We start from the raw sequence: 72,089 nt of genomic DNA, 5'->3' as shown, positions 1-72,089 counted from the left end.
TCATCCCACAGCACAATCAAAATCTATAACCTATCCTCACACAGCCTAAAACAGGGACAAAATGTCCCTCCTTCGGAAAGGCCTAAGTTTTGCAGTGAATGAAAAAAAATAACCAAAGGGTAAAGACAGGTGCCCAGGTAGATAAAAGTAACCCAAGTGAATAAGGATGAAAAGATTGGTTATAAGACTGAGTAAAACCAATAACAATAAATCACCATGAAGTGCATATGTGAAGTGATACAATAAAGACATGAAAAAGGAAAAGGGAAGCAGAGGAAAGAGCAGAAAAAGAAGTGAAAAGTGAATGGAAAGTGCTGTGAGACAAAGTGGCTGCGTGCTTACCATAAAGAAATGATTCATTTCAAATGAATACTGTCCTTTGGTATCCACCCTGTGTTGAAAGATTGGACTGTCTGTGATCACCTATCCTCACCTTACATGTCTTGCAAAGCATCATGGGTCCCGCCCCCAACGTCATGTCTCAAGTGTTTTGATTGCAGACAATTGCCTGCCATACAGCATGTGGAGCCATATGTGGACACCTGCGATAAACACAGGCATCCATTCACCTGGGTGCTTACTTACCTACATGTATACTTTTTCATTTAGAGACTGGCCAGGTGTTTGACACATTCACAACATTTTCTCATTACTCTCCTTGAGTCGATTGCAATGCCTCTGGATCCTGCCCCCTCAGCTCCCATGTTGGACTATTTGGCTGCTGCTGTATGGAAGCACTGGTTTTAAGCACAATGACGCGGTTATATTGTTTAATATATAATCGCTTCTTGGCCTTTTGGCTAAGATCAAATGTAGTATCTGTTCTTATCAGTTGGTATGGACCTTGATGGTTAGTATCGGCATGGGGCTGAAAGGAACCGGGGCGCTTTGGGCGTAACTGGAGGACCGGGAAGTAAGCCATGTTAGAGAAAGCCGGATAGGTCCATTGCCTTCTGATTTGAATGGGTCCGCCCCTATCAGTTTGAAGGGAGTGAGAAAACTGGATTGTTCCGTGGCCAGTTAGTACTGCTCCTGGATGTGATTGGTAAGGAATGGTGGACGGCGGTGGGAGAGCCTTTCCTCCTGGGTTGAATCTGGCCTTGCAAAAGGCTTGTCTCCAGTTAAAGGTAGGTTCTCCCTGAGCTGTCTAAAGTTCTGATGCCTCCTGATAGGATAGGGCTACACTGGGTCTGGCCATGGGCCGAGACCGGAAAAGCCCGTGGTGTACGTGCCCCTGGGGTGGCAGCCCAGGGGTGCCTTAATTCTCACTGGTGAGGGGCAGCTCGCCTTGAGTTTTTCGTCACCTTGGTCACTGCACCATACACACTTTTTCAGCACCTGCCTCTTGAGCCAGGCCTTTTGGCTTAGACCAGAGGAACTATTTTCCGGCCGGAAGGCCTGCCTTTGTATATTCACATTGGCACTAATTCACCTCTCCACTTCCCCCTCCCCACCTTTTTGTTTGTGTGTGTTTTTTTCTTTGTAGTGTGTCACTTCACTTTCACCTTTTCTTCCTGCATGACAAGTACGGTGTGGGTCTTCGGGCCTACCTTGAAAGTCTTGGGAGGGGGTGGACATGGCCTTCTGGCTTAGTTCGCCCTCTCCCATGGGGTCTCCCTTCGGGGGAGCCCCACCCAGTACTTGGGGTGGGCTGTTTTGGCAGTCCCCCTAGAGAACGGGGTTTGCCAGGTTTCGGCCAGGCAAACCATAGGAAGTACCTCAGTCCCTGTCAGGAGTCTTGCGCCCCGGGGGATCAAGGTATAGGTCCAACCTCTTCGGAGGCCAGACCATTCGCACACCCTGTGCAGTTTTGTGTCCTTCATGTTTGCGTGTGTGCACTTTTTATGCACCGGGTGTTAAGTCTTTTTGAGTGTGTTTCACACGCTACGGGCTTTAAAAGGAATGACGCGGCTATATTTGTGAGTATGTTGTCTCCCCACATGGGTTCTATTTTTTGAGTATTCATACTCCAAGAGCCACCAACCCTGCATGTTTATAATACAATAACAATTTATTTTCAGACCTGCCTGCACACTTGCACGTTTCGTGGGTCGCATTGCCCACTCGTCAGGAGTGTGTCGAGTTACCAAGATATATGTATTGATGTGCATATTGTTAATGTTACGAGACATTTTAATATTTTTATGACTATGTTCTGTTTTGTATATGTCAAACATTCATGTTGTATTACTTTGTATATTGGTTCTACACAATAAACCAGATATATTTCAACTTGAGTGTCATGACCATTTATTATTTGATACCGGATGCACCCAGGATACCGGTGATTTACCAGTTGCCAAAAATTGATAAATGCTTAAATAAACCCCCAAGGAGACATATAATTAGTGGGGTTGACTCCTTGTTTTCCAGAGTCGGCGAGTATTTGGACTGCTTTTTTCAACCCTTGGCACAACAAGGAAAATCCTACCTAAGGGATAGTAAACACCTTATGGGAATAATAAACGGCATGGAAATAGATGAAGAGGATTTATTAGTAAGTATAGATGTGAACTCACTCTATACAAATATCCAACAAGATCATGCCTTAGAAGCAGCAAAATGGGCCCTCGATTCAACCAAAATCAAGAGAAAACAAAAGGAGTTCCTCCTACAAGCACTTGACCTAGCAATGAGTCACAATTTTTTCTGGCATAGTAAAAGGTTTTTCAGACAGAAGAGAGGAGTGGCTATGGGGGCTAAGTATGCCCCCTCTATAGCCAACATCTTCATGAGAAAATGGGAGGAAGAAACCATTCTTGCTAATAGACCGGTACCACTGAAAATATACCATAGGTACATTGATGACATCATCATTGTATGGAAGGCCTCTCACGATTCTCTGGCTGATTTTCTGAGCTATATCGGTGGAAAACGTTATGGTATATCTTTCTCAGAAACAGTAGGAACCGATTCTATAAATGTTTTGGATCTACAGATCTTCAAGCAAAATGGAAAGCTCCTTACCCGCACGCATTTTAAGGATGTAGACAGAAATGGGTATATCCCGACTGGAAGTTGCCATCATCCTAAATGGTTGAGTTCCGTCCCCAAAAGTCAACAACTGAGGGTAAGAAGAGATTGTGATTTGGAAGAGGACTTTAACCAACAAGCAGATATGCTGATAGGACGTTTCAAGGGAAAGGGATATAAATCTAAGGAACTCCATAAGATCAAAGAAAACATAAGAAAGATTGACAGAAAAAAACTATTAAAAGATAAGGAATCCAGTTCCAACAATACTGATGGTTATGGTTTGGCTTTCATGACGGGGTTTACAAGGCAATACAAAGAACTGGAATAATAAGGAGACATTGGCCTTTGCTTTTAAAAGATAATATTTTAAAAACATTTTTACCTAATAGACCCAAGTTTATATACACCAAACCGGAAACATTGAGATTGAAATTGGCACACAATGTAGAAATTGGCACACAATGTAGTCGATCCCCCTGTAAAAACTTGCACTTTTTTGGATCAGACTGGTTTTTATAGTTGTGGAAAATGCGTAATTTGTAAGACTTCCAGATATCGCAAAAGGAAAACTTTGGAATTCAAATCACAGGTGGATAGCAAACAATATACGATCAATAAATGTATTATTACTTGTGCATCCACCCATGTTACCTACCTGCTGTCATGCCCTTGTGGGTACCAGTATGTGGGTAGAACTACGAGGGAGCTATGAGTTAGACTACGGGAACATGTCAGTAATATTAAGAAAGGGTTTCGTCACCACAGTGTGTCTAATCATTTTAGATTGATGCACAACTGTGATACCTTTTGCGGTATAGACAAGGTTGAAGCCCACTGGAGGGGAGGGAACCTCAAGAGAGCAATTTCTCGTAATGAGACTCAGTGGATACACCGTTTGAGGACCCTCCAGCCTGAGGGGCTCAACATTGATCTGGATCTCAATTGTTTTTTATCCAACTGGTAATCCTATTTCATTCATTTTATTTTTATTAATTTTATTTTTATTATTTTTTCCATTTTTTTATTTTAGTTCTTTTTTGTTTTTTCTTTTTTCCTTTTATATTTTTTTATCTTATTTGTATTCTTATATTTATTTATATATATATATATATATATATATATATATATATATATATATATATATATATATATATATATATATTTTTTTTTTTTTTTTTTAATTTATATTTATTATTTTTATATTTTTATATTGATTATTTTATATTTTCTTTTTATTTATTTCTGTTTTTTATTGTTTAGATCTGAGATTTTCCCCTACAATGAGAATAGTTTTTATGATGTATTTTAATATTCTGGAATTATAATATTGTTTTATGTCTGATATGTATTTTGAGTGATAAGAGAGGTGATTTACTGGAGAGAATAATATATGCCATTTTATACTATTTTAAGAGAGGTGATTTACTGGAGAGAATAATATACGCTATTTTTTATTATTTTAATATTCTTGTTTAAACAAATCTCCTGTTAAAGACCATATTGAACTCCCTGTTTGATATAATACATAACAGGAAGGGATCTTACATTGATTTTCTCCCCTCCAATCGATCATCCTCTTTGTTTATCATTTTTTAAATAAATGGATTCTATAAGAAAATGTTTACATTTGGGAAGAAAGTGAGGTGGTGTACTAATGATAGTAACTTATGCCAAGAAAGAACTTTGCCATCTAAAACCTTAACACCTATTGCTGTTTAGCATGGTATTGTTTTACACTTCCTGTTTGCTATGGGGACACCCAGCGCTCTTTTGTATACAAGTGGACTATTCACCTTTTTTTTTGGACTGGATTTTATATATATATATATATATATTTGCAATTTGTTGCACATTTTGGCACTTTATATTTATTACATATTTTAGTGCACTTTAACCATTTATGTGGTACATCATTTGTATTTATCTATGGGATTATATGAGTATATATTTTCTCAGCACTGATGCACTTTTCTATTAACATTAATTTTAGAGATTTTTAGTGCACTTTATATTTATTCCTATATGCCTGGTAGCGCTGTTTTAATATTGTATTCCATTGATTTGTAAGTATTATCACATCTGGATTATATATAATTAATGTATATTGAGTTGTTCATATTTGCAACATGTGTTATGTATATGGCTTATCTCTTTCGAGATTATGCCTCAAAGTTGATTGATATTTTCTTTGCTTTTGTATTGTATTTGTTCTTTCTTTCTTTTCATTATTTAGTATGTTGACAATGTGAATCCTCTACACCTACCTTTCCCTGAAGAAGCCTTGTAGGCGAAATGCATTGGATACCCTAACCTTGTGCCATTATAGGGCATCTTCTCTGTGCACCTGTGTGAGGCTTGGTGGGGCAGGGTGTAAATTAGAGGTCAACACAAGTTTTTTGCTATGCCTTTACTGTACTACTTTTGTATGGTATTTTATTAGAATTATCTTGAATAAAATATATATATTTTTTTACTAGTCAGTGTTTGTCCCTCAGAGTGGGTTGTCCAACACGTATATGGCCCTTTTTCTTTACAAAAATGTTTTTGGCTATGCTATCTTAGGGTGATGGTGCAGGACCAGATTGACTGGACATATATTATTTTGTCTCTATACTAAGATATACCTGATATTGGCTGATGGATTGTTTATATCCTCTGTCGGCTTACCGGACAACTCTTTTTTTCTGAGACAACCATTGAATCTGTTATATGGTTTGGACGAGTTATATTCCTAAGATACTGCGATAACATTTTTCATTTACCTCCACATTGTGTGCAATGGTCTCCACAGCACCATTACGATATTAATCAACCTCCACATTGTGTGCAATGGTCTCCACAGCACCATTACCATATTAATCAATTATCATGACTATAAAATGTCTATCCCTTAATGTTAGGCGTCTAAACTATCCAGCAAAAAAGGTTTTCTATGTGGAAGGAAGCTGAAAAAGCCTGAGTTAATATATTAAGTGTACAAGAGACACATTTTTTAGCTTCCAACCCCCCGAAATGTTCCCATAAAAAGTACCCTAATATTTTTTTTGCCAACGCACAGGAAAAAAAAAAAAGGGGGGGGGGTACTCCTGGCTTTCAGGGACACTCTCAGTTTTCAGCTTAGAAAGTCCATTATAGATGAGGACGGCCGTTATATTATAGTTGTTTGCGATATTATTTCACGATCCTATACATTGGTAGCTCTTTATGCTCCTAATAGGCATCAACTACGTTTTCTTCGTAGACTGTTAAAAAAGGTAATAAACAACTTGTATGAACATTTTCTTATTAGTGGAGATTTTAACCTGATAGTGAACCCGAAATTGGATTCTTCAGCTAAGAATACAAGTTAAAATCCATCTTTAGATTGCTTGTTGTACGATAAAAAATGTTATGATATATGGAGGTGTCAGCATGCCAATGAACGGAACTATACCTTTTTTTCTGTTAGCCACCATACGTATTCCCGTATAGATTTATTTTTAACTGATCAATGGCTGGCTGCTGCAAAAAGTTATGTCCTCTACAATACATGACATCACATGGTCGGATCATTCCACCATATCAATGACTTTGGGGAATGGGGCTGTCTCCCCTTCTAACCCTATCTGGCATTGTAATGTTAAGTTAGCTCAGGATCCCAATACAGTTAAAGTGATCTCCCAAAATCTTAGAGATTTTTTCCTATATAATGGAGGACTCTGTCACTAATCCGTATACCCTGTGGAACGCCCACAAGGCGTACATTAGGGCAATATTTATTCAGCAAGGCGCCAGGCTTAAACAAATTTACAACTCCCAATTGGATGATTTATTAGCCCAGATATATGCTCTAGACACCCTTAATAAAGCTACACCAACTTTAGCGACCGAAAATTCCCTACAACAACTTAAAAATTAACTACGGGAGGGGCGCATGCACGGCGCGGGACGTAATAGGCACTTAAGTTAGCAGCTCCATCCAACACGGCTTATTTTTTAAGCCCAGGGGCCTGAAAACACTTTTTGAATACCATATATTGACACCCCCTGTGGCTAGCGGGCACTGTGCATGTCTTCCACCCAGGAAAAAGCACCGCAAATCCTTGAAGACCCTAACTCACTATCTACTTAGAGCAAGGGAACGCTACAGCATGGAGCGAGATGGCGCCGGCTCTTCTTCCTCCGCTTCTAAGAACTCTGCGATTTCCTCTCAGCCAAACTCTCCCCAGACTGGCTCTACTAACAATGAGTACAACACACCTCTCACAAAAAAACGAGCTGGAAAACGGTCTTAAAGCCATGTACACAAAACTAGCATCAAAATTTCAATCTGAACTGCACAAAACTGCAAATACACTCTTGCAGGAGATTTCAGCCCTGGGTAACAGGACAGACAGGCTGGAGCACGATGAGCTATGTCTGGCATATAAGGAGCTTAGCAGGGATCATGAAACCCTGAATACTGCCTTTACGCAGCTTCAATCACATGTAGAGGACTTGGATAACAGGAATAGAAGGAATAATTTGAGATTGAAGGGCATTCCTGAATCATATACTGATCTTATACCAATGGTCAATCCTTTAAAGCGGTTGTAAACCCTAGAGGAAAAAAAAAAAAAAAAACTGCAAGACAAAGGCATAATGGGCTAGTATACATCGCATACTAGCCCATTATGTGTAACTTACCTTAGAATGAAGCCCTGACACGGACCCCCGGACATCGCTGCGGGCGCTGCCATGATCCCTCGCCGTCTCTTCCGGTTCGGCGGCTCTGGCGCGGTGATTGGCCGGAGCCGCGATGACGTCACCCCCGCGCATGCGCGCGGGAGTGATTTTCCGGCAAGCTCCCGGCAAATTAATTGAAGGTCCCCCCACGAGAGCGGCTGCATGCACTGTAAATATCTCCTAAACCATGCCGGTTTAGGAGATATTATTTGTACCTACAGGTAAGCCTTATTATAGGCTTACCTGTAGGTAAAAGTATCAAAAAGCGGGATACTACCGCTTTAAGTCTCTGCTACCAGAACCTGAGGAATCACAATTTGCTTGTGACCGCATTCATTGTGCACTCAGGCCCAAGCCTCCAGCAGATAAACCCCGCAGAGATATCATCCTATGCATGAAGTATTTCCTTATAAAGGAGGAAATTCTTAGAGCAGCCAGAAATTATCCAACCATCTTAATAGATGGACACAAACTGCAGATATACCCAGACAAGAGCAACTTTAGAAAGAAGACGCAACATGAGAGAGATAACATCAGTATTACAATCAGCTCGCTTGCGTTACCGTTAGGGTTTCCCCTTTAAATGAATAATTCCTCATAATGGCTCTACACACATCGCCACCAACATACAGGAAGGTTGGGAGATTCTGATCAAGCTTGGCCTGCTGGACTTAAGACATGCAACTCACCGATACTTGGCGTTGCCTCAATACTGGGGCTAAAGAATACACCTTTTACTCTAACCCCCATAACTCCTCAGCCAGATTAGATTATATTTTCTGCTCACAGGTTATACTAGCAAACTCATTATCAGCCGACATATATCACTGTGTCTGGTCGGATCATCATATGGTATCATTTGAAAATGAAGAAAAAAAGGTGCGCAATACTAAAGATGGGGTTATCAGCTGCTACCGATACTACAACCTAGATGGAGTGATGTGAAATGGAAAAATAATATAAGGTGCGCTTGATATAAATATGTACTGTCTGAAGGTACAAATAAAATAGGGTGTATATACACAAACATAAACACAACTAATAACACAATCAAATGTGACATGTGCAGTACACAAATATGTGTTGAAGAGAACAGGAAGTTCCAAATAAAGTCCAAAAAATTGGTGCAAATAAGTGTTCTTAATGATGAAGTGCTCATAAATCAGGTTGCAGGCGCTGAATACACCGGTCCCTCATGTCACCAAATTGTGAAGGAGGAAAGGGTACCCTTACTGACTAATGACTTGAGCATGCATGATGTTAAAAAACCCATGGAATACTGCAAGGAATCTTCAGACTAGAAATCATTCACCCCGTGTAAACAAATGTGAATGGACTCTTACCAGATGTCACATAAACAATCGCTTAAAGGAAGGGTTAAAGATGGACGTCTCAAATCCTTTGTTTATCCAAGGATAGGTGTTCTTTAAAGAATCCTGCCTGTTAGGTGTTGAGCATAAACCTTATGCTTTAAGATGGCTCCCAATAGGTATCCGCAGGATAGCTCCCCATGTATCAAGAAAATATAGGCAAGCAATAGTGAATTATCTTCTTAACAAGAGAATTTATTAAAAAAACACACTTACATGGATGGAATAGAAAATGGACAGGTAACAGATGTTAGTGGCCTCTCTGCAGCGCGGTCCGCCATTAGTGATAGCGCGGCTTCTCCACCCGACGTGTTTCCCCTTACGAAGGCGTCCACTGGGATTGGAGTGTGAGCCGCACCATCACCATCCGCTCTTTTATGTTGTAAATGATTGAATTCAGCACTTCCTGTGTCACGGAGGTCAACCCGGAACCAGAAGTGACGCAATACATACACGTCCTGTGATGCGCATTTCCTGTGGACTCTCAAGACCCGGAAGATCAACATTGTGTATTCCGGTGTTTAACTTCCTCACAGGCGGCCATAGACATTCAGCATAGTAAAAACATGCAACATTACCACCATATTACCATAAACGGCCACTAGAGGTCGCAAAACGGAATCCATAGGAATAAACAGGAAGCACATCGATAATGGGAGAAAAATCAGATTAAAATACTTAAATAAAAGGTTAAAAAAATCGAAATATAATAGGATATATTCCATTTGATAAATCCCTCACTTGTACCACTGACTTGAGGGGTATTTTCATGCGTTTAAAAAACGTCATGGTATCCAAACTACATGCTTCTTGGGACATGGTTTTCCTGGAACGATATTTTCATGAAAAAATGGTTCCAAGAAGCTTACGATGGAACATTAACCCTGATCAGGGCGAACCAGATTTATTGTGGTTCCAATTTTTTAATGGAGCAGGTCTTAGTTATTTAATAGATAAGAAAAAACGTAAGGTTACGAGACTCAACAAAGAGATACTGGAAATTAAAGAAAAATTAGCTCCATCCAATCAGGAGGAAGATTTCAAGATACATAATCAAGAGCCGAGAGAAATTCTAGCGATGGAGGAGGAGGAGGAGCAAAAGGTTAAAAAGAGAAAGAAGTACTTCAGAGATGGCAGATCAATATGCAGGAAACTGGTAACCAGAGATCAGAACCTATGAGTACCTCTTTAGGTGCTGTCACGGAGGAAAGACTCTCCAATATTGGTTTTAAGGAACCCGCACCTAAAGAGCAAGTTCCTCTAAGACAAGACAAGGGGATCTTCTGTCACAGCCTGCGGGTCCCTCCACCTCCAATAGCATGAAATTCAAACCACTATGTAAGACCAATCCTAACCAGAACAAAGTTAAAAAAGGAAAAGGGAAGAAAGGTAATAACTCCAAAGGTTACCATCATGAACCCTCTCGAGATTATAGGGATTCAAGATATTTCTCTCCAGAAAGACAGTCCTATAGACCCCCTAGGAGAGTCTCAGTAGACGATACGGGAGGATATCAAGATCTGCCATATACTCCTAGACTGAATTACAATACCAACAGGTTTGAACCTTTCCGTTACGAGACCTGAAAGGGACTATCGAGATTCCTCACCTCAATATAACACGAGAACCCAAATCAGCTCTAAACCGAGAGGTTTTTTAGACCGGGGCCCCACAAAAGGAAAACGAAAAAACAAGGGGATGCAGGGGAGCAGGCATCAAGAGAAAAGAAGCGATAAAAGGTCAAGGCATATTTAACTTAAGCGGGATTGATTTAACAGATGCCGAAAAAAGAACCTTGGATAAAGGTCTTAAATATGCCCCTAAAAAAAACATTTAATACGTTCGAAACGTTCATTGATGTTCATAAGTTTGTGAGGAAACTCAACATCAAAAAACACTTCCTGTCAAAAGCTTGTGAAAGGAACCACACATCATATCGATCTTCGACCTGCACCCATACAAGATTGAGGAATGCCTCGTATTCAATCCCCCTGTTAACCAAGGGAATAATGTTTTGGTCTTTAGAGACCTTGTCCTTAAAGATCTAGAAGAAAAGCAGTTCCAATTTCGTCCCTAAAGCGATTTAGCACTAGGGGTGAAAACACTGTGTAGCCGTAAGCAGGGCTTTTTTTCTGGTGGAACGCTCCGGAACGCAGTTCCGGCACCTATGACAGACTCTTTTTTTTGTATCCGCCCTGCTGCTCAACACTGAAGCCGGCCGAGGGATCAAGTGTCTGCAGTATACAAAGGGTATCGAATGTTGGGGCATAGGTTGGGATTTTAAGGGTACCGTTTTAACAACCAATATATCACGAAGAAAGTGTGTGATCTACAGTTTCTCTAAAATTGTATCTTTATTGTATACAAACATTTCCCGACAATGGGATACACAAAACATCATAAATCAAACAAACATGGTACCAGACAATGTATAAAATATGCCATAATGGCAAACATCACAGTATCAACATAAGGTCAAATCCTTGATTAGGTGGATGGACTCCTCAAAGGTCACTGCCGGCTTGGACGACCATAGCCAGTGTGTGACCCTTTAGTGAATCCAACTTCCACTACCCACTAGGGCTGACTAGGGATGAGGTACCTTAGGATTTAATCTATCAATCCAATGAGCTAATTTTGCTAAGTGTCTGCAGTAGCTTATGAGAGGGAAAGGCGGAGCCGCGGAGTGATCTGTACTCTGCCCCGCCTCTCAGAAGAAGGCAGAACCTAATTTTGGCGCTCTTCTCATCAGTCTCCAGGGAATCACACAGCAGGAAAGATTGTGTGGTGGATGGTGTCTGTGAGACCGTGTGGTGACTTATGCAGCCTGCAGGTAAGTAGATTTCTTTTGACTTCCTTCCCTTCCCTGATCAGCATAGTCAATTCAAAGTTCAAACAAAGAGTCTAGTGAAAGGAAAGGGTCATTTAAATTGTTCCTGTTTTTTTTTTTTCCAGTACTTACTGTCAGTGGGGAGACCAGTGGATGTGGTGTACTTGGATTTCGCTAAGGCGTTTGATACAGTTCCCCACAAGCGCTTAATTTATAAAATAAGGTCTGCAGGTATCGACAGCAGGGTTTGCTCTTGGATACGGAATTGGCTTAAAGGGCGTGTCCAAAGGGTGGTAATAAACAGCGCATACTCAGACTGGTCTGAGGTTGTAAGCGGGGTGCCCCAGGGCTCAGTCCTGGGACCAACCTTGTTCAATTTATTCATAAACAGCATTGAGGACGGGATCAGTAGTGCGTTATCAGTTTTTGCAGATGACACAAAATTGGCCAGGGCAATAACTGCACAGCATGAAGCAGATATCCTACAGAATGACCTGGACAAAATTACAGAGTGGGCAACGACATGGCAAATGAGGTTTAACGTGGAGAAGTGTAAGGTTTTGCACTTGGGGACTAAAAACATAAAAACACAATATACGTTAGGAGGGGAACCCTTGGGGGAATCAAAAATGGAGAAGGATCTGGGAGTCTTGGTTGATGATAGATTAGGCAACAGCATGCAATGTCAAGCGGCAGCTGCCAAAGCCAGCAGAATATTAGCATGCATAAAGAAAGGGATGTATTCCAGAGATAAGACTATAATCCTTCCACTTTATAAAACTCTGGTCCGACCGCATCTGGAGTATTCTGTCCAGTTCTGGTCGCCAGTCCTCAGGAGGGATGTGTTGGAGCTGGAGAGAGTCCAGAGAAGGGCAACTAAACTAATTAGGGGATTGGAGGACCTTGACTATGAAGAGCGTCTACAATCGCTCGATTTATTCTCCCTGGAGAAGAGACGTCTGAGGGGGGACATGATAGCAATTTATAAATATCTTAATGGGGATCCCAGCTTAGAAAAAAAGCTGTTCATTCGAAGGGATTGCATGAGGACTCGAGGGCATACAATGCGATTAGAGGAGAAGCGTTTTAACCACAGGCAACGTGGGGGGTTCTTTACTGTTAGGGCTACAAGATTGTGGAATTCTCTACCACAAGAGGTGGTTTCTGCGGGTAGTATGGTGGCTTTCAAAAGACTCTTAGACTTACATCTCAAGGATCAGAACATTCAGGGGTATGTGAGATGAGTACAGCCACACACACCTACACAGGTTGAACTGGATGGACTATTGTCTTTATTCAACCTCACCTACTATGTAACTATGTAACTAGTAGTGGGGGGGTCTGGTCTGAGGGATACAGGCTGCCAGCTGCGGAGGATAAAGTTAACTAAACAAACACTGAAGCACTGCACTCCCCTATCTGGCCACTGGGATCCAATGTCTGCACTGCAGCAGCTTGTGAAAGGGGAAGGCAGGGCCGAGGAGCGATCTGTACTCCGCCCTGCCTCTCAGAAGAAGCTATGTGAGTTACAGCAGAAAAGATCATGGATGGCGTGAGTAGGGGGGATGGCCTGGGAATATAGCCAGGCAGGCAGGCTGTATCCTCCTCCTCCTTACTAGCTAGCCTTCTTAGCCTCCTGTTAACTGTTGCAATGTGCTGGGCTGTCTCTTTCCTGTTGCACTGTGCTGGGCTGTCTCTTTCCTGTTGCACTGTGCTGGGCTGTCTGAGACAGCACAGTCCAGGAAAAAGACAGCCCAGCCCTGTGTCTGAAAGAGACAGCCCCATCTCTTTCTTGGACTGCGGAGGGCTGTCTCTTTCCTGGACTGCGGAGGGCTGTCTCTTTCCTGGACTGTGGCAGTGTTTGGGCCTGTGCAAAATTCTAGAGGTGAAGGGTTTGGGGCTGATCAGAAGTTATGTCATGCTGTAGGGCTGTGTTGGAAAGTCAGCTCTGCAATTATTATTTATGTGGTCTCTTTCAGGATCTCTATAATTGGAGGCCCCCTACAGTCTGTCCGCCAGCAACCTTTTGTGTGAACCCTGCTCAGCGTGTGAACCCTGCAACAGGTATGTAAAGCTGTTTTTTTTTTTTTTTTTTTTTTTCTAAGGTGCAGTATTTGGGCCTGGTCTGAGTTCAGAAAGTGAAAAGTTATTAGTATTTTTTTGCTGTTTCTTTCAGGATCTCTATAATTGGAGGCCCCCTACAGTCTGTCCGCCAGCAACCTTTCGTGTGTTCTGCTCTACGTGTGAACCCTGCTCAGCGTGTGAACCCTGCAACAACAACAGGTATGTAAAACTTTTGTAGCACTGCCCCCTTGAGGACTGCTGAACTGTACACTTTCAGATCCCCCCTTGGTTACCATTAGCAACTTTGACATTCACAGTCTATCACTTTACTTCTTGGCTTAGTCAATAATCAATCCAGGGGTTTGTAGTTGTTTTTTATGAATTAGGGATGGGAGAAGGGAATAGTGGGATACTACAGATTAACTATTCGCAAGTTGGGAGGACTTCTATCTCTCGGTACAGCCAGGCTGTTGCTGCACCTTGCCACTTAGATGGATTTAGGGTTAAGTCTCTTTCCAGATTACTTGATGAACTTAATTATCTTTAGGACAGTCTCCTAGTATCCCCTTTCTTAGCTGCTAACACCCGTCCGCTGACTATCCTACTCTTGGGGTGGCCCCCCCTCAGGTCAAGCCACTTGACATGATCCCCTGTACTCACGATACTGTTTTTCTAGGGTCTCCAGTGTCTCTCCCTCAGTCAGCTCTCCTGGACCCCTGGGTTCAACTCCATTCCTCTGGCCCTCAGGACGACCTCCTGATGCTACGTGCTACTGCTACAGAGGAGGAGGCAGCTGCCACCCTCCCTCCGGGACTCTGCTCTCCAGCCAAAAACCCTATAGCACATGTGCTCCTGGCTTTCATACAGTATCCCAGAAAGCACCGAGACAGCCAGTCTCTGCCAATCACCAGGACTGTATCAAAGCCTATGTATCCATTGGTCATGTTTCCTCACACACATGCCTCCCTATTGGACCAGTGGGAAACACTCTCTAGACACAATGAATCACATACTGAGCACACTGAGCAGACCTCACCAACAGATCCTGCCCTCTGGTAGGCAGAAAGCAATATAGATTTGCTTGCTGCTCTTCTGATAGGCAGGCAGAGCCAAAAACTATACTCTCTCACTAGCACCTGCCTAGGAGGGTGCTACACTTTTGATTTCACTTTTTTTTTTAAGTTGCAGTATTTGGGTCTGGTCTGAGGTCAGAAAGTGAAGAGTGAGTTATTAATATTTTTTGCTGTTTCTTTCAGGATCTTTATAATTTGAGCACCCCCCCCCCCCCCTACAATCTGTCCGCCTGCAGCCCTCACGCCACCATTCTTCGTGTGAACCCATCAACAGGTATGTAAAACCTCCTGGTTGTGTTTTTTTTTTTTTTTTATGAATAACGCATATGCAATGGAAGAGTAATTTATGTTAAAAAAAATAGTCAGTTTAGGGTTGTCTGTCACTTGTGGTACAGACAGTAATTAGGCTAAATTTGTTGGTAGAAGAACTATGGCATATGTGTAGCATAAATTTCTCTTTAATGAGATTCATAACCCTTTCAGCCACTCCCATTGTTAGGCAAATTTTGGGGGTATACTTATTGATCAGGATTCTTCCGGATTCTTCCTTACTGCATTTACTAAGGTAAAGTAACTGATTACTGGGGAGATTGTCAAGAGGGGTATGTCATTAATATGGAGTCTTACTTTATCCTGTTGTTGCCATGCCGCTTGTGTGTGTGTTTTTTACATGTGATGGTACTAGTGTTTGTAGGTGCATGGGGAAATGCAGGTTGTGAAAATGTAGATACAGGGTCCAAAAGCTAAGTTTAACATTGTTAGAGTATCGCAATCTTTTTAGTTTGATGCGTATGCAATTATACAGGTTAAGCGATCAAGTTTATTATAAATAATGTGAAATCATTATTAAAAAAAACTTTGTACATGTGTGTGTTTTTTTTTTCTTATTGCTAAAACATAACCTTTTTTAGTTTTATACATATGACCTGACAACTTAGACCAGGGTTTCTCAACCAGGGTTCCTCATGAGGTTGATGGGGGTTCCTTGAGAAATGGGAAATTTCTGCCTCTCCGATAAGTGCCCAATGACAACATTATTCCTTTTAGCTATCGGTATTTTTCCCAATGATGACAAAAGTAAGAAGCATTCTTCTCACTGACTGTCACACTAATGTTTAATGAGTTGTAGATTTTTCATTTTTAGCAGGGGTTCCCCGAGACCAGAAATGCATTTTAAGGGTTTCTCTGTGTTGAAAAGGTTGAGAAAGGCTGACTTAGACCGTGCTTTGCAATATACAAAGCCATTACCCATAGTGAGTTAGTTTTCAATCATCTATATTTTCAGAGATCACCATCCATCCATCTACTCTACTCCTACTCCAAGAAGTAAAACCCTTATCATTTTTACCATGAAAAAGATAACTAGCTTTTTTGCCCATGGCAATAAAAAATTACTAATAAGCGAAGTGGGACAGGGAACGCGCAACAGTCAAGCTATTTTACAGTCTGCATCTCATTCATGTGTTTCTTCACCAATTGAATTGGACTCTGTGTCTTCTGATGAACTTCAGCCTTCTATTTCAGACACACTTGATGGTCCTTCTTGCACTGATCGATTGTCTTGAAAGTCCTGAAACAGCCTGGCCAAGTTGCTGGACTTTAGAACAAAAAAACTCTTTTTGCGAGAAGTATGATTGGCTTGACTTCCATGATCAGAAGCTTGGGTGCAAGGTGTGCAGAAAAGTTGGTATTCTTGGCGTAGAAAAAAAAAATGGCAAGAAGATATCTAGGGAATGGGCAAATAACGAGGTAACCAGTTATTGCACCAAACGATCACAGCAGCTCACTTCTTTAATAAAAAAAAGTTTGAGCACAAAGAAAGTTCTGCACACAAGGCCGCCTTACAAATTCTTTTGGAACGAAAAAATGAACATCTGGAAACTATTTGTTTAAAAAACTTAGCCTAAGAGAAAGAAATAACTAAGAAGATATTTCGTACTGCATACAAAATAGCCAAAGAAAACCAGTCGTTCAATAGTTTTTGCTCTGAAATAGATCTGCAGGAGTTAAATGGCATTAATATGGGCAGAATTCTTCACTCAACAAATGCCTGCATTAATATTGTGAATTATATGGCACAAGAAATGCGAAAAAACCTGGTCAATGAAATCATAAGATCAAAAAGTAAAATTGCCCTTATCATAGATGAGTCAACCACCTTAAGTCAAAAATCTACACTGATTGTATAGATTAGATTTCTTCTTGCACACAGTGCAATGGATTCCCCAGCAAATATCTTTCTTGATTTGGTTCAGCTTGAAAACGTGAATGCGAAAGGAATTTTCACATCTCTGCTTAACTGCTTGCATTCTTATGGGATGTTGGACGACTACTTAAGACCACATTTAATCAGTGTTACGTGTGATGGTGCAGCCGTGATGTTAGGAAATAAGAGCGGTTTTGGGAAATTGTTGAAGGAAAAATTTCCTTCAATTATTCTGTGGCAGTGTGCTAACCACAGATTAGAATTGTCAGTTGGAGACACAGTTAAACAAACATCAGGAATTAATAGATTTAAGGCCTTTATGGATAAATTGTATGTACTATATCATGCATCTCCCAAAAACTGCAGAGAACTGCAAGCTTGTGCTAGCTCTCTAGAGGCGCAGCTTTTGAAAATAGGAGGAGTTCTTAGTACAAGATGGGTGGCATCAACTTTTAGATCCGTGTCAGCAGTGTGGGAAAGCTACAGAGTTTTGGTCCATCATCTTGAAGAGGCAAGGCAAGATATCGCACGGGATAAGACTGAAAAGTGTATGTATGAAGGCCTATTGAAAGCACAAACTTCATATTGGATTTGGGACTCATGTGTGATGCTCTTCAAGAGTTGTCTGAATTAAGCTTGGTGTTGTAGGAGCGAAGAATAAATCTCTAAAGGGCAAATAAACAAATACAAACGGTTGTACAACTCTTTGAAAGCAGAAGAAGAGAGCCAGGTTCTTATTATAAAGAAGCAGCTGTTGCCTCTGAAAAGCTCTGTTTCCGGGGGAATCTCCCTTTACAGAAAAGAAGCAAAGAATGACCCTCCTATAGATCTGATGCTTTTTATGAAAAATTAAAATCTTCAATAGAGAGTAGACAACTCACTGAAAATGATTCTGCTCTTGCCAACTGCACCAGGGAACTTTACTCCAAACATTGGCCTGACAATATTGAGCAAAAGCTTACTTTTGGAGAAGAAGAAATTAGAAATTTGTCCATTAGATTCCAGTTGAATGAAAGAAAAATGATTCATGCTTTCAGAGAATATTTGCTTGACAATTTTGCCTGATGACCTGTGCCCTCTTATAAATGCCATCGAAAGTGTCCCAATTTCATCCAGCGAGTGTGAAAGAGGATTCTCACAAATGAATTTAATAGTTACTCCCAACAGAGCTTCTCTTCTGATAAAAACCATTTCAGGACTACTGTTTATCAGAGTTAATGGTCCTCCTCTACTTTGTTTTGACCCTTCAAATATGTTGACTCATGGCTACTTTGTGGTCGTCATGCTGCTACTGATGTGAGAAGCAAGGAGAGACGCAGAGAAGATGCATACGACAAGAATGCTGAAATCACCTGGAAGTGCCTCTGAGCTTACTTTGGTAAGTGCTGGATTTTTTCTAGTTTTTTGCACATTTCACTGCATTGCTTTTTATTTAAATTCCATACAAATAACTTGTATAGCCCCCAAATTATACTTGGTTCCCTGTTCTCTAAAGGGGGCAGTCCTAGGGGTGGTAGGGGCGTGATCTAGAAGGGGGAGGGGTGAGTTCCTGCACCTTTTCTCTGAGAAAAAAAGCCCTGGCCGTAAGGATCGAATTATCCGCCCAGCGGATAAAGGCAGAGGTATAGTCCTACTTAGAAAGGAAGACTATCTGGAAGAAATGAATAACCTGTTGGTTGATACCAATACCTACTGTACGAATAATCTGTTGGTTGATACCAATACCTACTGTACGTAGTTCTTCAGAAAGATCCAACTTATAGCTACAAAAGGAAATTGGAGAAACTGATTAATAAAGGCTATCAAGATGGTATTGTGGATAAAAAGGAGAAGGAATACCTTATTCCACTAGCCCCGAGAATCCCTACCATCTATTACCTTCCAAAAATCCATAAGAGTCTCATTAAACCACCGGGAAGACCCATAGTTAGCGGGATCGACTCGGTCACCTTGCGTATTGGTAAATACATAGACCACTTCCTTCAGCCCATGGTCCAAGACACTCCAGCCTTTTTAACCACTTCTCCCTGGGTGGACGTCATATGGCGTCCGTAAACTTTGCGGGAGTATACCGGGATGATGCCTCTAGCTAGAGGCATCATCCCGGTACCGTGATACCGTGGTACCCCGAGCACCCAGCCAGCGCGTCCACCGGCTGGATGGAGTCCCGATCAATGCCGGAAACGGCTTAGATCAGGTCTCCGATGACGTAACCCGGAGGCGGCGTCCATGCAAAAGGCGGCAAATGTGAAAAACGGCTGTATGCAAAAACGCCGTTTTCGGCGTTTTGCATACAGGGAAGTGTAGTAGAGGGGTCTAGGGTCTTTTAGACCCCGAATCCCTCCATAAAGTGTTTCCACTGACATTCGCTGCCCTATGGGGATGCATGGAACATTCCAATGAGGTCCGCCTGACAACCTGACAGGCGAATCTCATTGGATTGTGTGAAAGGGCCCTTGCTCTGACTTGCACTTTATTAAAAAGAGAATTGCACTATGTGACTGTGTTTATGTACTTTTGTACAGTAAAATTTGGGCTGTATGTACATATTTAATTACTATATTGATGTACATCTGTACAAGCTGTTGAGATTTTAAATATGGAAATGTTTCTGTGCTGGACATGTGCACCTACAGTTTTTGGTTATTGTTCATTATTATAATGGTTATTTAAAAATTGGTGTCGAGTGTCTTTATTTCATGCATTATGTGATATCAATTGTATACACAGCTATTGATCTTTATGGTAGTATAGACAAGGACATTTTCCTAAAAATAATGTAATGTTAAAATGACAAATTGGAGCACCATATCTTATTAATGACCAACAATATTGGAACATATACATCCTGCATAAAGCAAACTTGCTATACCATTTCTTCTGCAGCTGTACAACAATGCAGTGGGTCCATTTGTTGCTAAAAAGGTGTTAAAAGTCAATTTGCAATACACATACTTTTGTGTTTACACTTTTCATGCAGACATATTGGCCTCTTAGCAGAGTTTGCTGTAACCTATAAGATTTGATGTATTACGTTTTTTCTGACGAACAGTCGTTTGTGTTGTTATTCTTTTTATTTTCCTTCTGGGTCGATCTTTTCGGAATCATGCGCAGTTGTGTGTTGTTCTGTGGAATCGCACGACTCAACCACTAATGATACGAAATTTGAACAATTTTCTCAGAAAAACCCAACATGTTGGATATGTGAATTTTTGCTGTCGTACGAAAATTGCATGTTGCACATACCACACTAACGATACGAAAATCGTTCAAATTCACTGGCATTTACGATTTTCGGATGAAATTTGCATCGTGTATGGCCTGCTTTAGGTGCTTTGGAAGAATGTTGCTTTTGAATTGTTCCTTGTATTACAGAAGGAAAGCTCTTCGTTTTCAGCAAATGAGTCTTAAAATGCAAAGAAGAAGCGAGAAGGATATTTCAAGGATTTCATTGACGCGGTTGGCAATCTCCTTACGCTTCTTATGGCATGGAAGAAGGATAGCCGTGTTGAATGCTTCACCAGGCGCCACATCCCAAATGAAGACTAAATAAAAAATCCCCTGTTGGTGGGACTTTGTAGGCACTCAAATATACGTATACACAGTACTAAAATTTAACAAGTTTTATTGAAAAATTACAAAATGACATAAAAGGCGGTAAGTTCAATAAGATACATCACATTGACAGATATTGAATGACCACAACATTCCAGGGTGATTTTTTAGTCTTATGGCATGGAATGACAAAAAGATATTGAGAACTGGATAGACACTAATTATTTTTTTGTTTTGCAATTTTTATGAATGCTGTACACAAGTTAACAACTGATTTCTTACAGATCAAGGAATGTGCAACGTGTCAATGGTTGGAAAGCCTCTGTTAGCTCCCCAGCCATTACAGTGTATTAAGGTAAATGTCTACTATATAATTACATATAAAACTTTGGTCTATTATAAATAAATATATATCTTTTTTCATCCCATTAGGTGTCTGCTGTCTGGGAGCTGGTTGAGATCGACCTGACAGGCCCTTTCCCAAAGACAGTGGGTTTCCTGTACATTTCCCAAAGACAGTGGGTTTCCTGTACATTTCCCAAAGACAGTGGGTTTCCTGTACATTTTAAGGGCCACTGATTACTTCTCTAAGTGGATAGAGGCTTTTCCTTTGAAGACTAAAACTGCTGCCGAGGTGGGACGTCATCTTTGATCCCTGATATACCGACATGGCTGCCCAAAAAGGATCCTTTCATACCAGGGCAGAGAATTTGTCAATCAAGTATGTTTACTTTCCATGTACCATACATGTACCAATGATTTAGTAACCTTTTTTTTAAATGAGAATTATATATAACGATCGGATGTGCAGTGTTCTAGGAATAGAAAGAAGTGGCATATCATCCACAGACAAACGGGCTGGATGATAAAACAAATGATAAGAGGTAAGTTTCATTCAAGTTTAGTTTTCATATAGGGTTTTATTAGACCTTTGCTCCACAGGTTTCACTTTAACTTATGTTATTCTCACATTCCGCTTGTTTCTATTAGAGGGCAGAGCTATAAATTTCACATTGCTTTGTAGAGTTTTGTAAATGTGTTAATGTGTCTTTTTCTTTTTTTCATTCTAGAGCTCTCTCTAAATTGGTAAATGAAAAGCAGAACTGGGACGTTTATTAAGCTACAGTATTTGCCATCAGATCAAAGGTCCAAACCACAACCAAATGTTCTCTTTGTTCTGATGTATGGGAGGGAGGCAGTTTTCCCAGCTGAAGTTCCTGTTGATCTGCCCGGTAGCTGTTTTTTTATTTATGTCCATCTGTCACGACCACAGTGAAATATTTGCCTATATTACATGGACTAATTGATTTGTATATACAGATCTCGCCTAATTCGGACTACTTGCTTTATTCAACTTATGTGGCACATTACATTTAAATGTTATTTGTGTTAAACTATAATCAGGTAAAGGTTTGCTTTACTGTCTTTAAAGGTAGCGTGCATATACAAACATGTTCTTCTTGTTTCCATAAGCATTTTATCTTCATAAATATCAGTTTGATTTTTTTACCTTTAAAACTGTACTATGAAAGATATTTTTATTTTACATTTCTATTTAAAAAAATTAATTTATACTGTATTGTGTTACCATTTATTTAAACAATTTGTTTTTCAGATTTCAAATATCGTTCTGCCGGGGGAGAAGACTTACGTAAATCATTGAGGGAGTCGATAGAAGAAGCAGCGCTGGAGAACCTAGTCAAGTCGCAGGAAAAGCAGAAAGTAGCGTATGCCAAGAGAGTGCAGAAGAAATACTGGGATTTACACTACAGTGTTGGGGCGAGGTTCTCCTGTACAATATGAGGAAGCGTGGCAGAAAAGGAGGAAGGATTGAGCCTGACTTCCTTGGCCTTTACATCATCAAGGAGCCGTGTGACAATGTAGTTAAGTTGGCAAATAATGACAATGTTATCCTGAAGAACACGATTAACATTAACCACATAAAGCCATACAGAAGAAGCGACATCCCCCAGGCAGGAAAGTGATGTCAGATCACTGAACTTGCCTATTGAAATCGACACCGGCGTATGCTACGTTCCACAAAGGACCTCTGTGATTCAATTTGCCCTGAAGAGAAAAGATAGCAATATGAAGGTACAAAAAACTCCCAACCTGAATAGCTTGCACACACCTATACTGCATATAGTGTGCTTGTTCTGTATCCTCAGCATATTTTTTCTTTTTGTACTATATTCCAAGATATTATTATTATTATTATAAGATAATATGTATTTGCTTAACGTTAATATTCTTTTTTCTTTTTTTTTTAAGCATTCCGCATATTTGAATTTGCAGCAGAGCATAGAAGACAGAGGTAGCATTTACAAAGATCTTCATTTTCTATTTAGACCCCCTGTTGGTCATTTAATTGTCCGTGCCCTGTTGGTCTGGCCTTTTCATTCAGTTGGCCATTCTGGCAGTTGTTTAAAGTTGCCGCTGTTTGGCATTATGTTCTTGTCTTATTATCCTTACAAGTTAATATTAGAACAAAGAACCTATACAGGTTGAGTGACCCCCCTTATCACAAATGACTTTGAACATAGGTGATTTTAATGTACAAATATTTGCATATACAGTATAAGGAGAGCTCATGCAGATTGGCTGTTATAATTGGAACCAATGTTTTTGGATAATTTAGAATGTGAAGATAAGGCATACTCAACCTGTATTAGCTTTGGGTCCCAATAGTACAATAACTTAACTGAAGTTTAAGTTTCTTGTTTTTTTTTTTTTTCTCCAGTTAAAGAGCTGTGGAGTGCTGAAGAAGACAACCTGGTGGAAGCCATTGTCCAACAATACAAACTGTATAACTCGTCATTCAAAACACTGCATGGGTACAGAGTGGCTGGTTGATGAGGTAAGAGTCTGCACTGAAGAAAATGTATAAAAAGCAAAAATCTGTAATAAAAAAAATAGTTTATTTTTCTTTCTCTCTAATGCTGGTGGTGGATGCATACCTTTATCACCTGATTAGAAAGCATCAGGCAAGTGGGACGGGTGTATGCTTGTATTGTATGTTTGTTGCATTCTTATTCTACATTATAACTCTTAATCTTTTTAAAACCGGAACCTATTCACCAGTTGGATGCAGTAATTCCATCTGCATTATTTTCAGGAGAATTTAATAGACTTGGAAAGGTTAGTTATTTGTCTCAATAACAGCTATTCGCACACACACATTAACAAAAATAAAATCGATTTTCTCACCCCTCCTGGGTGTTATGTTTTAGTCCTCTACCAGAGGCCTGGGATTTTTAGGGATCTGAGCAGTATCTTCCTAGAACTGCACTCTTCTGGACAGCGATCTCAGATGTCCCACCCGGAATTTGTTGAAGTCACAGCCCCGAGTGCTCCTATCACAACTGGGACTACTACTGCCTTCTACTACTACTGTATATATGCACACACACACACATATATAATACATACATGTGTGTGTATTTATAATGTGTCAATGCATTTTTAAACACAGATCTACACACACCTGTCAAGCCATAAGACTTACTTTTCCCACAGAAATCTCATATTTGCAGAAACATTACTACTGCAAGGGAGTCTGGGTAAGCATATGCTTATGAGCTCTGCAAAGAATCACATTGTTGCCTCATTATGAAATTGTATTTTTATAATAATTACAAACAAAATGTCTTCTTTTGATTTCTCTGTATTCTTCAGATGAGGATTCCTGGAGAAGATTCTAGTTCTAGTTATGCCCTGTGAACTTCAGAGCTCACTGGGAAGATCTCTAGTTATGCCCTGTGAACTTTAGAGCTCACTGGGAAGATCTCTGGTAATGCCATGTGAACTTCAGAGCTCACTGGGAAGATCTCTGGTTATGCCATGTGAACTTCAGAGCTCACTGGGAAGATCTCTGGTTATGCCATGTGAACTTTAGAGCTCACTGGGAAGATCACTGGTTATGCCATGTGAACTTTAGAGCTCACTGGGAAGATCTCTAGTTATGACCTGTGAACTTCAGAGCTCACTGGGAAGATCTCTGGTTATGCCATGTGAACTTTAGAGCTCACTGGGAAGATCTCTGTTTATGCCATGTGAACTTTAGAGCTCACTGGGAAGATCTCTAGTTATGCCATGTGAACTTTACAGCTCACTGGGAAGATCTCTGGTTATGTCCTGTGAACTTCAGAGCTCACTGGGTTTTAGTGGTATTTATTATAGGACTACGTTAAATAACCTTTCTTTACTTGTGTTATCATGTGTCTTAATAATTTATGTAATTATGTTACTATATACAGATATTTAACTACATCCCTATGGCACCGCAGAACACACCGGTGAGTGTGCCTTGTGAAAAGGTTTTTTCACTTAAACTGATGTGCACAACTTTCAATTAAAACTTATGTTTGTGTGTTTTTCGTGTTAATAGTATGTTCTTGAAGATGTATATCCCTGAAGAACAAGTAGCCCAATGGAATACCGATATAAGGCATCACAAGAACCATCAGGATTCCAGCAGCTGTGGAGTTTTGATCTTGATGGTAAACATTCACGAAACATTGTAAAAGCTATTTATAATTAATGTAAATTTCTGTTACTGTTAATTTAATAATTTGATACTTTAATAATAAGTTAATAATTAATATTGATAATTAATAATTAAATTTAATACTGTTAATTGAATAATTTATTACAGTTTTCCAAGGAGTTTCTACAGACCAGAACCATTCATGCAGTGAAGACCTCTGCAGAAGATGTAGCTGATGCACGACTGGAAATAGCTTCTGCCCTACTCCAGTATAAAGGTCAGTTATATCACACACTGCATGAAAGCTATAGCAGGCAAATATGTATTCATATTCTAAATCCTCGTGGATCCAATCTAGCTGGAAAATGTGTTCATTATTAAATCACTCCCAAAAACGGGTAAAGTGAACGTACACATTCAATGGCATTTTAACATGTTCTACCATAATGTAAAATCGTGCAGCGTAAGACAATCAATATACACCAACATAAACAATACAGAAAGACAATACACTAAAGTGAGGGCAGAGGTGTATTTTGAAATGGTTGTGCCCTAGGCATGACAGATCTCGGGGCACACCCTAATTTAAATTTACCTAACCCTTCCTGCCAAGGTCACACCTCTTAATGTTCAGTACTTCTTATACGTTGAATATAAGTGCAGTGCCGTTCATCCCATTATATGCACTCATCATATTCTTCTAGATCTAGGTTTCGCTTCAGTTGAACAATCAAGTAAATGGGCTGCTTAACAGCCTATAAATGCTGACCTAGTAATTTAGTCATATCCCCAAGCATATTTTGCAAATTTTAGGCAAAAAATATATGAAATGAAAAAAATTTCCGGAACAGCTATTTTTCCATCAATTCTATTCTGGCCTAAAATGTGAAGTTCCAATGTCTGTTCTCTTCCATTCCCTGTTTACTTATTAACTCCCCCATATTGTTAATGTTCATATAGCAGTGACATCTCAGGACAGTATTTTAAAGTCTATTCTTCGTATCTTTTTGCTGCTACATAAGGTAGAGAGGGATGAATGATTGGCAGATGACATTTCCCCTGCACACCATTGCAGCTACAGGCGGTTCGTGCTTCCCCCCACATAGCAGGTTATACATAATACTCCTAAATGTCAGGAAATTATTAACTTTGAGCCAAAGCTGAGCTTCAAAAATGTTACAAAAAATGTTCACCAATCTTGAATTTTTGAAAAAAGTTCCCTGCCCAATTTCTGACCATTTTAATTTTACTGAGAGCCCTCAAAACCTTCTATGTATTAACAATGGCAGCCAATAGTGGATACTTGAGAACAATTTACTATCAGATTGCGCTATGTTTATCCTGTGGGGGTATTTCTAACAAACTAAAAGGGGTCACAGAGATGCTTTCATTCATCATTGAAAACGCTCTATCATTCTTTCTATTCTACGCCTGCAATCCTCAACATTGAAACTGTAGTTTGTAATAATATAAAATAAGTACATTGTAAAATGCTTTCTGGTTACGATTTGGTGAGTTGTATCTATATTTTTTTATTGTTTACAGTTCCAGAGGGAAGGAGCAAACTGCTTTGAGGGGTCCCTGCATAAGAGACTATTGGACACTGAAGGGCTGTACTGCAGTGGAGGCTTTAGACTTGGCGAGGCCTTAGACAAAACTCATACATGAATGAGGACCCCACTAACGCCATTATTGAAAAATAATAGCAGTTGACTTGTGTGTGTATATGAAGCTCTAGATATATTGAAGGGGGAGCTTACCGCACTGGATATAGAGGGCGTCTCTGTATACATCGTTGCATTGTCTACCTGAGTGTATGTCTGGCAGTGAATATCCTTGTATCTGTATGTATGTTTCTCTGAGCATGTGTATGTTTGTGTATGGCACTGAGTTTATGGCGAAGCTATGTTTTATGAAGGTGTGTATACTGATTGCCTTCAGGGGGTGACAGGGTGAGTTAAAAAGAGCAGGAGTGTGCCAAAGTGTTGAGGGTTGACAGTGTGGATGAAGGGAGGTGCCAGAGAGGGAAGAGCGGTGCTTGTGTGCATGGAGGGGGTGACAGTGTGTGAGAAGGGTGACAATAACAATATCTGATATTAGGCCATATGTGTAAATAATTCATGGACAACATACTTTTCTACTTTTTTGTAAAATTAGAAATTAAATATTGTTTGACTTTTTTTATATTGCCACTTTTAAAAAGATTAAAACTATAAACAATTTTGAAATCTACAGTAATTTGTCTGTGATTAATGTTAACCTGTTAATTATTGTGGGACACTGGAGAGCATCCCCAAAACTGGGACTACCAAACAATTCAAGACTGTTAGGAAATATGGCTTTGTAACAACATATGATAATTTATGGTGCATATAGGTCCTCTTGTCACTGTGCCTATGCATAGTTTTGCTTATAAATGTGATGACTTTCAAAAGATAGCAATAAGCATATTAAGAAGTTGCTCTTTTAAAATGGCAATTCTACCAAAAATAACCTATAAATTTCAAATGTTGCCTATTTTGATCCCTCAGATTTATTTCAGAACTTTGAAATCTTTAATAATTAGATTTATCTGGAAAAGATGTAAACCCAGAATACAACATGCAATCAAGGGAAAAAATCAAGGGGGCCTAGCAGTACCAGACTTTAAAAAATACTATGACGCAACTATTCTCTCGTGTGATGGAATGGGGGAAAATAAAAAGTGAGAAAAGCTGGGTAGAAATAGAATGCACAATGAGTCACACTCACTTAGGAAAAATCATATGGATACCCGCACAATACAGAAATTTAAACTTTAATACTCACCCGATCACAATTAAAGCACCTTAAATTTGTGATTTAACCCACAAAAGATATAAATGGCAATATAATTCACTGTTAATTCCTTTAAAAGACACTAATTATTTCCCACCAGATAAAGAAAAAATAGGAGGAAAGTGGATAGGAGACGAGGATGCACGTTTGAGAGACATTATGGATAATGACCAAATATACACATATGAGGAATTAAAACAAAAAAAGAAAGATTGGAGACTCGATGAATGGCAATATTGCCAGTTGAGGCACTTTGTGACTTCCCTGCCAAAACCGCTGAGAAGGGGAGAAGATTTGCTCCCTTTTGAGCGGATCAGCTCCTCTGAGAAACACATTAATAAAATATCAAATATATATAAAATCCTGGTGGACTTGATGGGACCGGCGGTCCCGCCATTCATCGATAACTGGGAGGGAACTGGGCACACGAAAAAGAGATTTTCACTTGGGAAAAAGCTTAAAATTAATACACAGCTCCACAGTCGATACAAACACAGCTGAAATGAATTACAAATGCATTGCAAGATGGTAGATAAAGCTCATAGCTATCAAAAAGAAAAATCAAAAAACTGCTGGAGGGGTTGTTTAGAAGTAGGCACAATGGTGCATCTATGGTGGGACTGCCCAAAAATTAAAAAGTACTGGAAGGAAATCTTGGACCTAATCAAAATAATTACGAAACGAGAGATTCCGGAAGATCCTTGGTATTGCAGCAAAAGGATTAATCACGTTATTTTGGCAGAAGGAAGAGGCCCCGTCCATGGGTGACTGGGTCCAAAGAGTTGAGAGAATAAGAACATTGGAATACTTGAGAGGTTGGGAGGGGGACGATATAGAGGAATGGGGCGATATATGGGATGATTGGAGAGAGTTTAAGACAACGAGAGAATACATTAAATGGAGTGGAGAAAAAGAGGAAGACAATAAGTATAGATGGGGGGGGGGAGGGATCAATAGAGGGAAAATAAGGGAGGGAGAAGTTATACCACTGGAATTTGAAGTTTTTATTGTATGAAATGTACTTGTTTGTTCTCTTCTTTTTGAAAACAATAAATACATTTATAAAAAAAAACAAGCAAGGCCCAATTTTTCTGCACCCGTATGACAAGTACATATGACTCACCCCCTGGACTCACACCAGGCAAAATACGCCTTCCAAGTACGGTAGTAAATATTCCCCGAAGAGGCTTTTCTAGACTTGATCAAAGTGGGAATGACCTCAGGGGAGAGACCCCTATCCTTCAGGACCTGGCTTTCAACAGCCAGGCCGTTAAAGCCAGCGACTGTAAAGCAGGATGGAAGATCGGTCCTTGAGACAGGAGATCTTCTCGAAGAGGCAGACGCCGCGGAGCGTCGACCGCCAGATTCACGAGGTCTGCGTACCAAGACCGGCGAGGCCAGTCCGGTGCCACCAGAATCACCATGCGCGGTTCCGAGGCCAACCTGCGAAGGAACCTGGACAGCAGCTGAATCGGTGGAAAGGCATACATCAGACGATACTGACTCCAGGACGTCACTAACGCGTCTGAGGCGTCTGCCCGAGGATCACGCGTCCTTGCTACGAACCTTTCCACCTTGTTGTTTAGACGAGACGCGAACAGGTCCACATCTGGGGACCCCCACTTCGCGCACAGCATCTGAAAGACATCCGGGTGAAGGGACCATTCTCCCTGGTCCAGGGTCTGGCGACTCAGATAATCCGCCTGCCAGTTCTCCACTCCCGGAATGTGAACCGCCGTTATCGCCGGGACGTGCGTCTCGGGCCCAAGACAGAATGTCGGCCACTTCCCGAGCCGCGCGGGCACTCCTGGTGCCCCCTTGGTGGTTGATGTAGGCCACCGCTGTGGCATTGTCCGTCTGCACCCGAACCGGACAGCCTTGAAGCCTGTCCGTCCAACGCAGAAGGCAGAGATGTATTGCTCGCAATTCCAGAATGTTGATCGGAAGGGAGGATTCCTCCCCTGACCAAGTTCCCTGGGCGGACAGAACGTCCAGGACACCACCCCAGCCCAACAGGCTGGCATCCGTGGTGATCACCGTCCATGACAAAGGACAAAAAGACTTGCCCCCCGACACCGCCGGGGACAGGAGCCACCACAAAAGACCCCTCCGGGTGAGGTGGCTCAACGAAATCCGCAGATCCAGAGATTGCGGACGCCCGTCCCACTTGGCCAGGACCTCGGCCTGAAGATCCCGTGTGTGAAACCGAAAAGCCGAGACCATCAATCCCAGACACCTCATACACGTCCGGAGGGACGAGCACTGATTGTCCCTGAGGGACCTGACCTCGTCCTGAAGTGTCCGGAGCTTGTCTTCCGGCAGGAAGACCTTCGCTTGAACAGAGTCCAGTATCATTCCCAGGTAGGGAAGACGAACGGACGAACACAACGTTGACTTCTTGAAATTTATCGTCCAACCGAACTCCTGCAGAGTCAGCATCGTGATGGACAGGTCGTTCACCAGGCCCTGACTGGTCGCAGACCGAATCAAGATATCGTCCAGATACCCCAAGACAGAGATGCCCTGGGCTCTCAGTAAAGCCAGGACCGGCGCAAGCATCTTGGTGAAAACCCGCGGAGCAGAAGCGAGACCGAAGGGTAACGCCACAAATTGGTAGTGATCCTCCGCAATGGCGAATCGAAGGTACCTCTGGTGACCCTCGAAAATTGGAATGTGAAGATACGCATCCTTCAAATCAATGGAGGCCATGATTTCCCCCGGAACCAGGGCAGCCACCACCGAGCGCAGGGATTCCATGCGAAACTTGCGAACCCGCACAAAGTGGTTCAGAGCTTTCAAGTCCAGAATCGGACGTACCTTGCCCTCCTTTCTGGGCACAGTGAACAGATTGGAATAGAACCCCCGAAATCTGTCCCGATGAGGCACTGGAACAACCACTCCCTGGGCCCGCAGGTCCCGCACCGCCAGGTGCAGATCCCGCAAGCGCTCCGGAGTCAGCTGAAGGTTTGAGGGGAAAAATCTGCCCGCCGGCCGAGAGAGAAACTCGATCTTGTAACCAGATCGAACGATTTCCTGAACCCACCTGTCCCGAATGCGGTCCAGCCAGGGTTGAAGAAAACCGAGCAAACGTCCCCCCACCCCAGAACTGGGTGAGGGCGTCCCTTCAGGCCGCATTGTTATGGGCAGCGGACCCGGACTGGCCGGACTTCTGCTTACCCGTCCACGGCTTCTTCTGGGAGCCTTGGCCCTTGAAGGGCTTGCCCTTATAGTGCGACCGAAAGGCACGAAAGGACCCCTGAGAGGGTCTAAACGAGGCATTCTTCTTACCACAAATCAAACTTATTCTTGTGAGTCTGGGGCAAGAGAGTGCTCTTACCCCCAGAAATACCCTTTATCAGAGTATCCAAAGATTCGCCAAAAAGGCGAGATCCCGCGTAGGGCAAATTAGTTAAAGTCTTGCGAGAAGATTGGTCAACAGACCAACATTTCAGCCATATCAGGCGACGGTTCAATACCGCCACACTTGAAAGACGCGCAGCCAAAGGGACCAAATCTAAGTCCGCATCACACAAATACATGACACCCTGATGAACCTGATCCACCATAGCCAAAGTTGTTGGCAGGGCAGAGTCAGCCACCAGGGTGCGCCTGAGCACCTGCGTCCAATCCGCAATAGCCTGGGCTGCCATAATGGAAGCAAAAATCGGCTTCAGCATAGAGCAACCAACCGTATAAGAATGACGGGCCAGAGACTCCAATCTCCTGTCCGTAGGGTCCCGGAACACCGGGGTATCCTCAGCAGGGATCGCAGTGGATTTATTTAAAATCGCCACTGCATGATCCACCTGAGGCGGCACACACCAGCGCTCATCAGTGGCGGGTGTAAACGGATAACGCAGCTTGAACCTACTCGGCACAGCAAAAGGCTTTTTTAAATTGCGCCATTGCTCATCAACCGCGCGCTGAAATTCCGTAGAGCAAGGAAAAACCTGCGATGTTTTGCATTTCCTTTGCGTCCCATAAGAGGACATCAAAACAGGAGGACATAGTTCATCCTGCAAATGCAGCGTTTGCTTGATAGAAGCAACCAACTCATCCATGAGTGCAAGCTCTTCAGACGAGCCAGGGGGAGAATTATCAACCCCTTCCACCTCAGCCTCCCCCTCAGACCCCACAAGGTCTAGAGATGAGTGAGACCCTGAAAAGGGCACTCCAGCCATAGCAGCCCCATCGCCCTCTGAATCAGAGGAAATAGACACTCTGGGCCGTTTTGTGGATCGATCAGCCACCAGCATCTGCACCTGAGCAGCCAAATTTGCCACAATAGTAGCCAGATCAGCCCCCTCGGGGGAAGCAGCAGCCCCTTGGCCCCCCACCAAGGCGGGAGGAAACTTGCAATCCTGAGAATCCATGCCCCAGTAGTATTAGGAAAAAAGGAGTACTGCCCCTTTAAGATCGCGGCGAGCGTAGCCAACCGCACCCACTGAATACACCGACCCCCACAGGGATAAGAACACTAGGCAAGGAATACAGGAAAATGGAAAGGTAAAAACCTGGAGAGATCACACAGGCTGCTGCCACCGATCGCTGTCCCAGAGCAAAAGGAAGTGATGCAATAACTGACCGCCCCTGTAAAGCCTATGTAAGGCTACACAAACATGGCCGCTCGGCTGAGGACTTCATAGGCAAATAGAAAATGGCGCAGACATGTGGCCTGATCGATCGCCGCCAAAAACGCCGCGCCTTACCACACAGGACCGGCCACCATCAATCTGCCGCAAAAAAATGGCGGATTGCCGCAGCGATTGCCCCACATCATGTCCAAACCCAGACTGCTTCATGTATGCACTCAGCAGAGCAGGAGAGCACCCCCCTCACAGCCCACACACAGGCAGTAATTCCACACAGGAACTGACAGGGAGCTCAGCAGCCACACAGACATGCAGGGTCACACAGTCCCAGACTGACACCCAATAGACAGGTCCCCACATAGAGATACACTTACCAGTCTGGATGGCGTGGGGAGCCTGCTCCAGCGACCAAACCGCTGTACTGAGGACAGGGAGTGTCGCAGCCGTGACGCAATGGAACTGCCGTGCGAAACCGCAATGGCGTCCAGTGAGGTAGCCACCTCACAGATAGCATCCCTGCAGCGAACAGGGATGGGTCGTTCAATGTGCCAGGGAAACCTGTGCTGAACGCTCGATGGCAGGCTGGGAAGCCCCTGGCCCTGAGCCCTGGGATCCAGGGTGGCCAGTCCAAGACCCAGCTCCGCACGATCATCTTCATCAGAAGAAGCTAACTAATGCTGAAAATAAACAGCTAAGTAAAAGAAAGAGAAAAAAACTCCAAATAAAATCAAAAAGAGAAAAGAAGCTGAGACTGAGAGCCCCAGCACAGGAACAGCCAGCCTACTCCTAAGCTAGACATTAGAAACTGAGTTGGGAATGCAGGAAGCAGGGAGGTATTGACTGAGGGGACCACCCCCTAGGGGTGGGATATGCTAAAAGCTTTGATATTAACTATTTTGTTGCCTAGCTACTCCTGGGGAGCAAAGGTCAATAACCCCATTAGTGATGAATATGAAGTGGCGGCGACTGTTGGAGGACGTAAGAGAAAAGGGATTCTGTGCATAGAAACACCTGAATCCTCGTATACCTACACATGAAAATTCACCAGAACATTTTGAATGCTATTCAAAGTTGAAGATAATGGAAAAAAAAGTTTGAAAGATGGGAAAGTAATTGGCAGTGCACTGGAGAATGTTATCAACACTGAAAAAGAGAAGTGGCGAAATGTCTTAAAATGTATTTTGGATTGCATATTGTTTCGTGTCAAAAACAATTTTGCACTCAGAGGTTCCGAAGATGTCAAGAAATATACCAGAATTTGGGCTACCAAAGACATTTTTGAAGTAATAAGTCATCACAACATGTCATTAAAAGAAAAAATTGAAACACATCGGAGGCACACGAAACACGTCAGTTACTTCTCCAATAAAATTCAAAATGAATTTATCAATTTTTTGGCCAACACTGTTTGCTTCCTTTATTCTTAATAAAATGGTAGAGCAAATTTTTTTTCATTGCTTTTTTTGATTGTACTCCAGACATTTCCAATCAAGAGCAAATGAGTGAAATTATACGCTATGTCACTGTTGTTAACCGGTTGCCGACTGCTCACAGTATATTTACTGCGGCAGTCAGCCCCGGCCAGGCAGAGTGACGTAGGTCTACGTCGCTCGCCTGTCACTCCTTTTAGAGCCAATAGCGGGCGAGCGCGCGCCCGCTGAGGCGCGCGCCCACCTCGGCTCGTTCACAGAGGAGTGCGGGCGTGTGACCATTGGGTCCGCCGGTCACACTACGATCACCGGTACAGCGGGAGAAAGACAGAGCGGCTTATGTAAACAAGCCGCCTGTCATTCTCCCCTGTGTAAAAATGAAGATCAGACGGTTCTATGTAGAACCGTTGATCTTTGTTTTTACACTAGGAGACCTGTCCCACTACAGTAAGAATCACGCCCCTAGGACACACTTAACCCCTCCCTGTCCAATACAGTTAACCCCTTCCCTGCCAGTGTCATTTTTGCAGTAACAGTGCATATATATATATATATATATATATATATATATATATATATATATATATATAGAGCACTGATTACTGCAGTAATGTCACTGGTACCCCCAAAAGTGTCAAAAATGTCAGTCAAGGGTCCGATCTGTCCGCCGCAATGTCGCAGTACCGCAAAAAAAATTGCAGATCGTCGCCATTACTCGTTAAAAAAAAAACACCAAAAATGACAAAAATCTTTCCCTTTGTTAGTAAACGCGATAACTTTTGGGCAAACCAATCAAAATACGTTTTTTTGCTATTTTTTTTACCAAACATATGTAGCGTAAAACAATTTGGCCGAAATTGTTAAAAAATTTTGATTTTTACATTTTTTTGGGGGGAATTTCATATAAGAAAAAGTGAAAAATATTGTTATTTTTGCAAAAATTACGCTCTTTTTTTGTTTTTATAGCGCATGATCAAAAAATCGCACAGGTGATCAAATACCACCAAAAGAAAGCTCTGTTTGTGGGAAAAAAAGGACGTGAAATTCGTTTAGGTACAGCGTCGCACGACCGCGCAATTGTCCGTTAAAGTCACGCAGCAAAAAATCGCAAAAAAACCCCTGGTCAGGAAGGGGGTAAAATCTTCCGGGGCTTAAGTGGTTAAAGGGAAGGTGACAATAGAAGAGAGCTTTATAGATTTTATTCATACGAAAGAGAAAACTGGAAGTGGCCTAGCCTCAGACATTATTAAGTTAAAAAACCGATGGAATTAACCTTACAGATGCAAGGGGTCAGGGCTATGATAATGCAGCTAACATGGCTGGCAAATACAATGGTGTGCAGGCAAGAATTCTGCAAGATTTGTTCCATGTACAGCCCATAGCCTAAACCTGGAAGGGGTACAAGCAGCTTCTGTGAGTCCAGAAGTAAAAACCTTTTTCTGGACTGTTCAAAGAATGTTTACATTTTTCTCCAGTTCCACATCCCACTGGGAAAAATTGGTAAAGACAACTCTAAAGGGTCATACAGATACTCAATGGTCTTCAAGAGCAAATGCAATAAAAGCTTTGTTTACACAGATCCCCGATATATATGTGAAGCTCCTACGGACATTATAGAAAACTTGTCAAATTCTGAATCCGTATCAACATCTGAAAGTCTTCTGCTGCAGGTTAATTATCGTTTTTTGTGTACACTGTTTGTGTGGAACAGAATCTTGAGTCAGGTCGATCGAGTAAACCAAGCTAGCCAGGCCAAAGGGATTTACATAATACAGGCATCTCATATGATTGGCTTAAGACGCACCTTTCAAGAAATGCGTAATATAGATGTTCAGGAAATATTTAATTATGCTGCAGAAATATGTGAAAAACTTCAGATTCCTGCAACATTTCCTCCAAAGAGGTAAAAATACCTAAGACCATAGCCTTCTAGGAGTCCCGAGATGCTCAGGTCAACCTGAGTGAAGAAGATTGTTTTAGAATCGACTTTAGCCAGGTTTTTGATGTTCTAATTGCTGACTTGACATGGAAGTCACAAACACTAGTGGAAACATCCCAAGACTTTGAGTTCCTCTCTTGCCCTGCTCTTGTCACAATGACTGTAACAGAATTACAGAAATCCGCATTAACTTGGCTTGATTGAAAGCTTTACATTTTTCATTGAGTCTATACCGTCAAATTTAAAATCTGCAACACCTCTTGATCTGTGTCAGATAATACATGACTATTCTCTTACTGCTTGTTATCCGAATATTGAAACCGCATTGAAAACATTTTTGACTCTGCTTACTGACACTTTACTGCTGCATCTTGTGAAAGGAGCTTCAGCAAGCTGAAATTCATAAAAAATTATTTACGATCAACTATGGCTCAAGACAGGCTTTCAAACCTCAACATACTTTCTATTGAGTATGAAACTGCAAAAGATATTAATTTCCATAGTGTCATAGAAGATTTTGCTTCCATGAAAGCAAGAAAGGTGTCTTTATTTCCGTAAAGTTGCTGAAAACATTTGCAAAAATGTCAAGTATACTCCTATGGGAAAGTACTCATTTATTAAGTATGAATATTTTGTATTGGGGCACTGTCTACCTCAGGAAGGATCTAAAAAAAATAATTGATGCGCGACATAAAGATGGCCTAGGCTATAAGAAGATTGCCAAGACCCTGAAAATTAGCTGCAGCATGGTGGCCAAGACCATACAGTGGTTTAACAGGACAGGTTCCACTCAGAACAGGCCTCGCCATGGTCGACCAAAGAAGTAGAGTGGCACGTGCTCAGCGTCATATCCAGAGGCTGTCTTTGAGGAATTAGACGTATGAGTGCTGCCAGCATTGTTGCAGAGGTTGAAGGGGTGGGGGGTGGGGGTCAGCCTGTCAGTGCTCAGGCCATATGTCCCCAAGGTCCACAAAAATCCGCTAGACCCACCAGGAAGGCCAATCATAAGCGGAATCAATTCCATTTTCTCCAGGATGGGAGAATATTTAGATTACCATTTACAACCCCTGGCCCAATCTTACCCTGCTTATTTAAGGGATAGTAAACAATTGAATAACTTATTGGATAACTTGGAATGTAATGATGACATCATTATGGCAACAATTGATGTTGAATCATTGTATACAAACATTGGCCAAGATGATGCACTCAGGGCAACATTATGGGCCCTAAGAGAAAAAAGGAACCTTTAAAAGGAACAACAAACATTCAAAGGAGAGATGCTAGACCTAGCGATGGGCAGTAATTATTTCTGGCACGATGGGCACTACTACCGACAACATAGGGGTGTAGCAATGGGGGCAAAATATGCCCCAAGCGTAGCCAATATTTTCCTCCACAAATGGGAGGAGGAGGAAATATATGGAAAAAATATAGAAGACCTGATGATCTACAAGAGGTATATAGATGACATATTCCTCGTATGGAAAGGAACAGAGGAGAGCCTAAACAAGTTTATGCAAGATATCAACATCAAAAATTACAAGATTGTGTTCTCAGGTACATACAGTAAAACAAGAGGTCAATTTTTTAGATCAAACAATATATCAAAAAGAACAAATATTCTACACCAAAACATACTTTAAAACTACCGACTGCAATGGGTACATACCCACTCATAGTTGCCACCATCCAAGGTGGATCAAAGGGATCCCCCAAGGACAACTAATGAGAATGCAGGCGCAACTATAAGGATGATAGAGAATACAATTCTCAAGCGGATGTACTAATTGACAGGTTCAAGGATAAAGGTTACGATGAGAAACAATTGATAGACTTTAAACATTAAATTGAAACACAGAACAGATCAAAATTATTAAAAGACAAGGCAAGAAACAACAATAATCAAAACCTAGCCTTTTTCACGCACTACCACAGAAATGACAAAGAATTAGAAAATATCATTAAGCAGCATTGGCCTATCCTCTTGTGGGATAAAACATTAAAAGATATCATACCCTCCAGACCTCAATTTGTGTACCGGAGAGTCCCTAATCTCAGGGATAAACTGGTGCACAATGTTCCAGACCCTCCTAAAGCCATGGTCTCATTTTTGGACCACCAAGGTTTTTTCTCCTGTGGTAGGTGTAAAGCCTGCCAAACAGTAAAAACATAGGATTAGAAAACAATTAAAATTTCAACCCCATATCACCTCTAAGGAATATACTATTAAAAAAAATGAATTACATGTTCCAGCACGCATGTCACCTACCTCTTATCTTGTCCGTGCGGCCTACAATATGTAGGCCGTACCACACGAAAATGAACAATAAGAATAGGTAAACACCTCAACAATATAAAAAACGGTTTTAAAAACCATTTGTTTCTCAACATATTAAACAGTATCATAATAGAGACCCTAGATTACTTACATTCAGTGGAATCGATATAATCAACACCCACTGGCGAGGTAGGGACATGCAAAAGGCTGTATCTCAAAATGAAACCTACTGGATTTACGAATTAGGAACTTTGCAACCACAGGGAATAAACATAGATGTGGATCTCAATTGTTTTATAACCAACTTTTAATTATTATCAGGTATTTACATTGAACTAATTTATGATCAAAGTATTGTAAACGGATACACCTCACACTGATCTACTATAAACATCCAACTTCTCCATACAGCCAAAAAAATCATAGGCCCCTTCAGCTAGGCTCTATTCCTAGCATTTATCAAAACCATTTAATTTAGTATTAGACCCCTTCCTAAGACTATCCTAGAAGTTTGGGACTCACCCCTCATACATATTTCATGTGACACAAGTCCAAACAGCCTCTATAGGCAATATAAGCCACGTGAATGAAAAAAGTGTGCTGATAATTGTGATGTGCTGCTACCAAAGATCCAATGTGTGGAAATAAGTGTTGTGAAATTAATTTGGTGCGCTACAATGTGATCTGATGTTTACATAAACAATAATAAACATTAACATGTAAACAAGGCAATAAATATGTTATCCACCAAGTGAATACAAATGCTGAACAAAAAGTGGTCAGTGTCCATACAAGTGCTGAACAAAAATAAAAAATGAAATTATTAGTGTCCAAAAACAAGTGCTGAACAAATTCCAATCTCTTTTCAAAGAGAATTAAAGTGTAGAAATAGTGACAAATTAATCTGGTGATGAAGTGATTCCAGCAAGATATGACAGTTTCCCACCCCCTCTTGAATGTACTTCTTACCAGAGTGAAAGATGAAAAGGGCATATATGTGTTAATCGTTTCCAAGAAACCTCTGATGACACCTCCAAAACTCCAAGTTAACAGGTAGCCTCTTACCGGATATAAAGAAATGAAGAGTGTTTTAAATCATTCCTTTCTCCCTGTACTTGAAGTGATGGAAGGGTTTCTCCTGACACTTGCACTCGGTTTAGCATCCATAGCAATTCCACATATGAGAGAAAAGCAAGGAAGGCCACAAATAGTGCATTATCTCCAAGTAAATTTATTGTATAAGGTAAATACACTTACACCAATCTTGAAAAAAAGTGCCTGTAACGATCGGTATCCGCAGATTGAATGCAGTACAATACCAGCGGTGTAGTGAGTGACGGCGCGGCTCCTCCTTCTTCTGACGTGGCGTTTCTCCCCAATAGGCTTCCACGGAGACAGGAGGGAAGCCCGCGCCGTCACTCCTGCCCTTTTGTGTATGTCGGTTTTTTCACTTCCGGTGCCATCCCTGATTGAAACAGGATATGATGCAATAAATGTCGCTGCGGTTATTACACTGTTTCTCAAAAGAAAAGCAACTAAATCCTTTCTCATTCTGGCAAACTTACATCTGTACCTAAATGTTATCACTTTTTGAACTTTTGTATATATATATATATATATATATATATATATATATATATATATATATATATCAAGCATTCAGTCAAATCTTGTGTGAACTCTGACATCGGAAGTACTAAACCTCATACAATTTAACCCTTTGTGGTTATCCCACCAGGGTAAAACATTTAGAAGGATATTAAACAAGGGGTAAAACATTATTACAAATTTAAAAATTATTATTTAGTCCCCTGCCTAGGTCCTAAAATGTTAAAATACGTAAAATTTAAAATTTACGTAAAAACATCAGTATGTTTTATTTATCAGATGCAGCGCCTGTCTCCCTCTCAGTAATCACTTTATTCACCCTAAGGCCCCTTTCACACTATGTGTCCGTCAAACAGGGAAGACCCACTAGAAGGACATCTGTACTGTACTCAAAACCAGTGGCGGCCGGCTGATAGGGGGCGCAGGGGCGCCGCCCCCCACCGAAAAAGAAGGGAAAAAAAAAAGATTAAAAAAAGAAAAGTAAATTTTTAGCCCACTAGGGGCGCCGGCCTACTGGTGGGTATGGGGGGGTGGGGTTTTGCCTCCCACGTGAGGCAGACAGAGGCGCCGATTGGCGGCCTTCTGGGGGTCATCGGGGCGCATTGCTCTGCTCTGATCCATCAAATCTGGACGGATGGAAACCCTATTTTCTATCCGTCCAGCGGATCGGATGAGAACAGACCGACGGTCTGTTCCCATCTTATTCCCCCATAGAGATGTATGGGGAACTGACAGCTGTGTTTCCGCACACAGCACGGAGAACAGCTGTCATCCTCCTGCTCAGCGGGGGATCGGCAGATCGATCCCCTGCTGAGATAAAACGGAGTCCGTCCAATGGACGAACAGTGTGAAAGAGCCCTTAGTGTCAGTGTGAATTTACTATTCCTCCTCCTCTGTGTGCAAGGGCAACTCGCCAGACAGATTTGGGCCTGCAAGGACTCCCTGCGTTTTGAGTACAGTACAGATGTCCTTCTAGTGGGTCTTCCCTGTTTGACGGACACATAGTGTGAAAGGGGCCTTAGGGTGAATAAAGTGATTGCTGAGAGTGAGACAAGCACTGCTGCATCTGATAAATAAATCATACTGAAGTTACGGACTATTTAACAGCACAAATCAAAAAGAAGCACCTTATATCTGTCTGGGCATCTTAAGTTTAATTGCACTTTTTTCCACATTGGCACTTTTTTTATGAGTAAATGTAATTGCACTTTTTTTGAATAATACAAATATTATGTATGAATATTGCATATATGTTTTGAATAGAGTACTGTATATGAATTTGCACTAAGGAAATGCACTTTGGTCTTTATATGTATGGACCCTTTCACACAGGTGGACTGTTCCGATCCGCCTTTCAGTTTTTTTGGCGGATCTGAACAGTCACCCCATGCATCTCTATGTCCGCTGGCATCCGATCCAATCCGATCGATCCATTAAATCTTGACGGATGGAAACCCTATTTTCCATCCGTCCATCGGATCGGATGGAATCGGATGAGAATGGACAGACGGTCCGTTCCCATCCGATTCCCCGAAAGAGATGCATGGGGACCTGACAGCTGTGTCTCTGCACACAGCGTGGAGACAGAGCTGTCATCCTCCTGCTCAGCGGGGGATCAGCGGATCGATCCCCCCTGAGAAAAAGGGAGTCCACTTGACGGACTCCGTGTGTGAAAGGGGCCTATGTTAGCAATAAGAAATGTAACCATGAGAATTGCGTCTGTATTTAAATTTCTAGCATTACCAGGTGTCACATGTGTTGTACAGACATTGGCTGCCCTTCTACTCAGTGTTCGGAGGAGAACCTAGGGGTACCTGTCCAACCGCAGCCCAGCTCATCCTATACCATGATGGTACATATTGTCAGCAGCTGGCCAAAGGCAGCCCCAGTGCATCCTATCCCATACAGTATGTATTGTCAGGAGCTGGCCATCATTATGAAGGGACAGCTGTGGTTGGCCAGCTCCTGACAATACATACTGCATGTGATTATGATGGGACAGCTGTGGTTGGCCAGCTCCTGACAATACATACTGTATGTGATTATGATGGGCTAGCTTCTGACAATACATACTGTATGTGATTATGATGGGACAGCTGTGGTTGGCTAGCTCCTGACAATACATAGCGTCTGTAACGGATCTTTGTACCCCAGCTGGGCACATCCGCCGAAACTGTGTCTCCTGTCCTCCAAACGCACCCACAGCCTGCGGAGAAGCCATACCCAGCCCGTAACCCCTCAATCACGAGAAAATCCACACAGGTGTTGAGGGTTAACCATGCAGAGCTTAAACTGTTTATTACATTCAAAGACACAGTTTTACATACAGTTAGGGAAACTCCCCTTAGCCTTTCCACAGAAGGGGGGAAGGGAACATAGACCAACCAATGAGAACTGAACATTTGTACATTTGAAACAGGCAGTCTTAATACACACCCCCTGCGGAGAGATGTCTCCAACTCAGACCATTGTCTGCCATGAATCCACACACTTAGACACAGAAACAGGAGGGGGGGGGGGATGTAAGTTGTTCAGAGGATGAATAAAGGGAAAATAAAATGCAATGTCCCAAACTCATAATAAAATGACACAAAGGGGTTTACAATCCAGGGACAGGGTGATCCGTCACCCATAGTGACGGTTAGTACCATCACATCTCTTCCCCCCAAAGGTAGACTAATCCAGGTCCTAGACCTCCAACTGGTCTGTGCCTGAGTTAGTCGGGTAACAAATCCCAAAGAGTCAATGTCTGTTTGCCTGGATAATTCGTCGGCGTTGCCGTTTTGCTTCCCAGGGCAGTAGTGGACGGTAAAGTCAAAAGGCTGCAGCGCCAAACTCCAGTATCTTCTGGCCCATAGTCTGTCGGTAGGAGGCTTGCGCACAGTCCCCTCCAAAACACACAGTGACAGTGGGTTCTGTCACAGCGTCCCATATAGGATGGGCTGGGCTGTGGTTGGCCAACTCCTGACAATATCTCATACAGTATGTATTTTAAAGAGCTGCCCAACAACAGCTGTACCATCATATCCCATACAGTATGTATTGTCAGGAGCTGGCCAACCACAGCTGTCCCATTATATCCCATACATTATTTATTGTCAGGAGCTGGCCAACCAATGCCCAGCCCATCATATCCCATACAGTATGTATTGTCAGGAGCTGGCCAACCACAGCAGTCCCATCATAATCACATGCAGTAAGTATTGTCAGGAGCTGGCCAACCAAAGCCTAGCCTATCCTATCCCATACAGTATATATTGTCAGGAGCTGGCCAACCACAGCTGTCCCATCATACCATATAGTATGATTTGTAGGAATGCACACAGAAATGCACAATTCTATGCATGTTCCCTAAATGTGATAATACAAGGAGTGCTTGCGGTGCCATTAGTTTGGGAAAATTCAGTGCAATACCCACCACAAACGCCTAGAAAAAAAAGGAAACACTCATGAAGCTTCACACTGGAAGAAGTACAGGAGCTTCTTTGGTGCGTTTGTGGCACATTAGGTGTCCCATTGAAGTGAACAGACCATCCTATGTGCACCTTCCCAGTACGCTAGGTGTGAATGGGGCCCTACACCCACAATGACATGGGTGGTGCAGGTTTGTTAAGTGGGCAGTGACAGTCCAGGTAGGTCAATGTCCCTGCCACTGTGTAGAGTGGTTTGCAGGGTCCCCTGGATCTCTCCCCCAGCTCCGCAGTGACCAGGCTTTGCTCCTCGCTCCATGGGTCCCCCACCTAACCCCACACTTACCAGGCCCTGCTCCTCGCCCCCTGGGTCCCTCCCCCGGCCCCATGCTGACCAGGCTCTGCTCCTTACTCTGCGGGTCCCTCCCCTGGCCCCACACTGACCAGCAGGGGCGTCACAAGGGGGGTGTGAACCGAACCAGGGTGTCCTTCAGGGGGTGACACCACAATGGGGGGCTGAAGCAAGGCATTTGCCTCCCGATCCGATCCTTCACTATGCGAGTGGCATCATATCGCGGCATAGTGAAGGACTTACTTCCTACCCTTTGTGTACCCGCGTTCTGTGACATCAGGCGGAGGTGGTGTAATGCACTGGGTAATATGTAATTAGATTGTAAGCTCCCGAACCCCCTGTGAATGGATCTTCGCACTCCGTAAAGCACTGGTTAACATATCAGTAGATTGTGAACCATGTATGAACCTGTCTACACTGTATAACATTGCATAATACGTTTTAGATTGTGAGGTCTTGGGACCTATGTGCATGGATCTATGTACTCTGCGTATGAATTTACCTACTCTGTAAAGCACTGTGTAATATGTGATTAGATAGTGAGCTATATAGGATCGCATGTCTCTGTGATCATTTCAAAAGTCCAACCCCCCCAAAGTTAGAATCACTCCCCTAGGCTTACATTTAACCCCTTGATCACCAACAGTATTAACCCCTTCCCTGCCAGTGTCATTATTACAGTAACAGTGCATATTTTTAGCACTGATTACTGTAGTAATATCACTGGTACTCCCAAAAGTGTCAAAAATATCAGTCAAGGGTCCGATCTGTCCGCCGCAATGTCGCAGTCCCGCAAAAAAAATCGCAGATCGCCGCCATTACGCGTTAAAAAAAAACAACAAAAATGACAAAAATCTTTCCCTTTGTTTGTAAACGCGATAACTTTTGCGCAAACCAATCAAAATACGCTTTTTGCGATTTTTTTTACCAAACATAGGTAGCAGAAAACAAATTGGCCAAAAATGTTAAAAAATTTTGATTTTTACTTTTTTTGGGGGGGAATTTCATATAAAAAAATGTGAAAAATATTGTTATTTTTGCAAAATTGACGCTCTTTTTTTGTTTATAGCGCGTGATCAAAAAATCGCACAGGTGATCAAATACCACCAAAAGAAAGCTCTGTTTGTGGGAAAAAAAGGACGTCAAATTCGTTTAGGTACAGCGTCGCACGACCGCGCAATTGTCCGTTAAAGTCACGCAGTGCCGAATCGCAAAATACCCCCTGGTCAGGAAGGGGGTAAAATCTTCCGGGGCTTAAGTGGTTAAATACCATTGTGAACCAGTAACTTTTTTTTTCAGTGAAACTATTACAAAATTCCTTATTGTAGTGTGTTTTGGGCACTTTTCCAATAGGATTTACCATCCCACCCACCAATAGAATCCATCATATACCAGCAGACACTGTTATACTTACCATTAAAACCAATACAATTCCCATTATAACCATTAAATCCATTACATTTTCTGTTATTTTTGGGCAGGGTTCTATTGTTTTTTCAGCAGTGTATACAACACGAGATCTAATTAAATTTAACCACAAAATTATGCTTTGCAACAAAACTGTTGCAAGCACAGTTATTATTTATTTCCATTGTTTGTGTTGGCTACTGTAAATAGCCAGTGTAATTTACATATGTGTAGATAGTGTAAAAGACAAACAACTCTGCTCTTCAGGATGAGATGTGTCCTCAGCAAGTCATATGTCTCCACAAACATCTAATATTGAGGATGAAGACATCTTTGCCTCTACTTCTACCCAGCATAAGCCTGCAGGTGGGTTTTTGCATCTCTCTCTGTGTGTGTGTGTGTGTGACTGCTCTGTTTTTTGAGTAATGTGCCACTATGTTGTCTGATAGAAATGCCTGGAGCTGAACGGCCTGAACCCCTACTCAGCCCCACTGCTGAGGATGAGCCTCTGTCAACTGACCCTGCTAACTGGCCCTCACCTGAGTCACCTCTGACCAGTGGCGGCCCGCCCATAGAGGGTGCAGGGGCGCCGCCCCCCCAAACGAAGCAGAAAAAAAAAAAAGATTAAGTAAAAAAAAAAAAAGTCAAGTTTTCGCCCACTAGGGGCGCCCGGCTGTGTGCTGGGTATGGGGGAGGTTGGGTTTTTGAACCCACCCTCGCTCGGCAGAGGCGCCGATTGGCGCTCTTCTGGGGGCATTGCTCTGCGCTCCGACACACCCCACTTTAACGATGTCCGGGCTGTGATTGGCCCAGAGTCCAGCCTGGACCAATCACAGGAGGACCTTGGACCTGGTGATGTGACGTCTGGGGGCGGTGCACCGCCCCGGCATCATGATCACCTTCCGTTCCCGCCCACGGCCCGACGTAGAGAGAGGACTCGGAGCGGCGATCGACTCGCAAGCAAGAGCAGCGTGACCGGCGTGGAGGAGCTGACAGTCAGACGGATCGGAAGAGCAGCGTGACCGGCGTGGAGGAGCTGACAGTCGGACGGATCGGAAGAGCAGCGTGACCGCGGAGGAGGAGTGAGTGAGCCGTAGCCGCCCGCGGCCAGGACGGTAGGAGACGTCGCAGCCGCGCAGCCAGGGAGGGTGAGTAGACACAGTCCCAGGCTTCCAGCAGTGTGTGACAGACCGTCAGGGACCAGCAGCAGCCCAGCTAACGGTAAGTGGTGATATTAGACAATATTGCGGTGGCGCACTGTGTGTTTTTTGTGAGGCTGCATGCCTGTACATTGACCTGTGCCATCATGCCTGCTGTACATTGACCTGTGCCATCATGCCTGCTGTACATTGACCTGTGCCATCATGCCTGCTGTACATTGACCTGTGCCATCATGCCTGCTGTACATTGACCTGTGCCATCATGCCTGCTGTACATTGACCTGTGCCATCATGCCTGCTGTACATTGACCTGTGCCATCATGCCTGCTGTACATTGACCTGTGCCATCATGCCTGTACCATGACCTCAAAGCAATACCTATTACATTTTTCATTTTTCTTTTTGCGCCTCTGACTGACAGGATTCGGACTGAGCTGGTTCGCAGAGGACCAAGTAGGTTGCCAACTGAATTTGTTTTCAGAGGAATGAGAGTGATGGACGAAGTTGCCATCACCAATATTTTAAAAAGACATTAGTTAGTGGTAAAAAGATGGCAAGAAGTTGGCTGATATATTCCATGAAGAACAACAGCATCTTTTGCTTCTGCAGCAAATTGTTTTCCAAGAGGAACATTCATTTAACAATTTCAGGAATGGCAAATTGGAAACATGCGAGCACTCACCTCACATCACATGAAAACAGTACAGAACATCTCAATTGCATGAAAGCATGGAAGGAACTGGCAGTGAGGTTAAGAAGTGGACAAACTATTGATAAGCAGGAGGAGGCACTACTTGAGGCTGAGAGGGGGAGATGGAGAGCAGTGCTGACACGTCTCACTGCTATTGTACAGTCACTGGCGGTTCGAAATTTGTCTCTAAGGGGACACACAGAAACACTGTTCACACCATCAAATGGGAATTTTCTCAAAGAGGTCGAACTTATGGCCAAGTTTGATCCCATTATGAAAGATCACCTTAACCGAGGAACAGCAAGTCACAACAGCTACCTAGGGCATCATGTGCAGAATGAGCTGATTGATTTGTTAAGCAGCAAAATCATATCTGATATAGTGGATGACATCGAACAGGCAAAGTTTTTTTCAATAATTCTGGACTGCACTCCAGATATAAGCCACATAGAACAGTTGTCAGTGGTCATTAGAGTGGTGTCATTGATGGAGAAGCCCCATATCAGGGAACATTTTATGGGATTTTTGAAGGCAGAGGAGTCCACAGGGCAGCACTTGGCATCCATGATCCTGACAAGACTTGAGGAGTTGGGAATTCCTTTTGACGACTGCAAAGGACAATCATATGACAACGGGGCAAACATGAAGGGCAAAAATAAGGGAGTTCAAGCCAGGCTCTTAGAAAAGAATCCCAGAGCTCTGTTTGTGCCATGTGGGGCGCATACATTAAATTTAGTTGTGTGTGATGCTGCTAAGGGATCTGTGGATGCTATGAGCTATTTTGGTGTACTGCAAAAGCTTTACACATTATTTTCAGCCTCCTCCCAAAGATGGTCCATTCTGAAGAACCATGTGAGCATCACCTTAAAGATGTGGGCAGAAACAAGGTTGGACAGCAAGGTCAAGAGCGTTGAGCCCATGAGGTACCACAGAGCCCAGTCTTTGTCTGAGGAGGTGGGGTCGTACCGCTTCAGCATCTGCACGGTTGTTTGGTATGACATGCTATCTGCAATACAGCATGTCAGCAAACTCATGCAGTCTCCAAATATGCATGTCGACCTAGCTGTGAATCTTTTGAAGAAGACTGAGCAAGGTCTCCAGAGCTACAGGGCAAGTGGCTTTGTGACTGCACAGATGGCGGCCAAAGACATTTGTGAAGAAATGAATGTGGAAGCTGTTTTGAAACAAAAAAGGCTGAGGTCCACAAAGCGCCACTTCTCATATGAATCACATGATGAGCCTTTCAGTGATGCCCTTAGGAAGTTGGAGATTGGATTCTTCAAAGTTGTTCTTGATGCAGCCCTGTCAGCCATCGCGGAGAGATTTACCACATTGGAAAATGTGGAAAACAAATTTGGGGTTTTGACAAATTTCCCTAGTCTTGCAGATGAGGAGCTGGCAGAGCAGTGCAATGCACTAGGTACCACACTGCACTTCGAAGGGCATTCTGATTTGGACAGTAGAGAGCTTTTGCAGGAAATCAAGAACTTCCCTCACCTGCCATCAAAAACCATGAGCCTCCTTGAGCTTATCACTTTCATGCACGATAAGGATCTATCTGAGATCTACCCCAACTTTTGGACTGCTCTCAGGATTGCACTTACCCTGCCAGTGACTGTGGCTCAAGCAGAGAGGAGCTTTTCCAAACTGAAGATAATCAAGACCTACCTGAGGTCAACCATGTCTCAGGAACGGCTCACTGGCCTTGCTGTCATAAGCATTAATCATTCGGTAGGGGAGCATATCTCATATGATGCCATTATTGATGACTTTGCATCTAGAAAGGCCAGAATTGTCAGATTTTAGTTTCAGTTTGTGTTTTTCTGTTCTGCAGTGAAATAATTTCATTTTCTTTAGTGTGATTTATTCTATATTTTATTTGTATATTATTCTTAATAATTTAAAATATTTTTTCTTAAATAATATTGGTTTGTACAGAGTATATTTAAGTTATAAGCAGTTTATTTATTTATTTTTTTAAAAATTGGTCTGTTACGGAATGACATAGTATTACTACAATGAAACGTGTGGTGTGTACAAAATGTGAAGTTTTGTCATGTTATTTTTTTTTTTTCGGGTGAGAGGGGGGGGGGGGGGGGTGCCGGGAGGGAGTCTCGCCCGGGGAGCAATTTAATGTAGATCCGCCACTGCTCATCATGCCGCAGTTAAGTCAGTCAAAGAAAAATTTGATAAGTTTGTGGCGGCGATTGAAGCTCTTTGTGATCCACATGAAAATTTGGACACGAGGAGCAGCACAAGGTCTTTTGCCTGCTGTCTGTGATTTTACTTTTTTGTGCTACCTGTACTTCTGGTGTGACGTACTTCAGGAAGTTAATCTTACACAGCGGTACCTGCAGACTAAGGGATTGAGTCCAAACAAGGTGGTTACAAAGCTAGAGACACTAAGACTTTTTCTGTACGAGAAGCGCAGTCAACTAGTGGAGCACGCAATTAAACAAGCAATTTTAAAATCCGACGAATATGGAATTGCAATAGAAAGAAGAGCCAGGTTCAAAAAGAGGATGGCAGGGGAGCAGACAAGGGATGCTGGAGTCTTGAGTCTGCAAGAAGAAAATAAGAAGGCAATGTTTGAGATCAGATTAAGAGCCATCATGGAAGTAGCAGGCATGTTTGAGGCTGTTCAAGCCAAGAGTCTCATCTCTCCGACTGAAGAAGAGTTAAAGATGTCCATTCCAAAACTGACCACTTTCTATGATGAGGTATCTTAGAGTGAGCTTTTAATGGAAATACCAAGGCTGAGAAAGCACCTGAAAGCAGCAAACATTAATCTGGAAGATTGGGCAACATTAGAAGTTTTGACATTCATAGCAGAATGGGACTTCATAGAATCTCTCCCAACCCTCTCACTGAGCCTAAAATTATTTCTGACGATCTGTGTGTCTGTGGCTTCATGTGAGAAGAGCTTTTCAAAACTGAAGCTTATAAAGAACTATTTGCGATCCACCATGGGACAGTCAAGACTTTCTGATCTTGCAATATTATCAATTGAAAGTGAGTTAGCAAAAAGCATAGATTTTGATGAAGTGATTCACAATTTCGCAGCTCTGAAGGCCAGGAAAGCAAAGTTCTGATTTAGTTGGGATGTTCCCTAAATGCTTGCTTGTGTATTTGTTCCTGTTTATTTTTATGGTATTTTTTTTTCAATAATGTTAAATAACGTTATGTTAAAATAAATATAATTTTGTAAAAATTTGAATATTGAATTCTATTATTTTCATATGATATTGTAATTTAAAGGTAATTTTAATTCTCCTAGTTGTTAATGTCGCTATTGCCATCACATTTAGTGTTATATGGGAGCTATAATTTACGAGTTACATTAGTAAAAAAGAAAACAAAAAAAAAACCACATTATTAAAAGAGGTTGGGGTGACACCGTGGGTTACCGCACCGGGTGACACCAACCCTAGTGACACCACTGTCGTAAATCTACTACTAAGGAACCTACCCCTATTATCACCTGGTACTCTGACAGACATGGACAAAGAGAATATTCTTTCTCAGCATTGGCATCTTCTTAAAGACGATCCAATTGTCATGAAGTACATAGGAGATAAACCCCAGATCACATATTGCAGGGTTTCAAAACAAACAGGTGCTGCGCCAGAAAAATAAATAGTGAATATGTAAAAAAAAATATGTATAATGACAATATGTGTAAATAATAAGCAAACTCAATGACCTTAAATCATAAGTGCTTCCCAATATCACACAAAAAATCAAAAAATAAATGTCAATAAATCAATATGTGCATACACTCAAAATCATGAAATTAAATGTCCATAAATAGGTGCATTCCAATCCAAGTAATGGCCACCACAGAAGTGATGGTGCCGCTTTCACACAGGGCACATAGAGATCACCACATAAGCAAAGAAGCAAAAATAAACCGAATGCTCTCCGTGCGGATAAGCTGGTAACAGCCGTTTATTAAAATCAATATACTCACAAACAACCACTTAGAGTCATGCTTGTAACAATGAGATCGCACAGCTGAGAGGATACAACAAGCAGCAGGGAAGGCACCTCCCGCTATACGCGTTACGTCTAAGCCTATTGGGCGCTGACTTCAACAGTAGAGGTATTGCAGGGTTTATCTTCCAAAGACGTCAACGTGGTGACGAAATGCGTCAAGCTGACATGCACGCTGCCTCGATCTCGTTCTGCTGTGGAACGCACGCCTCTACACACACTTCCTGTAGCCAGACAGCTTGGAGTGTAGGAGCGGGAGAATGCTTACTGGACTAGTGCGCACGGCTGGGAGATCGGCATTTACACTGATTGTATGTACAGCAGCCCAATAGCTGAATGATGCCCTTGGGGCAGCCCAAGAGCTGAATGATGTCCTTGGGGCTATTTTTAAGCTGTATTTTAAATAAACTTGTTTTTTTTTACCCACATACTGCACTATGAGGAGTCCCTTCTTTTTCATCTGACCTGAGATGCACAGGAGGTCCCTTCTGAGACGCATACCTGGCACAGTGAACCCAGAGCCTGGAAACACCATAAGCGCTGTTTGATCCCTTGTTATCATAAGAGAACAGGGATCCATTACCTCTGGTGAGTCTTTATTTCTACCATACCCTGTAGGTGATTGGAGGTTCCCACCACCGTAACATCCCTTACCACCTACATGACCTGGATGGTTCACTTGGCTGCTTTCACTGGATGAGGCACTATTTGATGGACTATTAATTTGAACAGATTTGTAGGCTGCACAGAGCACCTAATGCACTCATTAATTTGAACACCAATTTTTTATGCACTTTAATTAATATTGTATTTGAATTACCTATTTATTCTATATGAATTATATTTGGCACAACAAGTTTTTGTGATTACTAGCACAGTATACAATATTTACATTATGTATGTTAGCACGTAGGCACTTTAGTGGTTATATATGCATTATTTATGCCACATATATTTGGCACAAGTTTTTGTAAACAATAGCCCAGTATAGATATATATATATATATATATATATATATATATATATATATTATATTATTTATGATAGCACGTATGCTCTTTAGTGGTTACAGGGAATTTTGCTCTACTTGAATTGTGGTTGTGTCTGCGATTCTGAGATCTTGATTTTTCCTCTGTGGACGTGGAGCAGCAGCAATTCCTTTACATTAAGTGTATTTTTTATTCCTGGCACGAGTGTTTATGCTTAATATATCTAAGGCTGTACCCTTGTTTGGCCCATCCTTATGAGTGGCTACTGTTGAATGCAGCAGGGTTTCCTCTATTTTTCAATAGAAATTATGAGGTAGGTTTTTTCCTCCCTTTATTGAGCACCAGATAGTATATGGATAATTCCAGCGGTGACATATAGGGATGTGTTTTTTGATTGATCCGTTAGTTCTCCTCCTTTTAGGATAGCTTTGGTTCCACTCATGTTTTTGTTACAGGAATAGACTTATGCATTTTTAGGCGTTTATCCTCTCTCCCCCCTCAGTGAAGTTGGATATCTGGATTTTAGTGGAATCGCTCATTCTCTTTTCACTCTGTGGGGCAGGGGATACTGCTCTAATTACACCTTTGAACATTGCGGGCATATTTGACCTACCAGCAATCCATTTTTTAGGAATATTTTCCTATTTTTTCTCCCCTTCCCCCTTGGAATCACATTTATTATGCAAGTAATATTTTGTCATTTTTTGAATGTATATTGAATAGGAATCGAATATGATAAAATGTTGGATGCGAATCATTGACATGAATACTCTTTATTAATATATTTGCTGTCTGTTATTTTCTTTTCTTTATAGTAAATTGACACTGTGAGCCCTCTTCGCCCAATATCCCTGAGGAAGCCATTAGGGTGAAATGCATCGGATAGCCTTGACCTCTTATATTTACTTGGGCACACTTATATCGTGCATCTCAGTGTGAGGCTGGGCTTGGGTTGTTTGAGGAAGAGGGTCATTTTTATTTGTGTATGTTTCACTGTATTGTTGTGTATGACATTTTACTTTTTGATACAAATAAAATTAATGTTTTTACATATCTGTGTTGATGGTGTCAGATTGACTGGGGTTGTCTAGCACCGGAATAGCCCCATTTCCCTTTACATTTTTTGACACTATCACATGGTGAGGACAATACTTACTAGTAACTGGCATTTTCTCACTGAAAATAGTATTGTCTTCAAATATGTACATAACCAACCAGAGCTGGTTTATCGGAGATCAAGGCCAGTTAGGGACTGCTTAGTTCATAGCCACTATCTACCATCTGAACCCCCAGGTGAGGGGGCAAACGGAGGAACAGTTACTTACCGTTGTGATAAATGCGTTCAATGCCCGTGGGTAAGGGAGGGTAATACCCTTCCTCTCCCAAGAGGAGGGACTATGAAACCTAATTTCTTTGCGGACTGTCAGACAGAGGGGGTGGTCTATATAGTTAATTGTATATATATATATATACACAATATATACAATTGTGTGTATATATATATATATTGTACAGGACGCCAAGGTTGGGTCCTGGACGGGTGCTATATAGCACCAATTTTCGGGTTATGGTCCCTTTAAGGGAAGTGTGGAAGTACTCAGACGGGTGAGGAATTCCTGGGAATAGCCTGAAACAGGAGGGGACTGACTCGCAGTTCTCTCTGGTTTAATAGAGAAGTATTTGGGACCCGGGATTTCGGAGACCCTGAAGCGATATTCGTGTGGGAAGGGGTCTCCACCTCTGACTGAGGATTCCAGCACACACAGGGTTAAGAACCTCCAGGAAGCAGCTCTTAAAGAGGACAGGAAGTAGTGATAGGTGTGGTGGTGAGAAGGAGTTGGTGTATGCACCTGTTTGGAGAGCTGTGAGTTCTGGCTGGAGGCTGCAAGAAACGGGACTTAACAAGGACTGTTAAACCTTGGGGCAAAGACCCAACTACAAACCGTATGTGTTTTCCTTTTACTTTGTGCTGAAGATAAGCAGACTTTATTTTGTATTTTGTGTGCTGCTGGAAGCTTGATTTTGTGTTACCTGCTGAATAAAAGCATTTTTCTTTGAAGTTTAACGGTTTTGCACTCGGTCCTGTGCTGCTACAATTCCCCAAACATTACAACTGATGTTTCGGATGCGGGCAGAGTGCATTTGCAGCCGCAAAAGCCGTTTAAACCTTAAAACTGACATTTAAAGAGACAGTGTACTTATGGCATGTCTTGGGTAAAATCAGCTCAGACACTGCAAAGAATGCCTGATTTCCAATATGCACGTAGTTTAGTGGGCAAGTATACTAAGAAAGACCAAGGATGGCTACAGTGCCGTGAGACGGTTGGCGCCACAATGATCCACAAACGGTCCAATAGGGACAACCCCAGTGGAGTCCTTTAGAGGGGTGTATAGAGGAGTATTATAAACCTGAGGTAAGATAAAGTACAGGGGAAGCAATAATTGGTAATGAAAAGAACAAAAAGGAGAAATGATGGCATAAATGAAAATACCTGTAATATACGAGAAGACGCATGGCAAGAGGTCATGCGGATGTGGAAAAGTGGTTGTCGGCCCGGATCACGAAGTATATATTAGTGTGGACATCTGGGGTAAGATAAGGTAAGGAAAACAATAGCTCCATGTAAGTATGTTAAGCCACTTGCTTAAAGTATGTTAAGCCACTTGCTTAAAGTAAGTAAAAGAAGACTCTGCTATAGCCCAAATAGTGGAGTGATGAATGACAAAACCAATAAACAATCAATGTATTGGTTGGTCAACAGTGACTACTAGGTAAGAAAAGTGTAAAGAGTGTTTTTAGCACCAGCCATGAATATTGGAAAGGTGAATGAAGGGGACGTGTATTGTGAAGGGTTGGAACCCAAGGGGGTGAGGAGGGGAGGGGAAAAATTAGTAAAAATAAATATGCATGAATAAGAAATCAAAAACAGATTGTCACAATCAGGGCATCTGTATAATCAAAAGAGTAAGTATTGGGGAAACCCTTACATCCATATAGTGCAGAGTGTCCCCATGTTATAACCATTAAATGATGCTGTCTCCTGATAATAAATACAAGAGAATAGGAATGCCCCTGAAGGTTGTCACACATAAAAAGGTTTATTGTGTAGGGAAAGGAGCAACGTAAACATAAAGGCGCCCGATAGATACCGGTGCCTGCGCATAGGTGAGCGCATTACGGTGCATGTCTGAAAAAGGACCAATGGGATCACTCGCCCGTTGAGCGCAGGGCACGCCCCCACAGGAAAGGGAGGCCGGCCCTGCGCTCCACGGGCGCCGACGTGGGAAATCATTACAGACCAAGGAGCCCGGAAGTGTGTATTATTATTGGGCTGCAAATGATGGCCAATGATCCTGAGACGCCACAACCTGCTAACGCCCCCTACCCGTGTCGGGGGAGCCAACAGGCACATCAGCCCGCACCCAGGAAAAAAGGGGGGGAAAGAAATTGGACATGCATTATACAATTTTCTTTCCTTCAACCAGGGATTTTAGATACCTACACACACCTGAAAAGAGTTTGCAGGAAGAATGCGGATGAAGCCAACATAAAGGAACTTGTTGAAGAGGCCCGCTTGAAGATGTGCCATGTGGTCAGACATCCCAGCATCATCGCTTATTAAGACCTGGGGCACCCAAGTTCAGGTCAGGCCTCATCAGTTTTAGGTACGTTTTCTTGAGGCCAGGGGGGAAGCATTGTCTTTCCCGAGTCATTAAGAAGATATCAGTACGTTAACCTAGATTTATTTAAAGGATGTAATATAATGCTTTAAAACTGCATTCATGGCTCTCATACAGATCTGAAGGTGAAGCAATGACCATTGTAGCAGCAGAGGAAATAGAGATAGAAGAGGAGCAGCCAAGGTAAAAACCTATATACTGTATTGTAATGTATCTCTAATATTTATATTCCTGATGTATGAACATTTATACACCTAATGTATGAACATTTATTGTGCTCCCTCTTACCCATCCCCTGGCACATCAACTTGTCAGAGCATAGAAAATTAAGCCCTACGCAGGATGCATTCAGTGGATTCTCCTTTGATCAGAGGATTTAAAAAGTACTTGGAGACATCGGAATAAAAAGAAATTCACCATTAGTTTACTTATTGCATACATATTGTACACGCTTATTTTGCTAGAAAGGATAATTGGCTTGTGCATGTTGTAGTTAGATTTCTGTAGTGTATCAATGCTTTTACTAAACAAAAAATCCACACATACAACTGAACAACTTACAAAATATATAAGCTTAATTGGTTTTATCGCAAGAATCGCTTAAGATGTACGATCTTAAGTGATTGTAACCCCCATTTTTAATAAACAATGCATACTTACCTGCTCTTTGTAATGGTTTTACATAGAGCAGCCCTGATCCTCCTCTTCTCAGGTTCCCCCAGCGCTAGTGGCCCCTTTCCTCACCAAGTGACCACCATAGCAAGCTGCTTGCTTTGGGAACACTTGTACAGACTTGTTTCCAAGACAGCTCTGTGTGTCCATAGATACAGAGTGTGGCTCAGCCCCTCCCCCTCTTCACTGGCCTTAAATGAATGCAGCCAAGCCAATAGTCCCCACTGCTTTCACTGAGCCTAAAAGGCGGAAGAGAGAATATGTGCACAGCGCTGGATCTAGATCAAGCTCTGGTAATTCTAAGAGGGGCTGGGGGGAGCTGCATTCAGGTTTTTTACTTTAATGCAGAGAATGCATTAAGGTGAACAAATTCAGCCTTAAGAAACCCTTTTAAAAATATGTTGATTCCTTCTTTTCAATTTTCAGGTGAACAATGTGGCACACTATCTTTTAGATCTGGACCCCAAGAAGGTTTAGTTGAAGTGCATCCACCAGGCAGAAAGGACCATTGAATTCTTCCAGCAGCTTGAAGTATCTGGAGGCAGCAAATCAACCGCCCTCAACTATCTGGACAGGGTTCAGAAGTTTGCAAGGCACGTTGCATCAGAACCAAGATGCCCGAGAATCCTTTTTTAAAACCAGCTACATCAAGATTCTTCGACCTTCTGAAGGATATGTATGCAATAAAACATTTTTTTTTCCCCACAGTCATCAGGCTCATGATCCAGAGGTATGCCAAATGATTGTCTCTCTTGCAAAACCTAATTTTCAAATGAAGGGCTTGAGCTTGAAGACCGAGACCAGATGACGGTCCTTTACTTCCTGGAAGTGCTGCTAACAATGCAGCATCTACAGAGACCAGCTATCATCCAAAAGCTGACCCTGAGTTTTACACCAAATGTTGTAACAAGTGTCACTTTACACTGACCTCTGTTTTGTTACCCTTCAACAAGTACATCAATGGCTGCTGAGGGCCCGCAAGACCGTCCACTCAGAGGTCGTGGAAGTAACCATTGTCAAGGTGGATGTCGGAACCGCGGAGGCCCACCCCCAGATGGCTACGGTGGTCTTGGAAGGATCTGAGGAAATATGGTTCAACAGATATTTCCAAAAGATTTGAACTTTTTTTGTTGACCTTCAACAAAGGGGACTACTTTTTTGTCACCAGCGAGGGAGGGAAACCCCTGCTATCTGAAGACCTTACTCAGTTCCACAAGAGGCAAGTTAAATAAATTTGTCATGCAGCCATGCCACCAATGTAAAAGGACTATCGGAGGTACCAAAAACATTTTTTTTCAGTTGTTCATGTCAGACCACAAACTACTGTAACACAAATCTCTCACCCTACAGATTTTGAGCAGTGATGTTTATCCCACTGAGATAAAGCGAAGGAACTTCTGAAAGAATACTTCGGCCAGTGGAATAAAGGTGAAGACATTGAAAGCAAGATCATATAGGGTGCCGTAATGGTGAATAGGATACAGAAAAACTGGACACCTTCTACTTCAGGGTAGCTTTTATATTGCTGATTAGAATCTAGAAAGACACCAAGTAAAAATACTGAACACGTTACTGTCCCCAACAAAAATGTCTGTTCAGAGTTGGGCTTTAACACTTGTATTAAAGTGGTTATAAAGCCTAAACAAGGGGGCGTGGTCTGGCCGCGCTGGAAGATGGCTGCGTGAGAGAGGAGCTCCCGCCGCCACGAGCCAAACACAAGCAACAAGCAGAGACATCCAACCTCGCAAGGTCCCGGTAAGGATGGCATCATCCTCCAGAGCATCCTCCGCCACCCGCTCTCGGTCCCCTAGGGACACCGCTGGCAAAATCAGCCCCAGTATACCGGAGATCTTCCGATCCCAGGCGTCCAATATGGCGCCGACAGGCCTCTCCTCTACGTCTGCCTCACAGCCCTCGCCATCTGTGCGGGCATATGCAGCTGTCACCTCGGGGGATCCCGAGCCGGGCCCCCCTCTCCAAGCATTCCCCCAGACAGCTGTGCATGGAGGACCTTAAGTTTATTGCTGCGGACATTAAAAACACCCTGGGGGCGGCCATCTCCGAGCTGAGGGGGGACATCAAAACTCTCACAGGCTGGGTTTAAAAGTTGGAAAACGTAACAGCCCACCAAGAAACTGCCATCCATGACCCGTATCGTGTGTCAGGCTCCCAGAATATGATGATGAGAGACATGCAACGCCACGTGGAAGACCTCGATAATTGGGGTAGGCGCCATAACATTAGGATCAGAGGCTTGCCTGAAGCAGTGGATGGGGATCACCTCACACCTACAGTTATTGCCCTGTTTAACTCTCTCCTGGATAGGCCCCCGCAGTCCCCCATAGACATGGAGAGGATCCACAGCCTTGCGGCCTAGGGGGCGGGACCCCCCAAGGGATGTGGTATGTTGTTTGGTGGACTACCGCCTCAAAGAGGACATACTACCTACGTAAAGCTCGGAACAGGCAGCACCTGGACTGGGAGGGCTCTCCCGTACATCTGTATCAGGATTTGTCGGTAATCACGCTTCAACGTAGGAGGGAACTCAGAACACTACAAATGGAAATTCCCCTTTTGCCTGCCTGCCACCTCGCAGGGCCGCACAGCCCTCCTGAGGGTCCCAGAAGACCTGCCCCACTTTTATGCCACCCTGGGGATCCCACCCATGGCTCTCCCCAATTGGTATTTGGAAATTCAGAATTGCCACAGATCATGGAGACTCACCGGATAGAGAACCTATGGATGCCCAGGACACCCGCAATAGGCGATACTGCTCACCCTCTGGAAACCGATCTGCACGGGGAGCGGCTGGTCCCAACAGCTTCCACAGTCCGACCAAACCCCCGCAGCAGCGCAAAGCCAGGATTGGCGATTAGGGTCATGTAGCGTCGGATATGCCTTACAGCCCTCCTACTCTTTTTTGGCTTTTTTTTTACCCCCTTTTTCTCGTTTTTTTTTATTGTTTATTTTTTTTTCTCTCTCTCCTTGCTCTTTTTGCAAGCTCTTGGTTGATGTCCATCGCTGAGTGGCTGGATTTGTTTACTTTTCGCCACATGTGCCCATGGTACTGAATGCTCTGCTCATGTTGCCCTATTGATGTCTTGATTCTCCCTAGTTGTTCTCATAGGCTCCGAGAGGGTGCTATCGTGGATCTCTGTATATGCTACAGCTTCTTGGACTGGATCTGCTCTCCAACCGATCCCATGGCGTCAGGATTGGTAATGTACTCTAGGCTTATACTCAGAGCACAGCTCTGAAGCTATTGACAGTCCTGTCCCCTATGCACCTCATTCTCTTTCACCCCCCTCCTCGTCAGCTATGACTCTGACCAGGACATCTACAGCACAACTGTGAGGACCTCTCTGGCCCACATCACCTTTCTTATTTGTTTCCTGTTAACTGCAGCTCCTTGGGCTTTGAGACACATGAAAAACTGCCATGCTTCTGTCTAATGGAACCGTTGTGCACCCCTCTCTGCTCTCTGATTGCCTGGGGGGGCTGTGATTGGGGGTCCCCGGTCTCTGGGGGCTCCCTGGCTGGGGCCGCCGCAGGCGTTGGGGAGGGAGACGGCGGCATACCACATTTGTTTTTCTACACTCCTGTATTTGCGGGGTTGAGGGAGTGGTAAGGGTGTGGGTTGTTGTGAAAATGGGGTGGATAGTGTTTGTTTGTTATGCTCTAAGTTGGCCCCTAAGGTGAACAGTTTGCTTACTCTCGCTAGACACTCGTGCACTCACTCTTGTGCTTGCATATGTGCCTATCGCTCCCTTGGAGAGACCCCCATAACCTTGAATTTTTGGACTATTGAGCGTTGATCAACCGTGTAAGCTATGCGAGCTCTGCCCGTTGGGTCTGTTTGCTCAGAGGGATCACCTGTTTTCGGTTTTTCCCCATTATGGGGAACGGACAGAGTATCCCTCTGGGCGACTGGGCCTTGGCGGGCGAAGGGGCATCATAACGGCGCACTAATGCCATTGGGAAAGCATCTCCCGGCTGACAGTTTTCACCCTGTGAAAGTTATAGAATGTTTCTTAGTTGTCATTACCCATGTTTCTCTAATGCGGTAGATGTGTCTTATCATGCTGATGTGGATTATATGATTGTATGCATATGTACGAGGTAACCACACGACTAGAAACCAGGTGACACACTTCATCGTAGTCTGCATCAAGACGAGAATTCCATCTTCCGGACCCTTCCATGCAGCATATAGGGGCGGTAGCGCTGTGTCTCTCTCGCATATCCCTCGTTCTGGTGGGCAGCTCCCTCCCACGGGAACCGAGGCTTACTGCCCGATTCTGGGCGCCTAGTTAGCGAATCCGTGCCTATAGACATGGACTTACGTTATAGTTTCGCCCTTACTGGTGGGCTCGCACCCTTCCCTTTAAGGACCCCACGTTCTTGAAATTTTTCTTTTTCTTTCTCGTCTCCACACATTTTTGCTCCGGTCTTTTGGCTCGTGGCTGGGTTGCCTCATGTGTTGACTAGTTCTCATCTCCTCTTCCAGTTAGTCCTACTCCAACCCCCCTTAGTGGTCCCTTCAGTTTTGACTAATTACGCGCCTCTTGCATGACATATAAGCCACTACACACTCGACTACACTCCTTACCACCAGTTCCAGCTTCGGCTGGCCGGGTCCGGTGGTGGTGTACCTCTGTCCCCTCCTACCTTCTCCTTTCCCTCCTAGTGCCCCAGTTTCCCTCCCCTGCTTTCCTTCCCTGCCTTCCCTATCCTACCCCATTGTACCCTGACCCATTGCTTATTTGTCTATCCTACCCCTCTAACGTCCACTGTCCCTCCTCCTCATGTCTACTTCGTTCAAGATTTACTCTTTCAACGCGAGGGGCCTGAACATTCCTGGATGTCCTATTTCTGCAGGAGACTCCCTTCCGAGAGGGTAGCGTTCAGAAGCTCCATTCAAAACTATACCCTACTGCATACCATGCCACCTCAAAGGACTCGTAAGTCCAAGGGTGTGTCTATTCTACTGTCCAACAGTTGCCCGTTTGTGGTGACGGAGTCCCTGGCTGACGAAAAAGGGCGCTTCCTTTTGCTCAAGGGCACGCTCCATGGTCGTGCCCTAACGCTGGCCAACATCTATGCTCCTAACAAGAGACTGGCCCCCTTTTTCCGCTCCACTCTCCAACAACTGACGGATTTCTTTGACGGACAGCTTATCATGGGGGGAGATTTTAATGTAGCCCTGTCCCCGTTGCTGGACACTTCGGTGGGCTCGTCCTCCCTACGGTATGCTGCTTTGCGATCCATTAAGACCCTCCTACAGGATCTTCTCTTGCACGACTCATGGCGTACTCTTCACCCAGACGCTAAGCACTACTCATTTTATTCGCCTCCCCATGACAGGTACTCCCACATTGATTACCTTTACATTTCCCAAGACCTGTTACCGGTACTATCCTCTGCGGCCATAGAGCCGATGTTCCTGTCGGACCACCACCCTGTCAGCGTGACTTTCTTTTCCAGCGTACTCCCGCACGTCTCGCACCTGGCGTATGGATAGTGCCCTTCTCTCTGACTCGACGTGCATCTCAGCTCTTACCGATCGCCTTACTCACTATTTTACGGAAACGCTTCCCCCGACACTGATCCTATTACTCTTTGGGCGGCGCATAAATGCGTGTTCCGTGGAGAGTTCATAGCGCTAGCCTCCAAACGTAAAAGGGAACACGCAGCGAGTGTAGAGAGGCCCTTGTATTGAAAATTAGCACCTTGGAACGCTCCCACAAACGGTCCCTGGCTGCCAGTACCCTCAATGACCTTACTTTGGCTCGTCAGGAATTGCTTGAGACCCTGGGGCAGTGTGTCCGCCGCAGATTCGCACTTTCCCATGGCTTTTTTTACGAACATGCCAATAAATCTGGTAGGTTGCTGGCAAGGGCTCTTCAAAAGAAGAGGTCAGCCAATACTATTCATTCAATTTTGGACTCCTCTGGGAAGACTCTCGTCTCCACCCTTGATATAGCCGCACAATTCGTCAGCTATTATTCAGAATTATACAATCTGCCGCGGACGGATTCCCCAGAGCTTCAACAAACCAGACTTTCCCGAATTAGACAATTCTTGGAAAAATACTCCCCTCCCCCGCTTTCGGAAGACCCCATAAAAGCTTTGAACAGACCCATCACGGCCGAGGACATTCAGCTAGCTATCAAACAATCCAAACCAGGCAAATCACCGGGTCCCGATGGCCTTCCGGTGGGTTATTACAAAGCTTTTGTGGACACACTATTGCCACGTATGGTCGATGCATTTAATGCCCTCCCTAGGTCCGGACCTCTTGGAGGCCCATATCACGGTGCTTCCCAAGTCAGGTAAGGATGCTACCTTGGTTCCAAATTATTGCCCTATATCCTTGCTTAACGTGGATATTAAACTGTACGCGAAGGTACTGGCTAATCGCCTACTTCCTTCTATCCCCGAGGTAGTTTCTCTTGACCAAGTCGGCTTTGTTCCCGGCCGGGAGGCAAGGGACAACACCACCAAGGCGATCCATCTCCACCACTGGCTTACTACGTCCCGAACCCCTGGCTTCTTTCTGTCTCTCGACGCGGAGAAGGCGTTTGATAGAGTGGCATGGGATTTTATGACGGAGACGCTCATAGCCCTGGGAATATCGGATCGCTTTCTTCAGTGCATCTCGATCCTATATTGTAATCCCACAGCCAGGGTTCGGGTTAATGGATCCATATCGGACGCCTTCTTTGTGTCGAATGGCACGAGACAGGGTATCCCTCTGCCCCCCTCATTTACATCCTCATGCTAGAACCCTTACTAAGTCAAATTCAAAGTACTGCAGACATTAAAGGACAAAACCTATAAATTGGCTGCCTATGCTGATGACATCCTGCTCTTCCTCACCGACCCCCTAATTACAGTACCTAACCTCCTTACAGTTCTCAAAACGTTCCAAGACTTGTCCAACCTAAAGATCAATTATTCTAAATCACGAGCCCTCAATGTATCCCTTACCTCCTCACTCCTGCGGCTATGCCAGGCCAATTTCCCCTTGCAATGGGATCCACAGGCGATTACTTACCTGGGTGTCCAATTGCCAAGCACTCTTTCGGACCTCTTTGTGAAAAACCATTTGGCGATCCTGAACTCAGTTCGGATAGATTTACGCTCTTGGTCCCAGGGACCCTTCTCCTGGTTTGGCAGAGTAGCGGTAGTGAATATGAACATTCTCCCCCGCCTACTATATATTCTGCAAGCCATCCCAATCCATGTTCCCCCAGCCTTCTTCAAAGCTTATCAGCGTATGTGCACGGAATTCATTTGGAATTCTAGAAACCTAGAATCGGCTGGGACACGCTTACCCGTCCCAAGATGGAAGGCGGCCTGGGCCTACCTCACTTGCTCAAGTACCATTGGGCATGCCACCTTTCTAGGATAGTCGATTGGCACGCACATACGGAATCCAAGGACTGGGTGAATTTGGAAAGTACGCTCTCTACGTTCCCTGCGCATCACCTTCCATGGACGGCTCCTTTCTCAACGCCTCGTTTCATACTATCGCATCCCCTGATGGGAGTGACGCTTCGCATATTCCGTACAATTTGTAATCAGTTAGACATCTCCCAGAAACGTAGCCCTCTTACGCCCTTGCACTCCAACCCAGAATTCCCCCCAGGCCTACCATTTGTACCATTGGAGGGACCCTCCTCGATGATCCCCCATAGAGCACACGACTTTTTCGCCAAATCTCACTTACTCTCACATCGGGACCTCCTCCAAGTTCCCGACGGTGTCCATTCCTCTGTATTGCTACTTTCAAATAAGGCACTTTTTAACTCGTACTCAGCCATTGGCTGATTGGACTCTTCCACTATTGTCCTTTGAAAGACTTTGCGATCCCCCATGCCCCCATCGCCACCTGATCTCAATTCTATACTCTATGCTATTCCCCATCTCCCATGCACCGTCAGAAACTCTTCGGACACCCTGGATGGGGGAGTTGGGTCTGGACCTCTCCAGTGATGTTTGGGCAAACATTTATTTGCATACCCATAAGGGATCTGTAAATGTACTAGCACAGGAAACGGGGTTTAAGCTGTACTCTAGATGGTACAGGACCCCGGAGTTGCTGCACAAGTTTTCCTCAACAAATTCCCCCTTATGCTGGAGATATGGGCAACATCCGGGGTCTGTATTGCACATTTGGTGGGACTGCCCCGTCATTCGGCCGTTCTGGCAGGAGGTCCAGGCCTTAATCCCCCGCATCACCACCTACACGCCTGACTTCACTCCGGCGCAATACCTCCTCCACCATACGTCTTTATTGTTTGCCAGCTACAAGAAATCTCTCACGTTACACCTGATTAACGTGGCAAGAATGTGTGTGCCGTGTCATTGGCTCTCCACTTCTCCCCCTACCGCGGCGGAGTGGATGCGCCGGATTCAGCGAGTGGCTGAGATGGAAGATATTGTCGCTCAGGCCAGGGACTCCATCACAAATACTACACGACCTGGGCTCCCTGGATACATTTCAGGACGTTGCCCGATTTCCAGCATTTGAGCTCTTGATCACCGATACTTACCCTTCCTCCGGAAGCCTTCCACACGGTAGCAACCTGGAGCCACAGGCATAGTCCTGTGGGTACCTTCGGGCCTCCTTACCTCACTTCTCCTTGCTTTCTTCCCCCCCTCCCTCCTTTCTACCATGTAACCCTTCCTTCCCCCTCCCTCGCTACCCTCCTGTGGTTTGCCTTTTAGGATGTCCCACCCCTTCCCCCATATACCATCCCACCTTCATATCACTGCTCCCCTGTATAACACTCCGAACTGCCGGAAGGTAGTCTTTCACTCCTCGCTAACAGCATAGACCGGTGTCCCTTGTACGAAACGCCTTCGCCGGGATTTACAGTTTTTGGTGGGGGCTCTCTGTTCCTTGGTACAGCAAGCTCCCCCTGGGGGTGCCGGGGACAGGGAATCCCCACCACAGCCTGGACTTCGTACTCCTACCCCGGTTTCCGCTGACAAAGGGGACACATGACAGGGTTATACCCTTCGCAATTGAATTCCGCATGTCCCAACATTTCCCCCCCTGTCCTCCTTTTTTTTGTTTTTCTGGCCTGCGGTTGGCTGTTATCATGTGGCTGTTGTAGTGTTGCCTGTTCCTGGCCTAACTGTATGCCACGCCTTTAGTTTACAAGGTTTCAATGCTTTATTCTCCATGTTTTATATACACCTGCAATGTTCTTGTATTTTGTAATGTGCATTATTTAAATAAAACGTTTTGACAAAAAATAAAGCCTAAACAATTCTTACTTTAATGCATTCCTAGCATTAAGATAAAGGTTTAGGCATCAATATCTCCCCCTCAGTGCTGTGCACATTTGCAGCTCTATCTCCCCTCACTCCCTGCTCACAGGCTTTGCTAAAGCACCGGGAGTCTTTGGCTCCCACTGCTGTTAATCCAAGCTAGAGATGAGGAAGGGGGGGGGGGTAGATTCCCACTGTCTATGGACATAGATAGCAGTGCTCTGGAGCCAGCCTGCACAAGTGCCCCCATAGGAATCTGCTTCCAATGAGGGCACTGGACAGGGAGAAGGAGCCAAGAATGCAGGTGGGGTACTAAAGGGGAGATTCTGGGATGCCCTTTGCAATGCCATTGTCCAGAGGAGGTAAGTGTGAACCTGTTTCTTTACATTGACGAAAGCAGGGAGACAAAACGATCCCAGTTGACAAGGAGGTGGCCTTCAGGAAAGTCCTAGATGCATTTCCGGTGGGACCCAAAGAAAAACTGTTGGGTTTGGAGTGTTGCATCTTTAATGTGGAACACCGAGTGTACTGCTACAAGAGGTGGAGTAGACAACAGTACGTGATGCTGTGAAGATATGTAACTGAAAATTACAATAGTGCGCTAATTACTAAATAATCAAACAAACAAATTTGTCCATAAATAACTAAATTGATTGAAAGGGAGTCTATTCCATCTGGAAAAAGGTGTTCCCAAACAAATACGTGCTGAACGAACTCTTGTAAAGTGATAGGTGAATTAACCTCTTACCAAACAAAAATCCAATAAAGCATGATATAGTGCAACAACTGTGAATGGAAGTGACACCCAGTGATATGAATGGACCCTTACCCCATAGGAGAGAAAACGAAGCATATGCTGTGGAACCAGGGAATCCAAACAAAGGGCCACACTAGATGAAAAATCCCGTGTCCCTGTCACCCCTCCCTACCAACAACTTCTGGAAGAAAAATCAATTATTCAAGGAAGAGACCAAACTTGAAGCTGCAGCTGAGATACCGAGTGATGGCACCAACCCCGTTCTTTTGCTAGTTGACAAAGAAGATCTCGCAGTTGGCACGGAGCTGAAGTTTGACTATGGGGTCACAAAGAACTCCTTCAGGGGGAAGGGGCTACGTTTCTTTGCAGCAGTAGATTGTCTATTACTTAGCTGGGAGTCCATGAAAGTCTATTTTTTAACATATGGAAAGGAAGACTGCCATCCAGTTATATGGAGCTTCATTGAAAACGAAGAGGACGCCCTAAGTACAACACTTACATTAGCGTAGTGCTTTATTTTTGGCCATTTCTTTATGTTTTTTTTTTTTTTTTTTTTTAACGAAATCAATTAAAACTCTGGAAAAGGATTCTGAAACTGTGCCAGAATTGTATTGAATCGTGTCTGATCTCAGGATACAGCTGCAGGACAGAAAAGAAGATTCTTATTTTGGATACAGAGTAATAGTGATTTGCCAATGCGGTCACTAGCAAAGCAGGGAAAGTTTAAAACAGAAGAAGTAATGTGTTTTAATGGAGAAATGGTTTAAATTTGACAACTCACCATTCAAATACTTTTCATATCTGAATGGTAAAGCCATACCGTCATTTGAAGAGTTAAGGATGATTGTTGAGCTGCTAAAAATGAAAAGCACTGGAGCTTTATCCTGAATACTGCTTACTAAAAGCTGCTTTTCCAGCAATTATAGTAAAGGAGGACATGACTCTCAAATAAGTGTTTTTTTTTTTTTTTTTTTTTTTTTTTTTAAGAACACCGATGCACCCATTCTACTAAAAATAGTTCAGGCAGTACTGGCTACTAAAAATAGTTCAGGCAGTACTGGCTACTAAAAACAATATAGATATATAAATTATACCCGCGCTAAGTGTGCTGAGAAATAAAAGTAAAAAATTGTAGCTGCTGCTCACCAGGAAAAAATTACCGGATAAAGAATGTAATTAAAAGAAGACAGCGCTTGCAAAAATAATTCATGCAAAAATTATATACTCAAAAAACAACCATGTGAAGTGCACAGTGCTAAAAAAACATATATAAGTGAAGTCCTTTCCAGTGAATAAAAGTGTACAAGTGCAATCCCTCTGACTCTGAGCAACCTCGTACTGTGAGGGATTGTGCCGAAATTCAGGGGGAAGAGAAATTTGCTCATCCTGAATGTGGAGAAAGTTTTAGCTCTGAATTAAGTCTTACTGTACATCAGAGATCTCACAGGGGTGACAAGCGACATTCCTGTACGGAGTGCGGGAAATATTTCCTTCATAAATCAGAACTTCTACATTACAGATCTCACACGGGCAAGAAGCAAAATTCCTGCTCTGAGTGTGGGAAATGTTTTACAGATAAATCACAACTTGTTAGACATCAGAGATCCCACACGGGGGAGAAGCCGTATTCCTGCCCTGAGTGCGGGAAATGTTTTTCACAGAAATCAGACCTTTTTAGACATCAGAGACTGCACTCAGGGGAGAAGCCAAATTCTTGCCCAGAATGTGGGAAATGTGTGATAAGTTGTGATTTCTCTATAAAACATTTCCCACATTCTGGGCAAGAATTTGGCTTCTCCCCTGAGTGCAGTCTCTGATGTCTAAAAAGGTCTGATTTCTGTGAAAAACATTTCCCGCACTCAGGGCAGGAATTCGGCTTCTCCCCTGTGTGAGATCTCTGATGTGTGATAAGTTGTGATTTCTCTATAAAACATCAGAGATCTCACACAGGGGAAAAGCCATTTTCCTGCCCTGAGTGTGGGAAATGTTTTTTTCACAAATCAGGCCTTGTTATACATCAAAGATCTCACACATCGGAGAAGCCGTATTTCTGTCCAGAGTGTAGCAAATGTTTTTCACAAACGTCAGACCTTGTTAAAAATCAGAGATCTCACACGGGGGAGAAGCCGTATTCCTGCCCTGAGTGTGGAAAATGTTTTATAGATAAATCACAACTTATTAGACATCAGAGATCTCACACGGGGGAGAAGCCGTATTCCTGCACTGAGTGTGGAAAATGTTTTATAGATAAATCACAACTTATTAGACATCAGAGATCTCACACGGGGGAGAAGCCGTATTCCTGCCCTCAGTGTGGAAAATGTTTTATAGATAAATCACAACTTATTAGACATCAGAGATCTCACACGGGGGAGAAGCCGTATTCCTGCCCTGAGTGTGGGAAATGTTTTATAGATAAATCACAACTTATTAGACATCAGAGATCTCACACGGGGGAGAAGCCGTATTCCTGCCCTGAGTGTGGGAAATGTTTTATAGATAAATCACAACTTATTAGACATCAGAGATCTCACACGGGGGAGAAGCCGTATTCCTGCCCTGAGTGTGGGAAATGTTTTTAACAGAAATCAATTCTGGTTAGACATCAGAAATCTCACACAGGAGAGAAGCCGTATTCCTGCCCTGAGTGCGGGAAATGTTTTTTTACAGAAATCAGACCTTGTTACACACCAGAGAACTCACACAGGGGAGAAGCTGTATTCTTGCCCTGAGTGTAAAAAAAGTTTTTCACGGTTTTCCTCTCTTTACTCACATCAGAAGATTCACACAGTTGAGAAACCATATTCCTGCCCTGAGTGTGGGAAATGTTTTTCATGGAAATCAAAACTTGTTAGACATCAGAGATCCTATACTGGGGAGAAACCATATTCCTGACCTGAGTGTGGAAAATGTTATACATGGAAATTAGACCTTGTTTTACATCATAGATCTCACAGTGGGGTGTAGGAATGAGTTGAACATTCCTGGGTTCCGTTTCCAGGAGGTTCGCTGAACTGCTCCTAATGTCTGAATGGTATGGTACACTGCCATGTACTCTGGAAAGGCAGAGATTGTTTTTTTAATTTCTTTTTTCTCAGGTTTTCCACCCTAGAGGAGAGATATGGGGTATTATAGACCCCATATCTCTCCATAAAGAGGACCTTTCATGCCCTATTCCTATTACAAGGGATGTTTACATGTAAAAGTAAAAATAAACAAAAAAAAATTTAAAGCGTCCCCGTCTCCGCGTGTTTGCATGCAGAAGCAAACGCGTACGTACATCGCGCCCACATAGGAAAACGGCGTTTAAACCACAAATGTGAGGTATCACCGTGAACGTTATGTGAGGTATCACCGTGAACGTTAGAGTGAGAGCAACAATTCTAGCCCATGACCTCCTCTGTAACTCTAAACTGGTAACCTGTAAAAATTTATAAATCCTTGCTTTGGAGATTTTTAGGTACCAACGTTTGGCGCCATTTCCACGAGTGTGCGCATTTTTAAAGCATAACATGTTAGTTATCTATTTACTCTGCATAAAATCATCTTTCACATTATACAAAAAATTGGGCTAAAAAAAAAAGTGTACAAGTGCTTATAATTGATCAATAGATAAATATAAATAAATAAAATCCAAATCTTGTGCAACTAAATAAACTAAAATATTAAGGCGCTGGAGTGCTGGTAATACTGAAGTGCTGGGGTGCTGAGATACAAAAAATCCGTGCAGGTTGCCTTAGATATCTCCAAGAGCCGTACTCACCAGATATGGTGGACCCCTAATAAGGGTCAAACCAGATTTGAAATTAGAACGATCACCGGGGACCACAGACAACTCCAGAACTGCCTTATCCTCTGGTAACAATTCGGGTCGGCAACGGACACTGTTGGGCTCAAGCGGACGGAGTGGACCACATAATGAAGCCAGTAGGTATAGGAGTTTTTAATACAATATATAATCTACTTACAACAGAGATGTAATCATATCGCATGTACAGGAAAGAACCAGGCTGGACGCCGCAATACACTGTAACTTCTGGGAACGCTCGCGCATGTGTTACACGGGACCAGGAAGTGACGTCAGCTGGCTGTGCCGCACAGGAAATGCGTCAAAGCGTTTCGCACTCCCACTTGGATGTTTTCAAAGACATAATTTCCGGTGTCTAGCCTTACTTACATACTCTGTCCATGTAATGACTGGCCAATCATGGATCATATTAAGAATGAATTAGAGTCTGGCCTCACTTCCTTTTTACAAATCTATCATTAAATACTACAAAAAACTCCTATTGGCATGTTTTAAATGCCTAATAAGGGCCTGACATATTTGCCATAAAAACGACATACAAAAATCTAAAATTTATTCATGATTACATATAAATTTATAAAATTCTTTAATTAGCAATCCTAAAAGTAAAATTGATAATACTAAAAAAGGGGAAAACCTGTCATAAAGGCTAAATCATAGTTTTTTGAGGCAGTCTTAAACAAATTTTTTTCTCTCAATATTACCAATAGACTCCTTGGTATTCAGCAGAAGTTTTGTTTTGTACCCTTTTTCCTTGAACCTCTCTATGATTGAAATTTCTTCTGACTCTCATCATTTGGCTTCTAGGGATGGAACTCATCCATCTAGGATGGTGGCAACTTCCAGCTGGGATATATCCATTTCTATCTACTTCCTTGAAATAAGTACGAGTAAATAATTTGCCATTGTTTTTGTATATAGTCAGGTCCAAGAAATTCAAAGATTGTGTATCAAAGGTTTCTGAAAAGGAGATGCCATATTCATTCTCACTGATGTTGGTTAGAAATCTGGAAAGGGAGTACTGAGACCCCCTCCAGACAATGAAAATATCATCTCTATACCTTCTGTATACTAACAGTTCAGAAGGCCTATTGCAAAAGATGGCCTCACTTTTCCACTTATCCATAAAGATGTTCACTATGGAAGGAGAAAGTATTGTTAAGGGCCCATATAGCAGCTTCCAGAGCATGATGTTGTTGGATATTGGTATAGAGAGAGCTTACGTCTATGCCGACTAAGATCACTGTCAACCACCTCTACCTCATCTATTATCTCCATAAGATGTTTATCATCTGAGATAGGATCAGCCTTGTTGGAACAAGGGCTGTAGAAAGCAATCCACATATTCTCCCATCCTAGAAAATATGGAGTCTACCCCACTGACTATGGGTCTCCCGGGGGGTTTAGTCCTATCCTTATGAATTTTCGGCAATTGATAGATGACCGGGACCCTAAGGGCATCAGGTATCAGATATCTACTTTTTGTTTAATATGCCTTCTTTACTTGCCATTTTAATTTGTTTAGTGATCTTAGCTTTATATTTGTTTATAGGGTTGCCCTTCAATTTTTCATGTGTCTTTGTCTCCCACCAAAGAGAGAGAGAGAGAAAAACCAAGCGCCGATCTAAGTGTAGCAATGTACGTTCTTTTATATCACATAAAAGAGTGTTACTCACAAGAGTCCAAAAGCAGGCATCTCAAAAGCAGTGGATGAGTCTGTGTGGTCACATCCAGGGTGTCCTCTTGATTCTGCTGCAGAGCTGGTGCTGTGAGGGACGAGCGATGTTCTCCTGTTGCAAGGCAGGGGATTTGCAGGTCCACAGCGGTGATGGGGCAGCTTGGGTACACAGGTAAAGGTGAAACTGGAGAAAGAAATGGAGTGGATATCCAGGAGGGGGGGAGGGGAGGGGAAAGGAAATCATAAAGGGAATGTGCTGATTGGATTGGATTAAAAA

General features: G+C 43.0%; 1 protein-coding gene and 1 pseudogene across 2 annotated transcripts; both read left to right on the top strand.

Moving 5' to 3' along the window:
- Window positions 1-46,810: 46,810 nt before the first annotated feature.
- On the top strand, window positions 46,811-48,757 carry LOC309567436 (zinc finger MYM-type protein 1-like; the record flags this gene model as incomplete). Its single annotated transcript, XM_082272831.1, has 1 exon — window positions 46,811-48,757. One exon carries the CDS (start codon window positions 46,811-46,813, stop codon window positions 48,755-48,757), a length of 1,947 nt encoding a protein of 648 aa, XP_082128957.1.
- Window positions 48,758-50,449: 1,692 nt separating this feature from the next.
- On the top strand, window positions 50,450-69,221 carry LOC309567435 (annotated as a pseudogene). Its single transcript has 5 exons — window positions 50,450-50,514; window positions 55,733-55,798; window positions 61,286-61,534; window positions 62,173-62,543; window positions 67,626-69,221. The product of its transcript is annotated as an uncharacterized misc_RNA (transcript).
- Window positions 69,222-72,089: the final 2,868 nt, after the last annotated feature.

This window comes from Pelophylax lessonae, assembly GCF_965119305.1.
Source record: "Pelophylax lessonae genome assembly, chromosome: 11".
NCBI lineage: Eukaryota > Metazoa > Chordata > Amphibia > Anura > Ranidae > Pelophylax > Pelophylax lessonae.
The sequence above is the reverse complement of the archived record's forward strand: the minus strand, read 5'-3'. Positions and strand labels throughout refer to the sequence as shown.